Source organism: Saccopteryx leptura, unplaced genomic scaffold (assembly GCF_036850995.1).
Source record: "Saccopteryx leptura isolate mSacLep1 unplaced genomic scaffold, mSacLep1_pri_phased_curated manual_scaffold_18, whole genome shotgun sequence".
Taxonomy (NCBI): Eukaryota; Metazoa; Chordata; class Mammalia; order Chiroptera; family Emballonuridae; genus Saccopteryx; species Saccopteryx leptura.
The window spans coordinates 1-69,122 of NW_027095700.1; the positions used below are offsets into that span (position 1 = coordinate 1).

Sequence of the window (69,122 nt, forward strand, 5' to 3'; positions counted from 1 at the left end):
AGAATGTTCCTCATTTGGGATTTGTTTGCTGCAATAGGTGCGTAAGTCCATCTCATTTATGTGGACACGGGGGCCACCTTCTCTGTTTTGCCATCACACGCAGGACCTCTAGTTCCCTCACAGGTCTCGGTTATGGGAATGGATGGGACCCCTTCCTTTCCCCTTTTTACGCCACTCCTGAGATGCAGTTTTGCCTCAGGCTTGCCTCCTTACAGGATCCCTGGCAGTCAGAACCACTGGACTCCATTCATTTCCAGCGACCACTGTTTCACCTTCTGTCTCTGACTCTGGCTACTCAAGGGGCCTTATATAAGTGGAATCGCGCAGGATCACCCTTTCAGGGATGGGCTTATTTCACTGAGGGTCTCCTTGAGGCTCATCCATGCTATAGCAGGTGTCAGAATTTCCCCCCTGCTTAAGGCCCAATAATAATATGTCGTGGTATGGGTGGACCTCATTGTCTACTCATCCATCCGTTGATGGGCACTGTGGTTGCTTCCACCCGCTGGCTGTTATGAACACGGGTTTGTGACATCTCTTCAAGTCCCTGCTCTGGTCCTTTTGGGCGTGGACCCAGAAGTGGACTTGCTGGATCGCAGGGCAAGTCCATTTTTAGGTTTTGGACCTGGTCCTTTCCTTCTGCACATAAACCCAGGTGAGTCTCTCGCATTAAAATAACAACAACAATAATAATAATAATAATAAAAACAAACTCTTGAAAAGCCCCCTCTTTCTTTAATTTTCTAACCAAACTCCCTCCCCATCTTTCTTGTGGCAACATCTCCCGTGCCAGGCGGAGCTTATTCCCCGGTGCTCCATCTTCTCTGCCACCCCAGTCCATGGGTAGAAATGCAGGGCTTTCCATGCGGGAAGGCAGGTCAGAGCACCCAGAGGCTGGCCGGGGCTCCACATCCTCCCCACCCACTAACCCACCCGCCACCATCGCCTACCCCACTGAGGGGTGGTGCCCCCCCCCCCCAAGCTGTCAGGAGCACCAGCTTCTGCGCAAGAAGGGCATGTCACGCGTGTCCTTTACTTTATCGCATTAGATATCAATCTCCCTGACTGACGTTAAAATAACTCAAACCGACTATGCTGGGATTCTATGCAGCCATGGAGAGGAAGGAAGAAGTTCATGTCCTGAGCCAGAAAAATATTACGTGGATGAAGCCAGGGCCGGGGCGTGCACACACGTGCTGCTTTCTATTGTATGTGAAAAGGGAGGAAATGGGCTCCGTGTTCCGTTCTGGAGACTGCGCTCTGTGCACCACTCAGGGCTGCAGCCTAAGGCCTCCTGGCTACCCACCAGGCCCCTTCTCCAGAGCTGGCAGGATATTTGGGTTGTCCCTAGACACTCCGGGCCACACTCGCCCCTGCTGTCTTGTGACAGGCAGCATGGGCGGGCTGCCGGGGAGCTGGCCACTGGGCAGCACCTTGCAAGTTCCAACCCAGGGGCTGAGGTCTTGGCCTTGGTCCAAAGGCTGCAGCCCTGTGGCTGGTGAGGCTCAGGGCCAGACTCAACCTCTGGCCCCTACAAGTCCTGTCCCTTGAGCTAGACAGACCCTTCCGCTGACACCCAAAGGCCTGTTCTCCTCTTCTCCTGCTCGGCCTGGTCCTCCTGTGCCTCATGGCCTGACCCTCAGCTTGTGGGTCCCCACACTGAGCTGGGGAGAACTGCGGACCTCCTCTGTCTCCAAGCAGGCTGGAACTGCCTGGGGGCAGCCTTCCTTGACCGTGTCTGTGTCCCCACTGGCCACTGGGTCTGGCCCCAGTGGAACTTGTGGGTGCGGGAGAGAATGCAGCTTCAGGGTGACCACACCCAGGGCGTCAGGGCATCAAGGCAGAAAACAGAGGTGCGGAGCTGGACTAACACAAGGCACGTGCGGAGGGGCGGGCAGTGGCTGCTTGGTGGGTGAAAGCATGTCTGAAGTTCTAGGGTGTTAGAGCTGGTGGACGTCACATGTGGGATCATGCCAGCCCCCCCCCCCTTTTTTTTAATTTTTTTATTTTTATTTTTATTTTTTTTTTGTATTTTTCTGAAGCTGAAAACGGGGAGAGACAGTCAGACAGACTCCCGCTTGCGCCCGACCGGGATCCACCCGGCACGCCCACCACGGCGACTCTCCGCCCATCAGGGGGTGATGCTCTGCCCCTCAGGGGCGTCGCTCTGTGGCGACCAGAGCCCCTCTAGCGCCTGGGGCAGAGGCCAAGGAGCCATCCCCAGCGCCCGGGCCATCCTAGCTCCAATGGAGCCTCGCTGCTGGAGGGGAAGAGAGAGACAGAGAGGAGGGAGAGGGGGAGGGGTGGAGAAGCAGATGGGCGCTTCTCCTGTGTGCCCTGGCCGGGAATCGAACCCGGGACCCCTGCACGCCACGTCGACGCTCTACCACTGAGCCAACCGGCCAGGGCCAGCCCCCCTTTTGTGGAGAGAGACTCAGTGTCCAGGAGAGATGTACCCAGCTCTGAGCTGCCCTTCACCCAGATGCCCAGGCTAGTGTTGATTTTTTTCTCCAGTTTTTCAATTAAAAAGAAAGAGACAATTTTAGAGAAAAATTAAGAGGAAGATACAGATATTGCCTATATACCCCCTCCATGAAGAACTCATTCTGATTGACATCCCTGCGGGAGTGGAAGCTTTGTTACAACTGATGAGCCCACACTGACACGTTGTGACTACCCCAAGCCCACAGTGTACATCAGGGGCACTCTTGGTGGTGTAAATAGTACGGGTTTGGAAAAATGTGCAATGCCACTTGTGCATTATCCCAGTAGCATGCAGAGTGTTTTCGCTGCCCTAAAAATCCTCTGCTCACCTGTCCATCCCCCCCAACCGCTGGCCACTGCTGCTTCTGGAGTGTTGCCGTATCCGGGAAGGTCGTGTAATTGGAATCATATAGTATGTTTCCTCTTCAGACTGGCTTCTCCACTTAGTAACAGGCATTTAAGTTTCCTCCAAGCCACACGGCTTGATAGCTCTCTCTCTTTCTCTTTTTCTACAGCACTGAATCATATTCCATTGTCTGGATAGACCTCAGCTTATGTTTCTCCCTCACCTGCTGAAGGACATCTTGGTTGTTTCCAGTGTTGACGATTACGAATAAAACTGCTCTGAACATCCGTGTGCAGGTTGCTGTGTGGGCATCAGTTTTCATCTCCTTTGGGTAAACGCCAGCACTGAAGTTGTCTCCCAAATGTCCATCCTCCTCCTCCTTTTGGTGACCCACCCCTGGGGATGTCGGCTTTGGGAAGGGGGAGGTCTGAGACCATGGCTGGCACCTCCCTATCTGACCTACAGGTTTAACGGGCTCCTAACACTCCCGGGGCCAGTGGTGTGCAGAGCCCTATGGTGAGGGCTTCCAGGATCTTTGGGAAGTGCCTTCCATCATGGACAGAGAAGCCTAACTCTGCCACCTGAGTTCTGGGCAGCCAGGAGCCAGGTGGCAGCTCCTTAAGAAGCTAGGTTTGGGGTGAAGTTGATAGGACTGAAAACAGAGAAGAGAAATGGAAAGAAACGGGTCCTTGATGCCAGTACTGAGTAGCTGAACCAAACTCACCCCAAGTCCAATCTCCCAGGACCTCCAGTTCCTTCAATCAAGGGGCCCACTGTAAGGTGCAAAGAGCCAGCTTCCAGCTTCCATCACGCTCTCTATCATAAATGTTTTCTATTTCACTAATTGCTGCAATTACCTTTATTTCCTTCCTTCTTTCTTTAGATTCATACTTCTCTCTCTAACTTCGTGTGATGGATGCGTAGCTAAGGAACTTTCAGCCACCTCTTCTAATATTTGCATTTAAAGATGGCATCTCCCTGCAGAACGGAATTTCTTGTGGTGAAGTGACCTTCTTTATCTCAGTAATAATTTTTGCCCCCAAGCATACACTTGGCTTTCTTTCCAGGAGGACCTGTCATCCTTTTGCATGTAATACAATTGCTGATAAAATTGTTAAAATCTTTGTTATGTGCTGCCATTGTTTGCTCTAAGGAGACACCCTTCCTGCCCACTACCTTAAACCCCCAAAATGCAGAGGGTCGGTAGATGCCTTGCAGCCCTCCCACAGGCTGTGGCCGGCTTATTTCTTCCTGTAGTCTAGCAGTCTCTTTATGCCCTCTTCTCACTTGTTCCGTTTTTGGGTGACAGCCTGGACCGTATGAGGAGATGCCCGTCCACCAGCACTGACCGCGACCCTGCCTGCCCCTCCCTGGTATGCCCGTTATCATGAAGAAGGTTCCTCTGCTCCCAGCAGACACCAGTCTGTTCTTCCTCACCTTTCTTCCCCAGAATTTTCTACCTTGGGCGACTTCTGCTCCCTGGCATCACACACGCTTCTCTGCAGCGCCCTGCAGGCCGGCCAACGTCTGGGGCTCCTCCCACCCATGTCCCACTTCCCGTCCCAGAGGTTGCAACAAGTCATAAACTTGGTGCCTTGAAGCGACAAAAAAGCTCTCTGGGAGAGCCCTTCCTGCCCTTCATGGTGCAGGAGACTGTCCTCGGCTGCGGCCACACATCTCCAGTCTCGTCTGCACATGCCGCGCCCTGTGTCTGAGCCACAGGGCTGCCTGTCTTTTCTCTTATAAGGACACTGGGGTAGCTTCATCTCCACATCCTTACCTTAATGATTAAGGCTTAATCCATTCACCTTAATCCTTACCTTAACCCTTTTCTCAAATAAGGTCACAACCACAGGTCTGGGGAGTAGGGTACGAACATCTCTTTTGGGGCCACCATTCAGCCCAGAACACATCCTGTCCCCCTACTATCCTGGGGGCCCCTGGAGGTCAGGGGTGTTCTCCATCTCAGAGGGCAGCAGCCCCTCGGGAAATGCACTGTGGGAATAAGGGGGTGTTGCTGTTGACCCTTGGCTGGCCCTCTCAGTATGCCAGGCAGTCGGTCTTTTGGGAAACAACCCTCCTTATAACACGGTCAGCAGCTGCGTCCACAATCTTGAAGGCATAGAGGGATTCCGACAGTGTCACCACAAAAATACTAGGTAGGGAGCTCAACTGTCCATCTCTCCATGACCCCAACCTAGCCCTTTTCCCCACCAGGGCCTGATTCAGAGGGCTGTGCACAAGATCAGACATGGGCCATGGCTATAGGGTCGCCCAGGGGCACTTGCCAGGATCACCTAACAGGACAAGATCCATCTGCCCCCTCGCCAGGATCTGGGCATATGGGCAAGGTCAGGCTGGGAAGAGGGAGGTCAAAGGCCAGGAGCTGTTCAGACAGAAGGGGCCAGGGCCACACAGTCACTTGTTCTGCTCTTATCCCCTTAAAGAGAGCCCTTTCTCTTCTTAATCATGAAGGATTGTTATTCTTGTTTGCAAAATCCTGATAGGATGAAACTGACCCATAAACATTGGGAAGAAGGCAGAGTAGCTTGGAAACGGGATTGGAATCTCTGTTTCCCTGGCAACCAAGCCTCGCGTAGGAGAGCTCAGGTCTCTGCTCCATGGGGAGCAGGCCCAGAGCTGCGTTTCCCAGGGCCTGGCTTCACCGTCTTAAACATGATTCTTTGGATATCTGTCCTCTGCTTCCACTGCCCCAATCATTCTCAGCCAGGCCCCATACACCTGTCTTGATTTTTGCTGAATAACAAATTACCCCCAAATTTAAATGCTTAAAACAGCAGCACTTATTGCCTCACGTGTCTTGAACAAAGTAAAGAGAACTTGGGAATGGTTTCAAGGTCAGAGATCAGTGATGTCTGCAGAAATGGGAATAAGAAGTGTTGTGGCCACAGACAGACATCACACACACACACACACACACACACACACACACACACACACACACTTATTTTAAAGAATTGGCTCACATAGATAAGATACAAAGGTTGTCAAACGGAAAATCTGCAGGGTAGGTCAGCACGTAGGAGAGTCAAGAGGAGCCAATAATTCAGTTCAAGTTTAAAGGTCATTTGCTGGCAGCATTCCCTCTTGCTCAGGGGACGTCAGTCTTTTGGTCTTTTGTTCTATTCAGGCCTTCAACTGATTGGCTGAAGCCCACCAGCACCATGGAGGTCAATCTGCTTCACTCAAAGTCCACTGACGTAAATGTTGATCTCCGTTCTTGTCTTTCAAGCACTTTAAAGATACTATTTCACCATCTTTTGGCTTTCACTGTTGCTGTGAGATTCTGCTCTCAGCCCCGCTGCTATTCCTTTAGTTGATCTCCCTTCCTTTCTGGCTGATTTAAACTTTTTTAAAAAAATCTCTCCCTGGTGATTTGCAGTTTCATTATTTTGCACCTAAGTGTGAATTTTCTTTTTGTTTATTTTATCGAGCATACGTTGTGCTGCTCTGTAAATACTTATCTTTCATCAGATCTGGAATATTCTCAGGCAAAATCTCTTCAAATATTAACTCTCTGTCCTTTGGGGCTTTATCCAGACTTATATTAGCTTTTGGCACACTCTCTTTTGTGTTTTAACTTCTTTTTTCTTTTTCTTTTTTTAAGTGAGAAGAGGGGAGATAGAGAGACAGACTCTTGCATGTGCCCCAACTGGGGTCCACTGGGCAACCCCGTCTGGGGCTCATGCTTGAATCAACGGAGCTATTCTCAGTGTCTTGAGAGGGAGAGAAGGAAAGATGGAGGGGAAGAGAAGCAGATGGTCACTTCTCATGTGTGCCCTGAATGGGGATTGAACCTGGAAATCTGCAGGCCAGGCTGACCCTCTATCCACTGAGCTAACTGGCCAGGGCTTTTAACTTTTTTTCCCTCTTTTTATCTCTTTATCCCTTGTGCTGCATTTTTTTAAGAGGGGAAGAGAGATAGAGAAACATCATTTGTTGTTTCTCTTAGCTGTGCACACCATTGATTGCTTCTCATATGTGCCATGACAGGGCTGGTGATCTCAGGGTTGAACCAGCACCCTTGGGAGTGAGCTGGCACCTTTGGGATTGAACTGGCACTCCAGGATTGAGCCAGTGACCCCGGAATTGAACTGGTGAACTTGGCATTCTGGGATGACACTATACCCACTGCACCACCAGCCACGGTCCTCGTGCTACATTATTGATAATGTCTTTAATATTCTCGTTCACAAATTCCTTCTTCAGCTGTATCTAATTTGATGCCTAACACATTTGCTAAGTTTTTTTTACAGCTGCTTTATTAAAGTATAATCCATGTACTGTAAAATTCACACTTTTAAAGCATACAACTCAGTGGTGTTTAGTATGTGCACAGACCTGTGCAACCATCATCACTATTTTTAGAATATTCTTATCGCTTGAAAGGTATCCCCTTGACCCCTGGTCGGCAAACTGCAGCTCGCGAACCACATGTGGCTCTTTGGCCCCTGGAGTGTGGCCTTTCCACAAAATACCACATGTGGGCGCTACCTCAATAAGGAATGTACCTACCTATATAGTTTAAGTTTAAAAAATTTGGCTGTCAAAAAAAATTTCAATTGTTGTACTGCTGATATTTGGCTCTGCTGACTGATGAGTTTGCCGACCATTGACCACTAGCAGAAACTACCCATTCTTTTTCCCTCTCAGTCCCAGGCAGCTACTAGTTTACTTTCTGTCTCTTTTAGATGTTTCTATCCTGGACATTTCATATAAAAGAAGCCATACAATATCTTCTTCTTCTTTTTCTTTCTTTTTAAAAGATTTTACTTACTGATTTTACAGAGAGGGGAGGCAGGGAAGTGAGAAGTATCAACTCATAATTGCTTCACTTTAGTTGTTCATTGCTTGCTTGTGGTATGTGCCTTGACTGGGCGAGCCTAGGGTTGTTTTTTTGTTTTGTTTTGTTTTGTTCTTACAGGGACAGAGAGAGGAATAGATAGGGAGAGACAGACAGGAAGGAACGGAGAGAGATGAGAAGCATCAATCATCAGTTTTTCATTGTGACACCTTAGTTGTTCATTGATTGCTTTCTCATTGTGCCTTGACCACGGGCCTTCAGCAGACCGAGTAACCCCTTGCTCGAGCCAGCGACCTTGGGTCCAAGCTGGTGAGCTTTGCTCAAACCAAATGAGTCCATGCTCAAGCTGGCGACCTCGGGGTCTCGAACCTGGGTCCTCTGCATCCCAGTCTGATGCTCTATCCACTGGGCCATAGCCTGGTCAGGCAAGCCTAGGGTTTCAGCCAGTGACCTCAGCATTCCAGGTTGATGCTCTAATCATTGCACCTGCACAGGCCAGGCAATATATGCTTCTTCTTCTGTTTTTATTTATTTTTAAGAGTTTTTTATTTAGAAGTTAAATTTAACCTGACCCAGGCGGTGGTGCAGTTGATAGAGCATTGGACTGGGAGGCAGAGGACTCAGGTTTGAAACCCCAAGGTCGCCGGCTGGAGCGCAAGCTCATCTGGTTTGAGTGCAGGCTCACCACCTTGAGCGTGGGGTTGCTGGCTTGAGTGTGTGATCATAGACGTGACCCCATGGTTGCTGGCTTGAGCCCAAGGTCACTGGCTTGAGCAAGGGTCACTTGTTCTGCTGAAGCCCCTTGGTAAGGCACATTTGAGAAAGCAATCAATGAACAACTAAGGTGCTGCAACGAAGAATTGATGCTTCTCATATCTCTTCCTTCCTGTCCCTATCTGACCCTCTCTCTGTTTCTCTGTCACAAACAACAACAACAACAACAACAAATTAAATTTAATGGGATGACATTGATCAATAATGAGAGTACATAGGCTTTAGGTAAAATTTTCTATATCATTTGCACTGTTGATTGTACACTTCTTAATTTTATTTTCACTTAGCATAATTTTTTCAAGGTTTCTGCTGACCTTTTAATTTTGATGAAAAGTTTTTCATTCTTAGAGGTTCTCTTTTTTTCAGGTAAGCATGGTCAATTTAAAACTATATTTATTTATTTATTTTAGAGAGAGAGAGGAAGGGGGAGAGGGGGAGAGAGAGAGAGAGAGAAAGAGAGAGAGAGAGAGAGAGAGAGAGAGAGAGAGAGAGAGAAACATCAATCTTTTCCCACATGTGCCCACACCGGGCACCAAACCCACAATCTTTGTATCTTGGAACAAGTCTCTACCCAACCGAGCTCTCCAGCTAGGGCCATGGTCAGTTTTTATAGTGTTTCTTCCTTTATATATCTTAAACCTGTAAAACAAATAGGTTTTAATAGTCTATATCTGATACCTCCAATTTAGAAAGTTAGTGGGGGGTTAAATATCACTTGTCACTGCTTCTGGAGGCTCATTTCCTTAGGATGTTTGCTAGTTTTTTAGTCTGAGCTAATATTTGAGTTCTGTGGACTCTGTGGGAGCCCCAGCCACGGAGTCAAGGTTGCTTGTCCACCTGGTTCTTTGCCCTCACTCCTTCCGAACAGCAGGAGAACGGTGAGGGATACGGGTTTTGGAGCCAAGTGCTTATAGGCTCTACCATCAGCTGTGTCCCTGGTCACATGTCATTGTGTGACCTTGTGCAGAGAACTCAACCTCTTCCCTGCTGTGGTTTCCTCATCTACAGCACGGGACTGATGACAATATCAGGAATGTTGTGAGGCTGTGTAGTGAGATCACGTCTATCAAGGGTTTGGAACACACAGTACGGGCCTCAATGAATGCTATCATTCACACATCTCACAACGACCTATCAGTGATCATCATTTGTCTAATGTAAGATTTGGGGTGGAGGGGGCAGAAACCCTCTTCTCATCTTGTGGTCCCAGCCCTAGGGCAGCGCTAGGCCAACAGTGGGTACCCCATAAATATTTGCAGGACAAATGAGGGCAGGACAAAAGGAACGACCACACATTTGCACCAGGGCTGCGGTTTATTCAGCGCCCAACAAAGACACATACCAGGCACAGGGGATGGGAAAAGCTTGGCGGTGGGAGTGGGGGAGGCGAGAGACAAAGCTGCGACAGCAGCCCCCGCGACCGGCAGAGGGCCTTCATGTCCTCTTGCCTAAGGTTTGGGACTTGCCCTTCAGGTGTGGGTGTGGTAGGAGACGGCAGTCCCCTGGGGCTGCTGCTGCTAGTCGGGGCGTCAGGGTGCTCAGGGCAGAGCAGCCCCGAACAGTCGGAACCTTGGATGGGACTGGGGAGGGGAAGTGACCCAGGGCTCTGAGTCTGTGAACAAGGACCTGCACCATCACCTTTGTTTGCTCCTTCCCTCCCCCTCTGCGTCTGTGTGAGCTTCACTTCCTCAGTAAATGTTCTTGTGAAAAATTGCACGCGGATTTCAGCCAGCAGGGTGGGAAGGGATCCTGCCCATGCCCGGGTAGGGGGAGGTGGAGACGGTGGGGGGGGGGCCGGGACGGCACAGGAGAGCGACCAGGCTAGGACCACAGAGCCACGGAGGTCCCCTGTGCGCGTCCTCCGCCACCTCCTCCCCACCCCTCTGCGGCTTCTGCGGCTTCTGCGGCTGCATGCCCAGAAAGACGAGACTGCGCCCGTGTTCCAGTCCGCAGGGAGATGGAAGGACACAGCTCCCCATGCCGCCTCCCAGAGCATCGGAGGGCGGACACCCTTGAGATGTAAGTGAAGCCCCTAAGACCTGGCTTGCGCTCCACGCTCGGTCCCGTGGTGAGCGCTGATGCGAGGGAGGGAGAGGCGAAGCAGAGGGCTCTGCGCAGGGTTCCCGGCACCGCAGCCCAGGGTGCGGGGTGGAGACGTGGTGTGAGCCCTGTTAGATTCAGGGAGTGCTGCTGTGGCTGCCAGAAGTAACTATTAAAAGAGCAGGAACAGGGAGTGCTGATAGGGCCCCTGTGAGGCGGCGAACAAAGAAGTTTATGTTTGAAATTCGCCACTAAGCTAAAACCGGCCCCTGTTGCTATGCTGCGTGGGACCTCCCCAGCCAATAGCTAAACTGCCACATCTGCTTCTGTATGATGCTTGCTCACTTAGGATATATAAGGACCTGGCTGTAAGCGCCAGGCGCGGCTTCCGTTTGTAACTGCTTGTGAGCACGGTGTCTCCGGACATCTTGGGAGTTCGCCGCTGCGCGGGTTAAACTGGCCAATAAAGTAACATCTAAACTCCTGAAAGTCTCCGGCGTTTGTTCTCGTAGCCGGTGGATGCAACATTTTGGGGGCTCACCCGGGATTCTCCCTCGGCGGAGTTTTGGGTCGGAGACCGGAAGGACAGCTCGAGCTGAGTAAGTATTCACGGAGGATCCTCATTTGGTTTGGCTTTTGGGCTCCGGAGCACACAATCCTGAGGTAGGAGGTGGGACGCTGCCGGTTACCTACCCAGGGCTTTCAGAAGCGGGACGCCGCTCTCTGAAATTTGGATATTTGGATTTGTTAACTTTGGAGTGACCGGTCACATTAGGAATCCGTTTTGCGCTGCGCTGCGTTTTGTCTGAGCTCAAATGACTGAGTTGAGTGTGAGAGAGACAAGTGTGTTCCTTGTGTTAACAGTGTGTGTTGCCTGTATCCTACCCTTTCTCATTATTCCTGAGTCATCTAGGATGGGACAACAGGAGTCTGTGCAGGGATTCCCGCTAGAGTGCCTGTTGAAGAATTTTTCTGATTTCCAGAAGAGGGCTCAGGGGTACGGAGGTCCGCAGCTGAGTCCAGGTTTCCTCCGGACCTTGAGCCAGCTAGAATGGCCTGCATTTAATGTGGGATGGCCCACAGAGGGCACTTTTGACCTTCCAACTTTATTTTCTGTCAGAGCCACGGTCTATAGGGCTCCCCACCTAGACCAATACCTGTATATGGATGTGTGGGTAGATGCAGCCACTTTACCTCCTCCTCCGGGAGGCACGGCCATTTTGCCTCTCTGGGAGGCACCGCTGGCACCAGATGCTGGCCCACGGGCACCTCCTCACCTCATCTATGTGCCTTTTCCACTAGTGATTTATACTATTGGAAACATGAGAATCCCCCATTTTCCGAGAAACCTCAGGGACTAATATCTCTCCTTGAGACCATTTTTAGGACCCATCAGCCCACATGGGATGATTTTCAGCAGATTTTACAAACCCTCTTCACTTCTGAAGAAAGGGACAGAATAATGAGAGAGGCTGCTAAGGCGATATTAGGAGAAGAAAGGGAAACTCGGGAGGGAAGAAGGGAAATAGAAGTTGTTCTCCCGTCTCAACCTCCTACCTGGGACCCTAATACCACTGGGGGAAGGGACGCTCTCCTCCAGTATCGCCGGGCTCTGTTGAGGGGGCTCAAGGCAGCAGCTAGAAAGCCAACCAACTTCAGTAAGGTTAGTGAAGTCATCCAGGGAAGAGAGGAATCCCCAGCATTCTTTCTAGAGAGACTCATAGAGGCTTATAGAGTATATACCCCTCTAGATCCTGAGGCAGAAGAGAACCGGAGACTAGTCAATATAGCCTTTGTGACTCAGGCCACTTCAGACATTAGGAAAAAGCTTCAGAAGATTGAGGGGTTCGAGGGAGAGAATAGAAGCAAGCTATTAGAGATATCCCAGAAGGTGTATGTCAATAGGGATGATCCGGAGGTTGGCAAGGCGAAGGAAGTTGCCAAAATTCTGATTGCTGCCCAGAAACCTCCTCCCAAAGGGAAAGGGGGACAGCAGAAGGGCCAGGGATGGCGAATAGCAAAAGACCAATGTGCCTATTGTAAGGAGAAAAGGCAAGAGAGGAAAAGAGAAAGGAAAGAGAGTGTCCAAGGTTGAAGGCCGACAGCCAAAGGCCAAGACAGGGCCCAGAGGTCTTGCTCCAAACCTTAGACTGACGGGGCCAGGGCTCCATTTCCGCCAGCTCCCAGGAGCCCATGGTCACCTTAACAGTCGAAGGAAAACTAATAGACTTCCTAGTTGACACGGGAGCCACCTACTCAGTCCTAAAGAAACCACAGGGCCAGATGCAGAAGACAACTACTAAGATAATAGTGGCAACGGGCAAAGCAGAAGCCTACCCATGGGCCACCGCAAGAATTACTGACTTAGGTTGAGGCACCATCACCCACTCTTTCCTAGTCATTCCAGACTGCCCTTACCCACTGCTTGGAAGGAACTTATTGCAGAAACTTCAGGCCACCATAACCTTCCGACGGGAGGAAAGCCCTATGGGGAACAAAGAGGCAGAGGTCAGCATGGAAGTAACTGTCCCACTGTCTGAAGAACACTTACTTGCCACCATCCTAGAAGGTAAGGAGGCCGAGGAAGGGGTTCCAAGATGCCCTGCGTGCCTGAAATTTGGTACCTGAAATTTGGGCGGAAACCAAGCCCCTAGGTTTGGCCGCACACCAACTGCCTGTCCTGGTGCAACTGCTTAGCACTGCTAGACCAGTTAGGATCAGGCAGTACCCGGTCCCAACCTGAGCTAGACAGGGAATCACCTGGCACTTGCAACGCCTGCTGGAGGCAGGCATCCTTCGAAGGTGCCAATCAGCCTGGAACACCCCGCTGCTTCCCGTCCAAATCCGGGGAGCCAAGACTATCGTCCGGTCCAGGACTTGCGGGAGGTGAATGCATAGGTAGAGACTATTCATCCCACGGTGCCCAATCCGTATACCTTACTGAGCTCATTGCCCCCAACCCATACCTATTATTCTGTCCTGGATTTGAAGGATGCTTTCTTTTGTATTCCCTTGGCACCTTTTCCTTTGAATAGAATGACCCAGATAATGGACTGGTTGGGCAGTTCACTTGGACCAGACTACCACAAGGGTTTAAGAATTCCCCCACCATTTTTAATGAAGCCCTCAGCAAAGATCTACAGGCTTTCCGCTCCTCCCATCCATCGATCGTACTGCTCCAGTATGTGGATGACATCCTCATAGCTGCCAAGGACGAAGGAGAGTGTGAAGAGGCCACCTCCGACCTGCTTCAAGATCTGGGGCGAATAGGGTATCGAGTCTCCGCCAAGAAGGCCCAGATTGTGACGCAAACTGTAAGTTATTTGGGGAATAACTTACAGGGAGGGGAAAGGACATTGTTCAGCCAGCAAATTCAGACGGTCTTGCAGATCCCCGAGCCTACTAACAAGAGACAGGTATGAGAATTCCTGGGTGCAGTAGGATACTGCCGACTGTGGATATTAGGCTTTGCAGAACTAGCTAAACCCCTGCATGAACTAACCAGGGGTAAGGAAGAGGAGTTCACTTGGTCAGATAAGAAGAAGCAAGTGTTCTAAGCGCTGAAAGAGGCCCTGGTGGCTGCCCCAGCTTTGGCCCTGCCAGATCTGGCCAAACACTTTCAGCTATTTATAGCAGAAAACGGAGGGGTAGCTCTAGGGGTACTGAGCCAGGAACTTGGGCCTTGGAAGAGGCCTGTGGCCTATCTGTCCAAGAAGCTTGAACCTGTAGCCTCGGGATGGCCAACATGTGTGAGGGCACTTGCTGCCACCTCCATACTAGTCAAGGAGGCTAATAAATTAACTTTAAGGCAGGACATCAAAGTCATTAAGGAACACTACGTAGAGCAAGTGCTGCGAGCACCTCCTGACAGGTGGCTATCTCATGCGCGGCTAATGCAGTGTCAGGCTCAGCTGCTGAACCCTCCATCTGTTCAGTTCCTCAAAACGGCTGCCCTGAACCCAGCGACTCCACTTTCGTCCACAGTTGCAAACAACTCCTTGACACAGTGACTGGCTCCCGCCCGGACTTAAGGGATCAAGCATATGGGAAGGCAGACCTGACCCTCTTTACAGACGGGAGCAATTTTATTAAGGATAGACAGCGACATGCAGGGGCAGCAGTGGCCACGGAAAATAAGGTCCTGTGGCAGAAAGCACTGCCCGCAGGAACACCTGCACAAAGGGCAGAGCTAATAGGACTAACCCGAGCCTTACAGATAGCAGAGGGAAAAGTTGCCAACATCTATGCTGACAGCCGGTATGCATTCAGCACTACCCATGTCCACGGAGCCATATACAAGGAGAGACGCTTACTGACAGCAGGGGGGAAAGACATTAAAAATCGCAATGAAATTCTTGCCCTCCTAAACGCCATTTGGCTACCTACCAAAGTTGCCATCATTCACTGCAAAGGACACCAGAGAGGGGACTCGCCTATTGTAAAGAGTAACAACCTAGCAGACTCACCTGCAAGAGAGGCAGCCACTAGGCCACAAGAAAGCCTTCTGCCATTGCTGCCTAAGCCAACGCTACCTCCGGATTCTAGATATTCCCCAGAAGAAGAGCAGGAAGGGATGCAGTTGAAAGGGAAGAAAAAATTAGCAGGGATAGATAGAGCTTCCTGACTCCCGGCTCTATTTACCCCAGGGAATAGTAAGAGAAATAGTAGGAGATATTCATACTAGTACGCAGCTAGGACAAAACAAGCTAGAACAACTTATCAGGAAGTATTATGTAGGGCCCAACATCAGGGATATTGTCCACTCCATTGTCTCGAGGTGCAGCATCTGTGCCAGAGTAAATGCGCAGAATAAGAAGCTACCCCCCCTTTGTGAGGTGTCGGGGGAAAGCTCCGGGAGAACTGTGGGAAATAGATTTCACAGAGATGACCCCTGGGAAGTCAGGTTATAAGTATCTATTATTGTTAGACACCTTCTCAGGATGGGTGGAAGCATTCCCCACGCGAGGAGAGGCTGCTTCCACAGTCTGCAAAGTCTTATTAAGGGAAATCATACCTAGATATGGCATTCCCCTAGCCCTAGGATCAGACAATGGACCTGCATTCATATCCAGGATATCTCAAGAATTAGCCACTAACTTAGGTATTAATTGGAAATTGCATTGCATTTATAGGCCCCAAAGTTCAGGACAGGTAGAAAGAATGAACAGGACTCTGAAGGAAACTATAATTAAGCTGAGAGGGGAGACGGGCGAAAACTGGGTTGAGCTCCTCCCTTTCGCCCTTTTTAGAACCAGATGTACCCCCTATCTCAATAAATAGACCCCTTATGAAATCTTATTTGGGCAACCTGTGGCCCTTGTACCTCGATTGACCAGAGGGGAACTAGAGATTTCTAATCATAATTTCCTTAAGTCCTTGCAGGCCCTGCAACACATCAGAAGCGAGGTGCAGGCCCTCCAGAGATCAGCCCAATCGAATGCAAAACACAGGTCCCGAATACCGGAGCCACCGGAGCCTGGACAGTGGGTGTGGATTCTCAACCACAGACGGGGCAACCTTGAGCCGCGGTGGAACGGACCGTTCCAGGTAATCCTGAGTACACCCACAGCTATTAAGGTAGCTGAAAAGCCCTGCTGGATCCACCTCTCCCACGTAAAGCCGGCCCAACCACCCGACGAAGGATCTCGGAGATGGCAAGTCAAGCGGACCCCTGGAGAGCCTCTAAAGCTCACCTTCTCCTCCACTTAGGACTGATGACTTTTTATTGTTTACCCAGCAAGGGACTAGAGTTGCAGGAATAGGTTTTAATCAGGACAGCAGATGGCACAGTTATAGCACAGAATAACACCTGGGATAATAACAACCCCATAACTCTCCAAGCTGACTTATCAAAGTTCTTTGAAGACAAATTCTGTGATTCACCAGAAGCTTGGAGACATTCTGATTCAGCCAGGAGCTCTCTCACTGATGATTTGCCTAGCTCATACACCTTAGGTAATAGGTGTAACCCCAATGTAAAAAACTAGGGCTTTATGGTATACTCCACACTATGCTTGCCCCGAACCCCCTCCCGGACGGCGTCGCATATGTGGGTCTCACTCAGATTATTTTTGTAAAAAGTAGGGTTGTGAGACCCTAGTCAGTAAATTTCAATAGAGTCCACCTAAACCAGGTAATATACCTCGAGAAGCAAATAGACTCCCTAGCCGAGGTAGCCCTTCAGAATAGGAGAGGGCTAGACCTCCTCCTCCTTGAGCAAGGAGGACTGTGTGCTGCTTAAAGAAAAGAATATTGTTTTTACGCTAACCACTCTGGAGTAATTAAAGAGAATATCAAGATACTTGCAAACAGATTAAAGAATTAGAAGAAGACAGCTCTAGCTGGTATGCCTCTATGTTCAAGACTTCTCCTTGGTTAACTACCCTCATATCCGCAATTGCTGGACCCCTGCTATTATTATTATTGGCTCTTACCATTGGACCAATAATCCTTAATAAGCTCCTTGCGTTCGTAAAGGAGAAGATAGATGTACTAAAGTTTTGGGTTTTTTTTTTTTTCATTTTATTTATTCATTTTAGAGAGGAGAGAGAGAGACAGAGAGGGAGAGAGAGAGGAGAGAGAGACAGAGAGAGAAGGTGGGGAGGAGCTGGAAGCATCAACTCCCATATGTGCCTTGACCAGGCAAGCCCAGGATTTTGAACTGGCGACCTCAATATTTCCAGGTCGACGCTTTATCCACTGCACCACCAGACGTCAGAGATGTACTAAAGTTACTAGTTCTGTCCCAACCTTACACCAGTCTCCCCACTGATGAAGAATCCAGGGTTTGATTTATGCCCAAAAGAGATGGGGGAATGTTAGATTCAGAAATGTGTGCCTGTGGGTGCCGGAGTGTATTAAAAGGGCAGAAACAAGGTCCTGGCCGGTTGGCTCAGCGGTAGAGCGTCGGCCTGGCGTGCGGGGGACCCGGGTTCGATTCCCGGCCAGGGCACATAGGAGAAGCGCCCATTTGCTTCTCCACCCCCCGCCTTCCTCTCTGTCTCTCTCTTCCCCTCCCGCAGCCAAGGCTCCATTGGAGTAAAGATGGCCCGGGCGCTGGGCATGGCTCCTTGGCCTCTGCCCCAGGCTCTAGAGTGGCTCTGGTCGCCTGCAGAGCGACGCCCCGGAGGGGCAGAGCATCGCGCCTGGTGGGCGTGCAGGGTGGATCCCGGTCGGGCGCATGCGGGAGTCTGTCTGACTGTCTCTCTTTGTTTGCAGCTTCAGAAAGAAAAAGAAAAGAAAAGAAAAGAAAAGAGAAAAAAAAAAAAAGAAATTCACCACTAAGCTAAAACCGGCCCCTGTTGCTATGCCGGCCCCTGTTGCTATGCCGGCCCCTGTTGCTATGCTGCGTGCGAACTCCCTAGCCAATAGCTAAACTGTCACATCTGGTTCTGTGTAATGCTTACTCAGGATATATAAGGACCTGGCGTTGCGGTCCGCAGGGAGACGGAAGGACACAACTCCCTGTGCTGCCTCCCGGAGCATCGGAGCGCGGACACCCTTGAGATGTAAGTGAGTCTCCTAAGCCCTGGCCTGCACTCCACGCTCGGATCCGCCCTGAGCGCTGACCCGAGGGAGGGAGAGGCGAATGCAGAGGGCTCCGCGCGGGGTTCCCAGCACCCCAGCCCAGGGGTGCGGGGTGGAGACGTGGTGTGAGCCCCTCCCTTCATCAGCAGGTACAGTTCCCTCGCTCCTTGCCCTTTCCTTTCCTTTCCCGACGCACCTACCGCTCCCCAGGGAGAAGACGCGCCACGACACCCTTCCCTCCTCATCCCACAGGTGTCGGGCGCGCGGGGTGGGTGCATCTTGGCCTGCCGCCATGCCGGGAGGACAGACCTGTTCTAGCTGGAAGGGAGGCTGTGATGGTGGGCACTCTGGGGGATGGTCTGGGGGTGGGCTTCTTCGAGCTTAGGGAGGACCCCTGCCGTGGATTCCCGGGAGGAGGTTGTATTTGGAGGCCAGAAAAGAAGAGGGTTCTTCGGCCCGGTCAGGACCTGTGTCTGCTGACCGAGGCTTCTCCCAGCCAGGCCTGAGCCCCAGACGACCCTTGTCCACAGCTCCCGCGCCTTCTCAAGGTCTGCCTGGAACATGCTGCCTGAGATCATGAAGGGCCTCGGTCTGGTGCTGCTGGCGGCTCTGCTGTGCTCTGAGCCTGGTGAGTCTTGCGGCAGCTCTCCCAGGGTGGGCCACGTCCCCACCCCTACTGGACTCCTGCGACCCCAGACACCCTCTCCCTGGCTGGTGCTGCTCCACCTCCAGCCACGTGGGTCCCTCCCTACTCCTGAGGGCACTGAGGGGCTTCCTCGCCTGTTCCTGCACGATGCCCCTGATTCAATGCAGGGGTTCTGTGCTCCATTAAGAGCCCCAGCAGGCCGCCTGTCAAGTCCAGTTTGGTCCTTGGAAGCTTGGAACAAACAAACGAACTGTGCTTTGGGAGGGGTAGGGGGAGTGTGTGAGGAGGTCAGTGTGTGCAGGGGGGGCACCTTAGGTGTGAGGTAGCTGTGTGTGTGGGTATACTCGTGCATGGGGCCAGGGAGAGGGCCTCGGGGCATCCAGAGTCCCAGGTGTGGGATCCTCCCTGGAAACTACTGGGAAGTGACACAGGGTCTTCTCGGTGCCAGTCTGGCCTGGTCACTGCTGGCCACGGGGTGCCCAGCCTCCCCCAGCCCAATGGTTCTCCCAGCAGAGCCTGCAGCAAGCAGGTGGGGAGGATGCAGGGGCTGGCCTGGCCTGGCCTGCTGTTTCTCTAGTCATCCTGTGTCTCCGGTCTGTCTAGCTGATGGTTTGTGGTGCCAGTTCTGCACAGCGATCACCAACTTCAGCCACTGCACCGCAAGGGAGTGCCTGCCCACCGAAAAGGTGTGTGCTAGCGTCCGCATCACTGATCTCAAGCACAGCAGTATGCCAGTATCTGCGGCGCACTTATCCAGCAGCGGTAAGCCAGCACCTGAGCGCGGTAGGGAGTTTTGGGGGGTGGTCTCAACCTCTCTGGCTTGCTATGTGACAGCGAACAGCTGCCTGTCTGGCCCTGGGCCCTCCATGTCATTGGGGACAACGGGGGTGGGCTGGGAGCTTTAGCTCTGCTGTTCTGGGGTTCTGAACCAGGGCCTGGGCTGGATTCCGGGGCGGAGCGGGGCGCAAGGCAGAGAGGGCCTACCTGGGGCTCCAATTTCAGGCTCCCCTCCTCTTCTCCAGACAGGAAGGACTATTCCGTGAGTAAGATGTGTGCCTCATCCTGCAACTTCCTTAAGCGGCAGTTTTTCTCAGATTACCTGATGCTCTTCATTAATTTTGGGATCTTAAAAGTAGATGTGGAGTGCTGTGACAAAGATTTTTGCAACTGGGAGTCCTGAACCCTGGCTCGGGGGCTCCTGCTCAGCCTGGGGCCCATCCTCCTCCGGGCTGGGCCCTGAGGTCTTCTCCTTCCTGAAGGGCTTCTGACCTTGTCCCCGGGGCCTGTGGCTGCCCCTTCCTCAGCCTGACTTGGCTGGGGCTAGGGCAGACTTGGTCTGGCTCCATGGTCTGTGGTCCTCACCCCTCCCCGTCTCTCCACCACTTTCCAATTTCAGCCAGCAGGACAACTCCAGGACACAGGCATTGGCATCGGCGTCGCCGGGTGGGTGGGGCGAAGGCAAGGGCTGGGACCTCCAGGTCTTTAAGGGAAGCTGAGCGGAGCCGAGCCAGTCCCAACCCGGCAGCCTAGCTGTGAGGGCATCTTCTAGAGAAATACAGTCACTTCTGAGTCTAGAGACCTGGGTCTGAGCCTGGGTGTGGGTGTGTGTTGTGGGGGAGGGCTCCCGGCAGAGCTGGGGGTGAGGGGCTGAGGAAGAGCAGGCAGGCCTGGGGGCTCCGGACGCTGTGGGTGCTGGGCTGCCTGGGGGACCTCGGGCCTGGTGAGGCTTGGGAGCAATGGGGTGGGGTGGATTAGAGTTGAGATGAACAAGGTTACTGGGTGGGCCTGAGGGTGAGACCCTATAATCGTTTGTGTTCACTGCAGACACCAGCCACACACGGGCACACACAGACTCACACCAGCACACGCAAATGCAGTGGCGTGCGCACACACAGCCTGCTGTGCCCGCAGAGCGGGGCACCTTCGTCCACACCCACGCGGGTATTCACATGCTCACTACCGTAGGCGTGCACACACCCGGACTGGAGCTCTGCCTCTTAACCGGACATCCCCCTGCTCCATCCCTGAGGTGGGCACCACCATGGGCAGGGTCCTGAGGGCCAGCTTTCTGAGCAGGGGCTGTGGAGGATGGCACAGATGGGCTGAGGCACTTTGGGGTGGGAGGAGGCAGGGGAAAACCCCTGAAAGTAAGTCCTGGCCCTTCTTGCTCCAGCCGTGGATCTGGGGTCCCATCCCTGTGCCTGAGTCCAGCCCAACCTCCCTCACCCACTGTCTTTGTGGCTTGTCCTGTGGCCCAGGCTTACACACGGTGGCCACTCCAGGTTTACTCTGGGGCCTTTGTCCAGTTCTTCCTTGTCCCTGTGTGGCTGACCCGGGCTGTGATCACTTCCGGGTCCCGGGCTCCTTGGAAAAGACAATGGTTCCATTAAGAACTGGCCTTGACTCCTTCCCAGACTCTTCTGATGAGTCATGGAGAGGGATCTGGGGGTGCCGGGTAAGTGAGCAGGAGAGGAGAGCAGGGTCACTGGAGACTGGTGTCAGCCCTGCTGGTGGAAACGGCCGAGACACGTGGCTGAAGGTGGTCTGCCCTTTGTTTGAAGTCTGTCCTGCTGCTCTGTGATGTACCCCGTCCCGCCCCTATGTGAACTTCAGTAAAGTGTGCTACCCACGGCTTGTGTCTGGTACTTTGGGACCCTAGGGTGGCGCTACTACTACAGTGGTGACGTAAGGCAAGTGGTGACCTGGGACACATGAGGAGAAGCTGGAGGGTTTGAGGATGCTGGAAGCTGGCACCTGTGATGGGGGGCAGGGAGCCAGGAGGTCCTGGGAAGATACCAACTGGCCACCCCCTGGGATGGGGTTCAGACCAACTTTCATGCCAGTCTTTGCATGCTGAATTTACTATTTGAGGAAGGTATTTAAAACAGAAAGAAAAAAGAGGGAAGCTCTCCTAGCTCTTTTAAGAATGAAATAGGATTAGAAGTGAACAGGGCTTGGGGCAGGGGTGGGGGTGCAGCACAGCGTCCAGAGCCCAGACGCCGTATCTCAGCTCCCACTTTCAAGCTGTTGGGTTTGAGAGCTCCAGCTCTCAAAGCATTGGAGTGTTGTTCTCATCCTCCCAATTGTGGTTTAGGGTTGCACTCCACAGCCTGGGGGAGATGTTTGGTCCAGGGGGCATGTGGCTGTGCCGATAGATCGTGTGCCACCTGACTCTCAGGAGTCCATCAAGGACTTCTTTCCGGGTCAGCACATCTAGATGGACCTTTGGATTTGGGTGTCTGCTGAGTATTTCCACGAATGGATGAACTGGAAATTATTTAACTGCCTGTACCTGGGGGCACAGGGGTCTGCTCTCAGCAACACTGCCGTGACCATCCTTGTCCTCACATCCTTACGGACTCACATGATCATTTCTACTGGGTCGATTTCAAGTGGGCGGCTGAGCCAGAAAGGATATCTACCTAAAAACAAAACAGACAACTCTAAGGAGGCTGTGTCGAGTCCCAGCCCCGCCTATCTCTCCCACCCTCACTAGCGGCGGATGTTATTCAATTCTAGGGATGTTTGCCAGTCTGGGAGACAAAAACTAGAATCTTGTTGAATTGCCATTTTAAAAATGATTAGTGAGATTGACCCGTCACATATTTGCCCGCCATTGTGTTTCCTCTGTAACAGCCGGATCACATCCTCAACTCATCCTTCTGTTCTGGCGTTTGTCTTTTCTATTGATTGGTAGACCATTCTGTGTATTAGGAACAGTCTTTCCCATGGTGTATGTTCTGCAAATATTTCCATGTGACTTTATTTTGGTGTCTTCACTGTGTATGTATGTATATGTTTATATGCATATTCTCAGGTTCCACGTGGTCAAATCTAATTGTTCTTTTGTGGTTTCTGGGTTTCAAATCTTAGAAGAAACACCTCTGCCTTTATTTTATGGAAAACAGTCCTGTATATTTTCTTGTAACATTGTTACAAATGTGGTGACTACGTTCAGATATCCTATCCCCCTGGAGTTTTATTACGTGGCAGAAGGCAAGGACTTCTTCCGAAGAAATGGCCAATTTTTCTCAATGCCATTTATTGAGTAAGTAGTCCTTCCCCCATTGATTTAAAGTGCCATCTTGACAATAGAATGGGTCGCCTTGCATGTCTCTGACCCGCAACTAGTCGAAATCCCACCAGACACTTTGCCCCGGGCCCTGCCATGGCGGATTGTTTCTGGCTGATTCACAGCACATCCAACAACTGGTAGGCAGCTGCCCCTCCTGGCTTTTCTTTTCAGAAGATTGTTGTCCCACCTGACAGTTTATTCCTACAGATGAATCTTTGAATCCATCGGTCCAGTTCCAGAGTCATGCTCTGGGGATTTTGATTGGAACTTCACTCATTTGGGTATGAGATTGAGACAGGGTGATGCCCTCTCTGTTTTACGTCTCCCTCTTAGGGACCCGATGCAGCTCATCGTTTATGGAACCTCCTAACAATCTCTCTCTGGACAGTATCGTTTCCTTTGTGCACACCTTGGGTCTTCGTTGATATGCTTATTGCCGACCGTTTATTCTTTGTGGTGTCATAAGTGGGACTCCTCCTTTCCTCTAAATCGAATTTGTCATCTTTGGTGTGGTGAGCTGATGTGTTTTATTTTCTTTGTGGTGATGTTTCCAGCCCTCCCCTGCCCTCCCCCCAGGTCCCATTTAAGTGGATTGACTAGGGAGGGATTGAGGGGTGGACAAGGCCGACAACTGATGGAGCCTTCGATTGCTGGAGACAACCTACCGTGCCACCACAGGCGTCTCTGATACAAATGCCGAGGCAGAAAGAGCGAGTCTTTAGAGAAGTCCTTCTAAGCACCTCAAGACGCAGTGGAAGGCAGGGAGGGACTTATCTCAAACCTGGAAGTGATTCCCTGGGCTGAGAAGGGAAGGGTTTGGCAGGAGGGGAGGCGAGGTGGTCCTGAGGAGCAAGACTTCAGCATGCTAATGGGCCAGGGTGGTTCTCACAGGTGAGCCACAGACAGCCTCAGTCTTCCACACTGTGGTGTGGCCCCTCATTTTGACACCACTCTGGAGAAACAGAGACAAGTTCTACATCGACCAAGACGTTGGGTCTCTGCCATCCTGTTAGAAGAGGCTAGAGCAGGGGTCGGGAACCTATGGATCACGAGCCAGATGTGGCTCTTTTGAGGGCTGCATCTGGCTCACAGACCAATCTTTAATAAAAAATAATAATAACGTTAAAAATATAAAATATTCTCATGTATTACAATCCATTCATTTCCTACCGCTCATGTTCATGGTTGCGGGTGGCTGGAGCCAATCACAGCTGTCCTCCGGGACAACACCAAATTTTTATTGGATAATGTATAACGTACACAGGTTGTTGTATGGCTCTCATGGAATGACATTTTAAAATATGTGGCGTTCATGGCTCTCTCAGCCAAAAAGGTTCCCGACCCCTGGGCTAGAGAGAAAAATTGTTATAGAGAGAATGAAGTCACCTTGTTCACCTGGGAGTGGGAGCTGTGCTCACATGCTCAAGTGCATCAGCTGAGTCCCCTGCATCAGCTGGCAGGGGTTTTCCTAAGGGACTCTGTTGGGGGCACTGAAGGAGCCGGGCGGGCAGGCTGGGCTCTGCCCTTTGCCCCTTGCCCCTCCAAAGCTCTTGTTGTTGGCATCTTGTGAGGTGCCATGGTTTGAGGTCTTGACCCAAGGAGGTATTGAGGGGAGGGCTGGTGTATGTGAGGGGACATGGCTGGGAAGGAGAGTTAAGACTAGCTAATCAAGTCGTTCTTGGTGAATGTTCCCAGAGCACCATGCAGGAATCACCATGGTTACCATGCCTTCAGATCCTTGGAGTTGTCTCAGAAAACCCTTGGCTCAGGCCCAGCATTCTATTTCTAATAGCAGTTGCAACAAATGAGCCACACTGTTACAAAAGAGTGTGCAAGAATGCCAGCAACACGGAACTGAGTGTCCAAGTTCTGGTCCCCATACACAGAGGGCTCTTTCTATTTGTGATAGAAAGAGCTCAGCTTCATAGAAGATAATGCTCTCTATCATCTCTCATCCATCTGTCATCTACCTATTCTATCTATCTATCTATCTATCTATCTATCTATCTATCTATCTATCATCAATCATCTACCCATCTATCTATCATCTATCTATCTATCTATCTATCATCTATCTATCTATCTATCTATCTATCTATCTATCTATCTATCTATCTATCTATCTATCATCCCCTGGAAGAAGGGAGCATGTTTTGATGTGGAGGAGGGGAATGGGTCTTAGGGAGGAGTAGGGACCACAAGTATGAGGACAAGTCACCCTGTGGTGGGCTCAGGACAGTGATGTCTGAGATCCAGTCATCGTGATGCTTGTATAAGTTTCCTGGGGCTGCTGTTGAAAATGACCACAGCCCTGGCTGGGTTGCACAGTGGATAAAGCATCAACCTGGGCACCAGAGGTCGTGGGTTCCACCCTTGGTCAGGGCACATATGTGAAAGAACCAAGGAGTGTACAACTAAATGGAACAACTAAGTGCAGCAACAAGTTGATGCTTCTCTCGCTCCCTTCGCCACCTCTGTTTCTCTCTCTCTCTCAAATGAATGAAAAAAATTTTTTAAAAAAGAAGAAAATGACCACAAATGAAGTGGCGTGAAACAACATGTGTTGTTCGGCTCCTTACAAATTCTCAGACTTTGTGTTTTTGATGACCTTAACATTTTTTAGTAGTCCTGGTTAGGTAGTTAATACAATGTCCCTCATTTGGGATTTGTTTGCTGCAACAGGTGGGTAAGTCCATCTCATTTATGTGGACACGGGGGCCACCTTCTCTGTTTTGCCATCACACGCAAGAACTCTAGTTCCCTCACAGGTCTCGGTTATGGGAATGGATGGGACCCCTTCCTTTCCCCTTTTTACGCCACTCCTGAGATGCAGTTTTGCCTCAGACTTGCCTCCTTACAGGATCCCTGGCAGTCAGAACCACTGGACTCCATTCATTTCCAGCGACCACTGTTTCACCTTCTGTCTCTGACTCTGGCTACTCAAGGGGCCTTACACAAGTGGAGTCGCGCAGGATCACCCTTTCAGGGATGGGCTTATTTCACTGAGGGTCTCCTTGAGGCTCATCCATGCTGTAGCAGGTGTCAGAATTTCCCCCCTGCTTAAGGCCCAATAATATGTCGTGGTATGGGTGGACCTCATTGTCTACTCATCCATCCGTTGATGGGCACTGTGGTTGCTTCCACCCGCTGGCTGTTATGAACACGGGTTTGTGACATCTCTTCAAGTCCCTGCTCTGGTCCTTTTGGGCGTGGACCCAGAAGTGGACTTGCTGGATCGCAGGGCAAGTCCATTTTTAGGTTTTGGACCTGGTCCTTTCCTTCTGCACATAAACCCAGGTGAGTCTCTCGCATTAAAATAACAACAACAACAACAATAATAATAATAATAATAAAAACAAACTCTTGAAAAGCCCCCTCTTTCTTTAATTTTCTAACCAAACTCCCTCCCCATCTTTCTTGTGGCAACATCTCCCGTGCCAGGCGGAGCTTATTCCCCGGTGCTCCATCTTCTCTGCCACCCCAGTCCATGAGTAGAAATGCAGGGCTTTCCATGCGGGAAGGCAGGTCAGAGCACCCAGAGGCTGGCCGGGGCTCCACATCCTCCCCACCCACTAACCCACCCGCCACCATCGCCTACCCCACTGAGGGGTGGTGCCCCCCCCCAAGCTGTCAGGAGCACCAGCTTCTGCGCAAGAAGGGCATGTCACGCGTGTCCTTTACTTTATCGCATTAGATATCAATCTCCCTGACTGACGTTAAAATAACTCAAACCGACTATGCTGGGATTCTATGCAGCCATGGAGAGGAAGGAAGAAGTTCATGTCCTGAGCCAGAAAAATATTACGTGGATGAAGCCAGGGCCGGGGCGTGCACACACGTGCTGCTTTCTATTGTATGTGAAAAGGGAGGAAATGGGCTCCGTGTTCCGTTCTGGAGACTGCGCTCTGTGCACCACTCAGGGCTGCAGCCTAAGGCCTCCTGGCTACCCACCAGGCCCCTTCTCCAGAGCTGGCAGGATATTTGGGTTGTCCCTAGACACTCCGGGCCACACTCGCCCCTGCTGTCTTGTGACAGGCAGCATGGGCGGGCTGCCGGGGAGCTGGCCACTGGGCAGCACCTTGCAAGTTCCAACCCAGGGGCTGAGGTCTTGGCCTTGGTCCAAAGGCTGCAGCCCTGTGGCTGGTGAGGCTCAGGGCCAGACTCAACCTCTGGCCCCTACAAGTCCTGTCCCTTGAGCTAGACAGACCCTTCCGCTGACACCCAAAGGCCTGTTCTCCTCTTCTCCTGCTCGGCCTGGTCCTCCTGTGCCTCATGGCCTGACCCTCAGCTTGTGGGTCCCCACACTGAGCTGGGGAGAACTGCGGACCTCCTCTGTCTCCAAGCAGGCTGGAACTGCCTGGGGGCAGCCTTCCTTGACCGTGTCTGTGTCCCCACTGGCCACTGGGTCTGGCCCCAGTGGAACTTGTGGGTGCGGGAGAGAATGCAGCTTCAGGGTGACCACACCCAGGGCGTCAGGGCATCAAGGCAGAAAACAGAGGTGCGGAGCTGGACTAACACAAGGCACGTGCGGAGGGGCGGGCAGTGGCTGCTTGGTGGGTGAAAGCATGTCTGAAGTTCTAGGGTGTTAGAGCTGGTGGACGTCACATGTGGGATCATGCCAGCCCCCCCCCCCTTTTTTTTAATTTTTTTATTTTTATTTTTATTTTTTTTTTGTATTTTTCTGAAGCTGAAAACGGGGAGAGACAGTCAGACAGACTCCCGCTTGCGCCCGACCGGGATCCACCCGGCACGCCCACCACGGCGACTCTCCGCCCATCAGGGGGCGATGCTCTGCCCCTCAGGGGCGTCGCTCTGTGGCGACCAGAGCCCCTCTAGCGCCTGGGGCAGAGGCCAAGGAGCCATCCCCAGCGCCCGGGCCATCCTAGCTCCAATGGAGCCTCGCTGCTGGAGGGGAAGAGAGAGACAGAGAGGAGGGAGAGGGGGAGGGGTGGAGAAGCAGATGGGCGCTTCTCCTGTGTGCCCTGGCCGGGAATCGAACCCGGGACCCCTGCACGCCACGTCGACGCTCTACCACTGAGCCAACCGGCCAGGGCCAGCCCCCCTTTTGTGGAGAGAGACTCAGTGTCCAGGAGAGATGTACCCAGCTCTGAGCTGCCCTTCACCCAGATGCCCAGGCTAGTGTTGATTTTTTTCTCCAGTTTTTCAATTAAAAAGAAAGAGACAATTTTAGAGAAAAATTAAGAGGAAGATACAGATATTGCCTATATACCCCCTCCATGAAGAACTCATTCCTGATTGACATCCCTGCGGGAGTGGAAGCTTTGTTACAACTGATGAGCCCACACTGACACGTTGTGACTACCCCAAGCCCACAGTGTACATCAGGGGCACTCATGGTGGTGTAAATAGTACGGGTTTGGAAAAATGTGCAATGCCACTTGTGCATTATCCCAGTAGCATGCAGAGTGTTTTCGCTGCCCTAAAAATCCTCTGCTCACCTGTCCATCCCCCCCAACCGCTGGCCACTGCTGCTTCTGGAGTGTTGCCGTATCCGGGAAGGTCGTGTAATTGGAATCATATAGTATGTTTCCTCTTCAGACTGGCTTCTCCACTTAGTAACAGGCATTTAAGTTTCCTCCAAGCCACACGGCTTGATAGCTCTCTCTCTTTCTCTTTTTCTACAGCACTGAATCATATTCCATTGTCTGGATAGACCTCAGCTTATGTTTCTCCCTCACCTGCTGAAGGACATCTTGGTTGTTTCCAGTGTTGACGATTACGAATAAAACTGCTCTGAACATCCGTGTGCAGGTTGCTGTGTGGGCATCAGTTTTCATCTCCTTTGGGTAAACGCCAGCACTGAAGTTGTCTCCCAAATGTCCATCCTCCTCCTCCTTTTGGTGACCCACCCCTGGGGATGTCGGCTTTGGGAAGGGGGAGGTCTGAGACCATGGCTGGCACCTCCCTATCTGACCTACAGGTTTAACGGGCTCCTAACACTCCCGGGGCCAGTGGTGTGCAGAGCCCTATGGTGAGGGCTTCCAGGATCTTTGGGAAGTGCCTTCCATCATGGACAGAGAAGCCTAACTCTGCCACCTGAGTTCTGGGCAGCCAGGAGCCAGGTGGCAGCTCCTTAAGAAGCTAGGTTTGGGGTGAAGTTGATAGGACTGAAAACAGAGAAGAGAAATGGAAAGAAACGGGTCCTTGATGCCAGTACTGAGTAGCTGAACCAAACTCACCCCAAGTCCAATCTCCCAGGACCTCCAGTTCCTTCAATCAAGGGGCCCACTGTAAGGTGCAAAGAGCCAGCTTCCAGCTTCCATCACGCTCTCTATCATAAATGTTTTCTATTTCACTAATTGCTGCAATTACCTTTATTTCCTTCCTTCTTTCTTTAGATTCATACTTCTCTCTCTAACTTCGTGTGATGGATGCGTAGCTAAGGAACTTTCAGCCACCTCTTCTAATATTTGCATTTAAAGATGGCATCTCCCTGCAGAACGGAATTTCTTGTGGTGAAGTGACCTTCTTTATCTCAGTAATAATTTTTGCCCCCAAGCATACACTTGGCTTTCTTTCCAGGAGGACCTGTCATCCTTTTGCATGTAATACAATTGCTGATAAAATTGTTAAAATCTTTGTTATGTGCTGCCATTGTTTGCTCTAAGGAGACACCCTTCCTGCCCACTACCTTAAACCCCCAAAATGCAGAGGGTCGGTAGATGCCTTGCAGCCCTCCCACAGGCTGTGGCCGGCTTATTTCTTCCTGTAGTCTAGCAGTCTCTTTATGCCCTCTTCTCACATGTTCCGTTTTTGGGTGACAGCCTGGACCGTATGAGGAGATGCCCGTCCACCAGCACTGACCGCGACCCTGCCTGCCCCTCCCTGGTATGCCCGTTATCATGAAGAAGGTTCCTCTGCTCCCAGCAGACACCAGTCTGTTCTTCCTCACCTTTCTTCCCCAGAATTTTCTACCTTGGGCGACTTCTGCTCCCTGGCATCACACACGCTTCTCTGCAGCGCCCTGCAGGCCGGCCAACGTCTGGGGCTCCTCCCACCCATGTCCCACTTCCCGTCCCAGAGGTTGCAACAAGTCATAAACTTGGTGCCTTGAAGCGACAAAAAAGCTCTCTGGGAGAGCCCTTCCTGCCCTTCATGGTGCAGGAGACTGTCCTCGGCTGCGGCCACACATCTCCAGTCTCGTCTGCACATGCCGCGCCCTGTGTCTGAGCCACAGGGCTGCCTGTCTTTTCTCTTATAAGGACACTGGGGTAGCTTCATCTCCACATCCTTACCTTAATGATTAAGGCTTAATCCATTCACCTTAATCCTTACCTTAACCCTTTTCTCAAATAAGGTCACAACCACAGGTCTGGGTAGTAGGGTACGAACACCTCTTTGGGGGCCACCATTCAGCCCAGAACTCATCCTGTCCCCCTACTATCCTGGGGGCCCCTGGAGGTCAGGGGTGCTCTCCATCTCAGAGGGCAGCGGCCCCTCGGGAAATGCACTGTGGGAACAACGGGGTGTTGCTGTTGACCCTTGGCTGGCCCTCTCAGTATGCCAGGCAGTCGGTCTTTTGGGAAACAACCCTCCTTATAACGGTCAGCAGCTGCATCCACAATCTTGAAGGCATAGAGGGATTCCGACAGTGTCACCACAAAAATACTAGGTAGGGAGCTCAACTGTCCATCTCTCCATGACCCCAACCTAGCCCTTTTCCCCACCAGGGCCTGATTCAGAGGGCTGTGCACAAGATCAGACATGGGCCATGGCTAGAGGGTCGCCCAGGGGCACTTGCCAGGATCACCTAACAGGACAAGATCCATCTGCCCCCTCGCCAGGATCTGGGCATATGGGCAAGGTCAGGCTGGGCAGAGGGAGGTCAAAGGCCAGGAGCTGTTCAGACAGAAGGGGCTAGGGCCACACAGTCACTTGTTCTGCTCTTATCCCCTTAAAGAGAGCCCTTTCTCTTCTTAATCATGCAGGATTGTTATTCTTGTTTGCAAAATCCTGATAGGATGAAACTGACCCATAAACATTGGGAAGAAGGCAGAGTAGCTTGGAAACAGGATTGGAATCTCTGTTTCCCCGGCAACCAAGCCTCGCGTAGGAGAGCTCAGGTCTCTGCTCCATGGGGAGCAGGCCCAGAGCTGCGTTTCCCAGGGCCTGGCTTCACCGTCTTAAACATGACTCTTTGGATATCTGTCCTCTGCTTCCACTGCCCCAATCATTCTCAACCAGGCCCCACACACCTGTCTTGATTTTTGCTGAATAACAAATTACCCCCAAATTTAAATGCTTAAAACAGCAGCACTTATTGCCTCACGTGTCTTGAACAAAGTAAAGAGAACTTGGGAATGGTTTCAAGGTCAGAGATCAGTGATGTCTGCAGAAATGGGAATAAGAAGTGTTGTGGCCACAGACAGACATCACACACACACACACACACACACACACACACACACACACACACACACTTATTTTAAAGAATTGGCTCACATAGATAAGATACAAAGGTTGTCAAACGGAAAATCTGCAGGGTAGGTCAGCACGTAGGAGAGTCAAGAGGAGCCAATAATTCAGTTCAAGTTTAAAGGTCATTTGCTGGCAGCATTCCCTCTTGCTCAGGGGACGTCAGTCTTTTGGTCTTTTGTTCTATTCAGGCCTTCAACTGATTGGCTGAAGCCCACCAGCACCATGGAGGTCAATCTGCTTCACTCAAAGTCCACTGACGTAAATGTTGATCTCCGTTCTTGTCTTTCAAGCACTTTAAAGATACTATTTCACCATCTTTTGGCTTTCACTGTTGCTGTGAGATTCTGCTCTCAGCCCCGCTGCTATTCCTTTAGTTGATCTCCCTTCCTTTCTGGCTGATTTAAACTTTTTTAAAAAAATCTCTCCCTGGTGATTTGCAGTTTCATTATTTTGCACCTAAGTGTGAATTTTCTTTTTGTTTATTTTATCGAGCATACGTTGTGCTGCTCTGTAAATACTTATCTTTCATCAGTTCTGGAATATTCTCAGGCAAAATCTCTTCAAATATTAACTCTCTGTCCTTTGGGGCTTTATCCAGACTTATATTAGCTTTTGGCACACTCTCTTTTGTGTTTTAACTTCTTTTTTCTTTTTCTTTTTTTAAGTGAGAAGAGGGGAGATAGAGAGACAGACTCTTGCATGTGCCCCAACTGGGGTCCACTGGGCAACCCCGTCTGGGGCTCATGCTTGAATCAACGGAGCTATTCTCAGTGTCTTGAGAGGGAGAGAAGGAAAGATGGAGGGGAAGAGAAGCAGATGGTCACTTCTCATGTGTGCCCTGAATGGGGATTGAACCTGGAAATCTGCAGGCCAGGCTGACCCTCTATCCACTGAGCTAACTGGCCAGGGCTTTTAACTTTTTTTCCCTCTTTTTATCTCTTTATCCCTTGTGCTGCATTTTTTTAAGAGGGGAAGAGAGATAGAGAAACATCATTTGTTGTTTCTCTTAGCTGTGCACACCATTGATTGCTTCTCATATGTGCCATGACAGGGCTGGTGATCTCAGGGTTGAACCAGCACCCTTGGGAGTGAGCTGGCACCTTTGGGATTGAACTGGCACTCCAGGATTGAGCCAGTGACCCCGGAATTGAACTGGTGAACTTGGCATTCTGGGATGACACTATACCCACTGCACCACCAGCCACGGTCCTCGTGCTACATTATTGATAATGTCTTTAATATTCTCGTTCACAAATTCCTTCTTCAGCTGTATCTAATTTGATGCCTAACACATTTGCTAAGTTTTTTTTACAGCTGCTTTATTAAAGTATAATCCATGTACTGTAAAATTCACACTTTTAAAGCATACAACTCAGTGGTGTTTAGTATGTGCACAGACCTGTGCAACCATCATCACTATTTTTAGAATATTCTTATCGCTTGAAAGGTATCCCCTTGACCCCTGGTCGGCAAACTGCAGCTCGCGAACCACATGTGGCTCTTTGGCCCCTGGAGTGTGGCCTTTCCACAAAATACCACATGTGGGCGCTACCTCAATAAGGAATGTACCTACCTATATAGTTTAAGTTTAAAAAATTTGGCTGTCAAAAAAAATTTCAATTGTTGTACTGCTGATATTTGGCTCTGCTGACTGATGAGTTTGCCGACCATTGACCACTAGCAGAAACTACCCATTCTTTTTCCCTCTCAGTCCCAGGCAGCTACTAGTTTACTTTCTGTCTCTTTTAGATGTTTCTATCCTGGACATTTCATATAAAAGAAGCCATACAATATCTTCTTCTTCTTTTTCTTTCTTTTTAAAAGATTTTACTTACTGATTTTACAGAGAGGGGAGGCAGGGAAGTGAGAAGTATCAACTCATAATTGCTTCACTTTAGTTGTTCATTGCTTGCTTGTGGTATGTGCCTTGACTGGGCGAGCCTAGGGTTGTTTTTTTGTTTTGTTTTGTTTTGTTCTTACAGGGACAGAGAGAGGAATAGATAGGGACAGACAGACAGGAAGGAACGGAGAGAGATGAGAAGCATCAATCATCAGTTTTTCATTGTGACACCTTAGTTGTTCATTGATTGCTTTCTCATTGTGCCTTGACCACGGGCCTTCAGCAGACCGAGTAACCCCTTGCTCGAGCCAGCGACCTTGGGTCCAAGCTGGTGAGCTTTGCTCAAACCAAATGAGTCCATGCTCAAGCTGGCGACCTCGGGGTCTCGAACCTGGGTCCTCTGCATCCCAGTCTGATGCTCTATCCACTGGGCCATAGCCTGGTCAGGCAAGCCTAGGGTTTCAGCCAGTGACCTCAGCATTCCAGGTTGATGCTCTAATCATTGCACCTGCACAGGCCAGGCAATATATGCTTCTTCTTCTGTTTTTATTTATTTTTAAGAGTTTTTTATTTAGAAGTTAAATTTAACCTGACCCAGGCGGTGGTGCAGTTGATAGAGCATTGGACTGGGAGGCAGAGGACTCAGGTTTGAAACCCCAAGGTCGCCGGCTGGAGCGCAAGCTCATCTGGTTTGAGTGCAGGCTCACCACCTTGAGCGTGGGGTTGCTGGCTTGAGTGTGTGATCATAGACGTGACCCCATGGTTGCTGGCTTGAGCCCAAGGTCACTGGCTTGAGCAAGGGTCACTTGTTCTGCTGAAGCCCCTTGGTAAGGCACATTTGAGAAAGCAATCAATGAACAACTAAGGTGCTGCAACGAAGAATTGATGCTTCTCATATCTCTTCCTTCCTGTCCCTATCTGACCCTCTCTCTGTTTCTCTGTCACAAACAACAACAACAACAAATTAAATTTAATGGGATGACATTGATCAATAATGAGAGTACATAGGCTTTAGGTAAAATTTTCTATATCATTTGCACTGTTGATTGTACACTTCTTAATTTTATTTTCACTTAGCATAATTTTTCAAGGTTTCTGCTGACCTTTTAATTTTGATGAAAAGTTTTTCATTCTTAGAGGTTCTCTTTTTTTCAGGTAAGCATGGTCAATTTAAAACTATATTTATTTATTTATTTTAGAGAGAGAGAGGAAGGGGGAGAGGGGGAGAGAGAGAGAGAGAGAAAGAGAGAGAGAGAGAGAGAGAGAGAGAGAGAGAGAAACATCAATCTTTTCCCACATGTGCCCACACCGGGCACCAAACCCACAATCTTTGTATCTTGGAACAAGTCTCTACCCAACCGAGCTCTCCAGCTAGGGCCATGGTCAGTTTTTATAGTGTTTCTTCCTTTATATATCTTAAACCTGTAAAACAAATAGGTTTTAATAGTCTATATCTGATACCTCCAATTTAGAAAGTTAGTGGGGGGTTAAATATCACTTGTCACTGCTTCTGGAGGCTCATTTCCTTAGGATGTTTGCTAGTTTTTTAGTCTGAGCTAATATTTGAGTTCTGTGGACTCTGTGGGAGCCCCAGCCACGGAGTCAAGGTTGCTTGTCCACCTGGTTCTTTGCCCTCACTCCTTCCGAACAGCAGGAGAACGGTGAGGGATACGGGTTTTGGAGCCAAGTGCTTATAGGCTCTACCATCAGCTGTGTCCCTGGTCACATGTCATTGTGTGACCTTGTGCAGAGAACTCAACCTCTTCCCTGCTGTGGTTTCCTCATCTACAGCACGGGACTGATGACAATATCAGGAATGTTGTGAGGCTGTGTAGTGAGATCACGTCTATCAAGGGTTTGGAACACACAGTACGGGCCTCAATGAATGCTATCATTCACACATCTCACAACGACCTATCAGTGATCATCATTTGTCTAATGTAAGATTTGGGGTGGAGGGGGCAGAAACCCTCTTCTCATCTTGTGGTCCCAGCCCTAGGGCAGCGCTAGGCCAACAGTGGGTACCCCATAAATATTTGCAGGACAAATGAGGGCAGGACAAAAGGAACGACCACACATTTGCACCAGGGCTGCGGTTTATTCAGCGCCCAACAAAGACACATACCAGGCACAGGGGACGGGAAAAGCTTGGCGGTGGGAGTGGGGGAGGCGAGAGACAAAGCTGCGACAGCAGCCCCCGCGACCGGCAGAGGGCCTTCATGTCCTCTTGCCTAAGGTTTGGGACTTGCCCTTCAGGTGTGGGTGTGGTAGGAGACGGCAGTCCCCTGGGGCTGCTGCTGCTAGTCGGGGCGTCAGGGTGCTCAGGGCAGAGCAGCCCCGAACAGTCGGAACCTTGGATGGGACTGGGGAGGGGAAGTGACCCAGGGCTCTGAGTCTGTGAACAAGGACCTGCACCATCACCTTTGTTTGCTCCTTCCCTCCCCCTCTGCGTCTGTGTGAGCTTCACTTCCTCAGTAAATGTTCTTGTGAAAAATTGCACGCGGATTTCAGCCAGCAGGGTGGGAAGGGATCCTGCCCATGCCCGGGTAGGGGGAGGTGGAGACGGTGGGGGGGGGGGCCGGGACGGCACAGGAGAGCGACCAGGCTAGGACCACAGAGCCACGGAGGTCCCCTGTGCGCGTCCTCCGCCACCTCCTCCCCACCCCTCTGCGGCTTCTGCGGCTTCTGCGGCTGCATGCCCAGAAAGACGAGACTGCGCCCGTGTTCCAGTCCGCAGGGAGATGGAAGGACACAGCTCCCCATGCCGCCTCCCAGAGCATCGGAGGGCGGACACCCTTGAGATGTAAGTGAAGCCCCTAAGACCTGGCTTGCGCTCCACGCTCGGTCCCGTGGTGAGCGCTGATGCGAGGGAGGGAGAGGCGAAGCAGAGGGCTCTGCGCAGGGTTCCCGGCACCGCAGCCCAGGGTGCGGGGTGGAGACGTGGTGTGAGCCCTGTTAGATTCAGGGAGTGCTGCTGTGGCTGCCAGAAGTAACTATTAAAAGAGCAGGAACAGGGAGTGCTGATAGGGCCCCTGTGAGGCGGCGAACAAAGAAGTTTATGTTTGAAATTCGCCACTAAGCTAAAACCGGCCCCTGTTGCTATGCTGCGTGGGACCTCCCCAGCCAATAGCTAAACTGCCACATCTGCTTCTGTATGATGCTTGCTCACTTAGGATATATAAGGACCTGGCTGTAAGCGCCAGGCGCGGCTTCCGTTTGTAACTGCTTGTGAGCACGGTGTCTCCGGACATCTTGGGAGTTCGCCGCTGCGCGGGTTAAACTGGCCAATAAAGTAACATCTAAACTCCTGAAAGTCTCCGGCGTTTGTTCTCGTAGCCGGTGGATGCAACATTTTGGGGGCTCACCCGGGATTCTCCCTCGGCGGAGTTTTGGGTCGGAGACCGGAAGGACAGCTCGAGCTGAGTAAGTATTCACGGAGGATCCTCATTTGGTTTGGCTTTTGGGCTCCGGAGCACACAATCCTGAGGTAGGAGGTGGGACGCTGCCGGTTACCTACCCAGGGCTTTCAGAAGCGGGACGCCGCTCTCTGAAATTTGGATATTTGGATTTGTTAACTTTGGAGTGACCGGTCACATTAGGAATCCGTTTTGCGCTGCGCTGCGTTTTGTCTGAGCTCAAATGACTGAGTTGAGTGTGAGAGAGACAAGTGTGTTCCTTGTGTTAACAGTGTGTGTTGCCTGTATCCTACCCTTTCTCATTATTCCTGAGTCATCTAGGATGGGACAACAGGAGTCTGTGCAGGGATTCCCGCTAGAGTGCCTGTTGAAGAATTTTTCTGATTTCCAGAAGAGGGCTCAGGGGTACGGAGGTCCGCAGCTGAGTCCAGGTTTCCTCCGGACCTTGAGCCAGCTAGAATGGCCTGCATTTAATGTGGGATGGCCCACAGAGGGCACTTTTGACCTTCCAAACTTTATTTTCTGTCAGAGCCACGGTCTATAGGGCTCCCCACCTAGACCAATACCTGTATATGGATGTGTGGGTAGATGCAGCCACTTTACCTCCTCCTCCGGGAGGCACGGCCATTTTGCCTCTCTGGGAGGCACCGCTGGCACCAGATGCTGGCCCACGGGCACCTCCTCACCTCATCTATGTGCCTTTTCCACTAGTGATTTATACTATTGGAAACATGAGAATCCCCCATTTTCCGAGAAACCTCAGGGACTAATATGTCTCCTTGAGACCATTTTTAGGACCCATCAGCCCACATGGGATGATTTTCAGCAGATTTTACAAACCCTCTTTACTTCTGAAGAAAGGGACAGAATAATGAGAGAGGCTGCTAAGGCGATATTAGGAGAAGAAAGGGAAACTCGGGAGGGAAGAAGGGAAATAGAAGTTGTTCTCCCGTCTCAACCTCCTACCTGGGACCCTAATACCACTGGGGGAAGGGACGCTCTCCTCCAGTATCGCCGGGCTCTGTTGAGGGGGCTCAAGGCAGCAGCTAGAAAGCCAACCAACTTCAGTAAGGTTAGTGAAGTCATCCAGGGAAGAGAGGAATCCCCAGCATTCTTTCTAGAGAGACTCATAGAGGCTTATAGAGTATATACCCCTCTAGATCCTGAGGCAGAAGAGAACTGGAGACTAGTCAATATAGCCTTTGTGACTCAGGCCGCTTCAGACATTAGGAAAAAGCTTCAGAAGATTGAGGGGTTCGAGGGAGAGAATAGAAGCAAGCTATTAGAGATAGCCCAGAAGGTGTATGTCAATAGGGGTGATCCGGAGGTTGGCAGGGCGAAGGAAGTTGCCAAAATTCTGATTGCTGCCCAGAAACCTCCTCCCAAAGGGAAAGGGGGATAGCAAAAGGGCCAGGGACGGCGAATAGCAAAAGACCAATCGCCTATTGTAAGGAGAAAGGGCAAGAGAGGAAAAGAGAAAGGAAAGAGAGTGTCCAAGGTTGAAGGCTGACAGCCATGGGCCAAGACAGGGCCCAGAGGTCTTGCTCCAAACCTTAGACTGACGGGGCCAGGGCTCCATTCCCGCCAGCTCCCAGGAGCCCATGGTCACCTTAACAGTCGAAGGAAAACCAATAGACTTCCTAGTCGACATGGGAGCCACCTACTCAGTCCTAAAGAAACCACAGGGCCAGATGCGGAAGACAACTACTAAGATCATAGGGGCAACGGGCAAAGCAGAAGCCTACCCATGGGCCACCGCAGGAATTACTGACTTAGGTCGAGGCACCATCACCCACTCTTTCCTAGTCATTCCAGACTGCCCTTACCCACTGCTTGGAAGGAACTTATTGCAGAAACTTCAGGCCACCATAACCTTCCGACGGGAGGAAAGCCCTATGGGGAACAAAGAGGCAGAGGTCAGCATGGAAGTAACTGTCCCACTGTCTGAAGAACACTTACTTGCCACCGTCCTAGAAGGTAAGGAGGCCGAGGAAGGGGGTTCCAAGATGCCCTGCGTGCCTGAAATTTGGTACCTGAAATTTGGGCGGAAACCAAGCCCCTAGGTTTGGCCGCACACCAACTGCCTGTCCTGGTGCAACTGCTTAGCACTGCTAGACCAGTTAGGATCAGGCAGTACCCGGTCCCAACCTGAGCTAGACAGGGAATCACCTGGCACTTGCAACGCCTGCTGGAGGCAGGCATACTTCGAAGGTGCCAATCAGCCTGGAACACCCCACTGCTTCCCGTCCAAATCTGGCGAGCCAAGACTATCGTCCGGTCCAGGACTTGCGGGAGGTGAATGCATAGGTAGAGACTATTCATCCCACAGTGCCCAATCCATATACCTTACTGAGCTCACTGCCCCCAACCCATACCTATTATTCTGTCCTGGATTTGAAGGATGCTTTCTTTTGTATTCCCTTGGCACCTTTTCCTTTGAATAGAATGACCCAGATAATGACTGGTTGGGCAGTTCACTTGGACCAGACTACCACAAGGGTTTAAGAATTCCCCCACCATTTTTAATGAAGCCCTCAGCAAAGATCTACAGGCTTTCCGCTCCTCCCATCCATCGATCGTACTGCTCCAGTATGTGGATGACATCCTCATAGCTGCCAAGGACGAAGGAGAGTGTGAAGAGGCCACCTCCGACCTGCTTCAAGATCTGGGGCGAATAGGGTATCGAGTCTCCGCCAAGAAGGCCCAGATTGTGACGCAAACTGTAAGTTATTTGGGGAATAACTTACAGGGAGGGGAAAGGACATTGTTCAGCCAGCAAATTCAGACGGTCTTGCAGATCCCCGAGCCTACTAACAAGAGACAGGTATGAGAATTCCTGGGTGCAGTAGGATACTGCCGACTGTGGATATTAGGCTTTGCAGAACTAGCTAAACCCCTGCATGAACTAACCAGGGGTAAGGAAGAGGAGTTCACTTGGTCAGATAAGAAGAAGCAAGTGTTCTAAGCGCTGAAAGAGGCCCTGGTGGCTGCCCCAGCTTTGGCCCTGCCAGATCTGGCCAAACACTTTCAGCTATTTATAGCAGAAAACGGAGGGGTAGCTCTAGGGGTACTGAGCCAGGAACTTGGGCCTTGGAAGAGGCCTGTGGCCTATCTGTCCAAGAAGCTTGAACCTGTAGCCTCGGGATGGCCAACATGTGTGAGGGCACTTGCTGCCACCTCCATACTAGTCAAGGAGGCTAATAAATTAACTTTAAGGCAGGACATCAAAGTCATTAAGGAACACTACGTAGAGCAAGTGCTGCGAGCACCTCCTGACAGGTGGCTATCTCATGCGCGGCTAATGCAGTGTCAGGCTCAGCTGCTGAACCCTCCATCTGTTCAGTTCCTCAAAACGGCTGCCCTGAACCCAGCGACTCCACTTTCGTCCACAGTTGCAAACAACTCCTTGACACAGTGACTGGCTCCCCGCCCGGACTTAAGGGATCAAGCATATGGGAAGGCAGACCTGACCCTCTTTACAGACGGGAGCAATTTTATTAAGGATAGACAGCGACATGCAGGGGCAGCAGTGGCCACGGAAAATAAGGTCCTGTGGCAGAAAGCACTGCCCGCAGGAACACCTGCACAAAGGGCAGAGCTAATAGGACTAACCCGAGCCTTACAGATAGCAGAGGGAAAAGTTGCCAACATCTATGCTGACAGCCGGTATGCATTCAGCACTACCCATGTCCACGGAGCCATATACAAGGAGAGACGCTTACTGACAGCAGGGGGGAAAGACATTAAAAATCGCAATGAAATTCTTGCCCTCCTAAACGCCACTTGGCTACCTACCAAAGTTGCCATCATTCACTGCAAAGGACACCAGAGAGGGGACTCGCCTATTGTAAAGAGTAACAACCTAGCAGACTCACCTGCAAGAGAGGCAGCCACTAGGCCACAAGAAAGCCTTCTGCCATTGCTGCCTAAGCCAACGCTACCTCCGGATTCTAGATATTCCCCAGAAGAAGAGCAGGAAGGGATGCAGTTGAAAGGGAAGAAAAAATTAGCAGGGATAGATAGAGCTTCCTGACTCCCGGCTCTATTTACCCCAGGGAATAGTAAGAGAAATAGTAGGAGATATTCATACTAGTACGCAGCTAGGACAAAACAAGCTAGAACAACTTATCAGGAAGTATTATGTAGGGCCCAACATCAGGGATATTGTCCACTCCATTGTCTCGAGGTGCAGCATCTGTGCCAGAGTAAATGCGCAGAATAAGAAGCTACCCCCCCTTTGTGAGGTGTCGGGGGAAAGCTCCTGGAGAGTTATGGGAAGTAGATATCACAGAGATGACCCCTGGGAAGTTAGGTTATAAGTATCTATTATTATTAGACACCTTCTCAGGATGGGTAGAAGCATTCCCCACGCAAGGAGAGGCTGCTTCCACAGTCTGCAAAGTCTTATTAAGGGAAATCATACCTAGATACGGCATTCCCCTAGCCCTACGATCAGACAATGGACCTGCATTTATCTCTAAGATATCTCAAGAACTAGCTACTAAGCTAGGTATCAATTGGAAATTGCATTGCATTTATAGGCCCCAAAGTTCAGGACAGGTAGAAAGGATGAACAGGACTCTAAAAGAGACTATAATTAAGCTGAGAGGGGAGACGGGCGAAAACTGGGTTGAGCTCCTCCCTTTCGCCCTTTTAGAACCAGATGTACCCCCTATCTCAATAAATAGACCCCTTATGAAATCTTATTTGGGCAACCTGTGGCCCTTGTACCTCGATTGACCAGAGGGGAACTAGAGATTTCTAATCATAATTTCCTTAAGTCCTTGCAGGCCCTGCAACACATCAGAAGCGAGGTGCAGGCCCTCCAGAGATCAGCCCAATCGAATGCAAAACACAGGTCCCGAATACCGGAGCCACCGGAGCCTGGACAGTGGGTGTGGATTCTCAACCACAGACGGGGCAACCTTGAGCCGCGGTGGAACGGACCGTTCCAGGTAATCCTGAGTACACCCACAGCTATTAAGGTAGCTGAAAAGCCCTACTGGATCCACCTCTCCCACGTAAAGCCGGCCCAACCACCCGACGAAGGATCTCGGAGATGGCAAGTCAAGCGGACCCCTAGAGAGCCTCTAAAGCTCACCTTCTCCTCCACTTAGGACTGATGACTTTTTATTGTTTACCTAGCAAGGGACTAGAGTTGCAGGAATAGGTTTTAATCAGGTCAGCAGATGGCACAGTTATAGCACAGAATAACACCTGGGATAATAACCCCATAACTCTCCAAGCTGACTTATCAAAGTTCTTTGAAGACAAATTCTGTGATTCACCAGAAGCTTGGAGACATTCTGATTCAGCCAGGAGCTCTCTCACTGATGATTTGCCTAGCTCATACACCTTAGGTAATAGGTGTAACCCCAATGTAAAAAACTAGGGCTTTATGGTATACTCCACACTATGCTTGCCCCGAACCCCCTCCCGGACGGCGTCGCATATGTGGGTCTCACTCAGATTATTTTTGTAAAAAGTAGGGTTGTGAGACCCTAGTCAGTAAATTTCAATAGAGTCCACCTAAACCAGGTAATATACCTCGAGAAGCAAATAGACTCCCTAGCCGAGGTAGCCCTTCAGAATAGGAGAGGGCTAGACCTCCTCCTCCTTGAGCAAGGAGGACTGTGTGCTGCTTAAAGAAAAGAATATTGTTTTTACGCTAACCACTCTGGAGTAATTAAAGAGAATATCAAGATACTTGCAAACAGATTAAAGAATTAGAAGAAGACAGCTCTAGCTGGTATGCCTCTATGTTCAAGACTTCTCCTTGGTTAACTACCCTCATATCCGCAATTGCTGGACCCCTGCTATTATTATTATTGGCTCTTACCATTGGACCAATAATCCTTAATAAGCTCCTTGCGTTCGTAAAGGAGAAGATAGATGTACTAAAGTTTTGGGTTTTTTTTTTTTTTCATTTTATTTATTCATTTTAGAGAGGAGAGAGAGAGACAGAGAGGGAGAGAGAGAGGAGAGAGAGACAGAGAGAGAAGGTGGGGAGGAGCTGGAAGCATCAACTCCCATATGTGCCTTGACCAGGCAAGCCCAGGATTTTGAACTGGCGACCTCAATATTTCCAGGTCGACGCTTTATCCACTGCACCACCAGACGTCAGAGATGTACTAAAGTTACTAGTTCTGTCCCAACCTTACACCAGTCTCCCCACTGATGAAGAATCCAGGGTTTGATTTATGCCCAAAAGAGATGGGGGAATGTTAGATTCAGAAATGTGTGCCTGTGGGTGCCGGAGTGTATTAAAAGGGCAGAAACAAGGTCCTGGCCGGTTGGCTCAGCGGTAGAGCGTCGGCCTGGCGTGCGGGGGACCCGGGTTCGATTCCCGGCCAGGGCACATAGGAGAAGCGCCCATTTGCTTCTCCACCCCCCGCCTTCCTCTCTGTCTCTCTCTTCCCCTCCCGCAGCCAAGGCTCCATTGGAGTAAAGATGGCCCGGGCGCTGGGCATGGCTCCTTGGCCTCTGCCCCAGGCTCTAGAGTGGCTCTGGTCGCCTGCAGAGCGACGCCCCGGAGGGGCAGAGCATCGCGCCTGGTGGGCGTGCAGGGTGGATCCCGGTCGGGCGCATGCGGGAGTCTGTCTGACTGTCTCTCTTTGTTTGCAGCTTCAGAAAGAAAAAGAAAAGAAAAGAAAAGAAAAGAGAAAAAAAAAAAAAGAAATTCACCACTAAGCTAAAACCGGCCCCTGTTGCTATGCCGGCCCCTGTTGCTATGCCGGCCCCTGTTGCTATGCTGCGTGCGAACTCCCTAGCCAATAGCTAAACTGTCACATCTGGTTCTGTGTAATGCTTACTCAGGATATATAAGGACCTGGCGTTGCGGTCCGCAGGGAGACGGAAGGACACAACTCCCTGTGCTGCCTCCCGGAGCATCGGAGCGCGGACACCCTTGAGATGTAAGTGAGTCTCCTAAGCCCTGGCCTGCACTCCACGCTCGGATCCGCCCTGAGCGCTGACCCGAGGGAGGGAGAGGCGAATGCAGAGGGCTCCGCGCGGGGTTCCCAGCACCCCAGCCCAGGGGTGCGGGGTGGAGACGTGGTGTGAGCCCCTCCCTTCATCAGCAGGTACAGTTCCCTCGCTCCTTGCCCTTTCCTTTCCTTTCCCGACGCACCTACCGCTCCCCAGGGAGAAGACGCGCCACGACACCCTTCCCTCCTCATCCCACAGGTGTCGGGCGCGCGGGGTGGGTGCATCTTGGCCTGCCGCCATGCCGGGAGGACAGACCTGTTCTAGCTGGAAGGGAGGCTGTGATGGTGGGCACTCTGGGGGATGGTCTGGGGGTGGGCTTCTTCGAGCTTAGGGAGGACCCCTGCCGTGGATTCCCGGGAGGAGGTTGTATTTGGAGGCCAGAAAAGAAGAGGGTTCTTCGGCCCGGTCAGGACCTGTGTCTGCTGACCGAGGCTTCTCCCAGCCAGGCCTGAGCCCCAGACGACCCTTGTCCACAGCTCCCGCGCCTTCTCAAGGTCTGCCTGGAACATGCTGCCTGAGATCATGAAGGGCCTCGGTCTGGTGCTGCTGGCGGCTCTGCTGTGCTCTGAGCCTGGTGAGTCTTGCGGCAGCTCTCCCAGGGTGGGCCACGTCCCCACCCCTACTGGACTCCTGCGACCCCAGACACCCTCTCCCTGGCTGGTGCTGCTCCACCTCCAGCCACGTGGGTCCCTCCCTACTCCTGAGGGCACTGAGGGGCTTCCTCGCCTGTTCCTGCACGATGCCCCTGATTCAATGCAGGGGTTCTGTGCTCCATTAAGAGCCCCAGCAGGCCGCCTGTCATGTCCAGTTTGGTCCTTGGAAGCTTGGAACAAACGAACGAACTGTGCTTTGGGAGGGGTAGGGGGAGTGTGTGAGGAGGTCAGCGTGTGCAGGGGGGGCACCTTAGGTGTGAGGTAGCTGTGTGTGTGGGTATACTCGTGCATGGGGCCAGGGAGAGGGCCTCGGGGCATCCAGAGTCCCAGGTGTGGGATCCTCCCTGGAAACTACTGGGAAGTGACACAGGGTCTTCTCGGTGCCAGTCTGGCCTGGTCACTGCTGGCCACGGGGTGCCCAGCCTCCCCCAGCCCAATGGTTCTCCCAGCAGAGCCTGCAGCAAGCAGGTGGGGAGGATGCAGGGGCTGGCCTGGCCTGGCCTGCTGTTTCTCTAGTCATCCTGTGTCTCCGGTCTGTCTAGCTGATGGTTTGTGGTGCCAGTTCTGCACAGCGATCACCAACTTCAGCCACTGCACCGCAAGGGAGTGCCTGCCCACCGAAAAGGTGTGTGCTAGCGTCCGCATCACTGATCTCAAGCACAGCAGTATGCCAGTATCTGCGGCGCACTTATCCAGCAGCGGTAAGCCAGCACCTGAGCGCGGTAGGGAGTTTTGGGGGGTGGTCTCAACCTCTCTGGCTTGCTATGTGACAGCGAACAGCTGCCTGTCTGGCCCTGGGCCCTCCATGTCATTGGGGACAACGGGGGTGGGCTGGGAGCTTTAGCTCTGCTGTTCTGGGGTTCTGAACCAGGGCCTGGGCTGGATTCCGGGGCGGAGCGGGGCGCAAGGCAGAGAGGGCCTACCTGGGGCTCCAATTTCAGGCTCCCCTCCTCTTCTCCAGACAGGAAGGACTATTCCGTGAGTAAGATGTGTGCCTCATCCTGCAACTTCCTTAAGCGGCAGTTTTTCTCAGATTACCTGATGCTCTTCATTAATTTTGGGATCTTAAAAGTAGATGTGGAGTGCTGTGACAAAGATTTTTGCAACTGGGAGTCCTGAACCCTGGCTCGGGGGCTCCTGCTCAGCCTGGGGCCCATCCTCCTCCGGGCTGGGCCCTGAGGTCTTCTCCTTCCTGAAGGGCTTCTGACCTTGTCCCCGGGGCCTGTGGCTGCCCCTTCCTCAGCCTGACTTGGCTGGGGCTAGGGCAGACTTGGTCTGGCTCCATGGTCTGTGGTCCTCACCCCTCCCCGTCTCTCCACCACTTTCCAATTTCAGCCAGCAGGACAACTCCAGGACACAGGCATTGGCATCGGCGTCGCCGGGTGGGTGGGGCGAAGGCAAGGGCTGGGACCTCCAGGTCTTTAAGGGAAGCTGAGCGGAGCCGAGCCAGTCCCAACCCGGCAGCCTAGCTGTGAGGGCATCTTCTAGAGAAATACAGTCACTTCTGAGTCTAGAGACCTGGGTCTGAGCCTGGGTGTGGGTGTGTGTTGTGGGGGAGGGCTCCCGGCAGAGCTGGGGGTGAGGGGCTGAGGAAGAGCAGGCAGGCCTGGGGGCTCCGGACGCTGTGGGTGCTGGGCTGCCTGGGGGACCTCGGGCCTGGTGAGGCTTGGGAGCAATGGGGTGGGGTGGATTAGAGTTGAGATGAACAAGGTTACTGGGTGGGCCTGAGGGTGAGACCCTATAATCGTTTGTGTTCACTGCAGACACCAGCCACACACGGGCACACACAGACTCACACCAGCACACGCAAATGCAGTGGCGTGCGCACACACAGCCTGCTGTGCCCGCAGAGCGGGGCACCTTCGTCCACACCCACGCGGGTATTCACATGCTCACTACCGTAGGCGTGCACACACCCGGACTGGAGCTCTGCCTCTTAACCGGACATCCCCCTGCTCCATCCCTGAGGTGGGCACCACCATGGGCAGGGTCCTGAGGGCCAGCTTTCTGAGCAGGGGCTGTGGAGGATGGCACAGATGGGCTGAGGCACTTTGGGGTGGGAGGAGGCAGGGGAAAACCCCTGAAAGTAAGTCCTGGCCCTTCTTGCTCCAGCCGTGGATCTGGGGTCCCATCCCTGTGCCTGAGTCCAGCCCAACCTCCCTCACCCACTGTCTTTGTGGCTTGTCCTGTGGCCCAGGCTTACACACGGTGGCCACTCCAGGTTTACTCTGGGGCCTTTGTCCAGTTCTTCCTTGTCCCTGTGTGGCTGACCCGGGCTGTGATCACTTCCGGGTCCCGGGCTCCTTGGAAAAGACAATGGTTCCATTAAGAACTGGCCTTGACTCCTTCCCAGACTCTTCTGATGAGTCATGGAGAGGGATCTGGGGGTGCCGGGTAAGTGAGCAGGAGAGGAGAGCAGGGTCACTGGAGACTGGTGTCAGCCCTGCTGGTGGAAACGGCCGAGACACGTGGCTGAAGGTGGTCTGCCCTTTGTTTGAAGTCTGTCCTGCTGCTCTGTGATGTACCCCGTCCCGCCCCTATGTGAACTTCAGTAAAGTGTGCTACCCACGGCTTGTGTCTGGTACTTTGGGACCCTAGGGTGGCGCTACTACTACAGTGGTGACGTAAGGCAAGTGGTGACCTGGGACACATGAGGAGAAGCTGGAGGGTTTGAGGATGCTGGAAGCTGGCACCTGTGATGGGGGGCAGGGAGCCAGGAGGTCCTGGGAAGATACCAACTGGCCACCCCCTGGGATGGGGTTCAGACCAACTTTGATGCCAGTCTTTGCATGCTGAATTTACTATTTGAGGAAGGTATTTAAAACAAAACCAAAAAAAAAAAAAAAAAAAAGAGGGAAGCTCTCCTAGCTCTTTTAAGAATGAAATAGGATTAGAAGTGAACAGGGCTTGGGGTAGGGGTGGGGGTGCAGCACAGCGTACAGAGCCCAGACGCCGTATCTCAGCTCCCACTTTCAAGCTGTTGGGTTTGTGGCTCCAGCTCTCAAAGCATTGGAGTGTTGTTCTCATCCTTCCAATTGTGGTTTAGGGTTGCACTCCACAGCCTGGGGGAGATGTTTGGTCCAGGGGGCATGTGGCTGTGCCGACAGATCGTGTGCCACCTGACTCTCAGGAGTCCATCAAGGACTTCTTTCCGGGTCAGCACATCTAGATGGACCTTTGGATTTGGGTGTCTGCTGAGTATTTCCACGAATGGATGAACTGGAAATTATTTAACTGCCTGTACCTGGGGGCACAGGGGTCTGCTCTCAGCAACACTGCCGTGACCATCCTCGTCCTCACATCCTTACGGACTCACATGATCATTTCTACTGGGTCGATTTCAAGTGGGCGGCTGAGCCAGAAAGGATATCTACCTAAAAACAAAACAGACAACTCTAAGGAGGCTGTGTCGAGTCCCAGCCCCGCCTATCTCTCCCACCCTCACTAGCGGCGGATGTTATTCAATTCTAGGGATGTTTGCCAGTCTGGGAGACAAAAACTAGAATCTTGTTGAATTGCCATTTTAAAAATGATTAGTGAGATTGACCCGTCACATATTTGCCCGCCATTGTGTTTCCTCTGTAACAGCCGGATCACATCCTCAACTCATCCTTCTGTTCTGGCGTTTGTCTTTTCTATTGATTGGTAGACCATTCTGTGTATTAGGAACAGTCTTTCCCATGGTGTATGTTCTGCAAATATTTCCATGTGACTTTATTTTGGTGTCTTCACTGTGTATGTATGTATATGTTTATATGCATATTCTCAGGTTCCACGTGGTCAAATCTAATTGTTCTTTTGTGGTTTCTGGGTTTCAAATCTTAGAAGAAACACCTCTGCCTTTATTTTATGGAAAACAGTCCTGTATATTTTCTTGTAACATTGTTACAAATGTGGTGACTACGTTCAGATATCCTATCCCCCTGGAATTTTATTACGTGGCAGAAGGCAAGGACTTCTTCCGAAGAAATGGCCAATTTTTCTCAATGCCATTTATTGAGTAAGTAGTCCTTCCCCCATTGATTTAAAGTGCCATCTTGACAATAGAATGGGTCGCCTTGCATGTCTCTGACCCGCAACTAGTCGAAATCCCACCAGACACTTTGCCCCGGGCCCTGCCATGCCGGATTGTTTCTGGCTGATTCACAGCACGTCCAACAACTGGTAGGCAGCTGCCCCTCCTGGCTTTTCTTTTCAGAAGATTGTTGTCCCACCTGACAGTTTATTCCTACAGACGAATCTTTGAATCCATCGGTCCAGTACCAGAGTCATGCTCTGGGGATTTTGATTGGAACTTCACTCATTTGGGTATGAGATTGAGACAGGGTGATGCCCTCTCTGTTTTACGTCTCCCTCTTAGGGACCCGATGCAGCTCATCGTTTATGGAGCCTCCTAACAATCTCTCTCTGGACAGTATCGTTTCCTTTGTGCACACCTTGGGTCTTCGTTGATATGCTTATTGCCGACCGTTTATTCTTTGTGGTGTCATAAGTGGGACTCCTCCTTTCCTCTAAATCGAATTTGTCATCTTTGTGTGGTGAGCTGATGTGTTTTATTTTCTTTGTGGTGATGTTTCCAGCCCTCCCCTGCCCTCCCCCCAGGTCCCATTTAAGTGGATTGACTAGGGAGGGATTGAGGGGTGGACAAGGCCGACAACTGATGGAGCCTTCGATTGCTGGAGACAACCTACCGTGCCACCACAGGCGTCTCTGATACAAATGCCGAGGCAGAAAGAGCGAGTCTTTAGAGAAGTCCTTCTAAGCACCTCAAGACGCAGTGGAAGGCAGGGAGGGACTTATCTCAAACCTGGAAGTGATTCCCTGGGCTGAGAAGGGAAGGGTTTGGCAGGAGGGGAGGCGAGGTGGTCCTGAGGAGCAAGACTTCAGCATGCTAATGGGCCAGGGTGGTTCTCACAGGTGAGCCACAGACAGCCTCAGTCTTCCACACTGTGGTGTGGCCCCTCATTTTGACACCACTCTGGAGAAACAGAGACAAGTTCTACATCGACCAAGACGTTGGGTCTCTGCCATCCTGTTAGAAGAGGCTAGAGCAGGGGTCGGGAACCTATGGATCACGAGCCAGATGTGGCTCTTTTGAGGGCTGCATCTGGCTCGCAGACCAATCTTTAATAAAAAATAATAATAACGTTAAAAATATAAAATATTCTCATGTATTACAATCCATTCATTTCCTACCGCTCATGTTCATGGTTGCGGGTGGCTGGAGCCAATCACAGCTGTCCTCCGGGACAACACCAAATTTTTATTGGATAATGTATAACGTACACAGGTTGTTGTATGGCTCTCATGGAATGACATTTTAAAATATGTGGCGTTCATGGCTCTCTCAGCCAAAAAGGTTCCCGACCCCTGGGCTAGAGAGAAAAATTGTTATAGAGAGAATGAAGTCACCTTGTTCACCTGGGAGTGGGAGCTGTGCTCACATGCTCAAGTGCATCAGCTGAGTCCCCTGCATCAGCTGGCAGGGGTTTTCCTAAGGGACTCTGTTGGGGGCACTGAAGGAGCCGGGCGGGCAGGCTGGGCTCTGCCCTTTGCCCCTTGCCCCTCCAAAGCTCTTGTTGTTGGCATCTTGTGAGGTGCCATGGTTTGAGGTCTTGACCCAAGGAGGTATTGAGGGGAGGGCTGGTGTATGTGAGGGGACATGGCTGGGAAGGAGAGTTAAGACTAGCTAATCAAGTCGTTCTTGGTGAATGTTCCCAGAGCACCATGCAGGAATCACCATGGTTACCATGCCTTCAGATCCTTGGAGTTGTCTCAGAAAACCCTTGGCTCAGGCCCAGCATTCTATTTCTAATAGCAGTTGCAACAAATGAGCCACACTGTTACAAAAGAGTGTGCAAGAATGCCAGCAACACGGAACTGAGTGTCCAAGTTCTGGTCCCCATACACAGAGGGCTCTTTCTATTTGTGATAGAAAGAGCTCAGCTTCATAGAAGATAATGCTCTCTATCATCTCTCATCCATCTGTCATCTACCTATTCTATCTATCTATCTATCTATCTATCTATCTATCTATCTATCTATCTATCCTCAATCATCTACCCATCTATCTATCATCTATCTATCTATCTATCTATCTATCTATCTATCTATCTATCTATCTATCATCTATCTATCTATCTATCTATCTATCTATCTATCATCCCCTGGAAGAAGGGAGCATGTTTTGATGTGGAGGAGGGGAATGGGTCTTAGGGAGGAGTAGGGACCACAAGTATGAGGACAAGTCACCCTGTGGTGGGCTCAGGACAGTGATGTCTGAGATCCAGTCATCGTGATGCTTGTATAAGTTTCCTGGGGCTGCTGTTGAAAATGACCACAGCCCTGGCTGGGTTGCACAGTGGATAAAGCATCAACCTGGGCACCAGAGGTCGTGGGTTCCACCCTTGGTCAGGGCACATATGTGAAAGAACCAAGGAGTGTACAACTAAATGGAACAACTAAGTGCAGCAACAAGTTGATGCTTCTCTCGCTCCCTTCGCCACCTCTGTTTCTCTCTCTCTCTCAAATGAATGAAAAAAATTTTTTAAAAAAGAAGAAAATGACCACAAATGAAGTGGCGTGAAACAACATGTGTTGTTCGGCTCCTTACAAATTCTCAGACTTTGTGTTTTTGATGACCTTAACATTTTTTAGTAGTCCTGGTTAGGTAGTTAATACAATGTCCCTCATTTGGGATTTGTTTGCTGCAACAGGTGGGTAAGTCCATCTCATTTATGTGGACACGGGGGCCACCTTCTCTGTTTTGCCATCACACGCAGGAACTCTAGTTCCCTCACAGGTCTCGGTTATGGGAATGGATGGGACCCCTTCCTTTCCCCTTTTTACGCCACTCCTGAGATGCAGTTTTGCCTCAGACTTGCCTCCTTACAGGATCCCTGGCAGTCAGAACCACTGGACTCCATTCATTTCCAGCGACCACTGTTTCACCTTCTGTCTCTGACTCTGGCTACTCAAGGGGCCTTACACAAGTGGAGTCGCGCAGGATCACCCTTTCAGGGATGGGCTTATTTCACTGAGGGTCTCCTTGAGGCTCATCCATGCTGTAGCAGGTGTCAGAATTTCCCCCCTGCTTAAGGCCCAATAATATGTCGTGGTATGGGTGGACCTCATTGTCTACTCATCCATCCGTTGATGGGCACTGTGGTTGCTTCCACCCGCTGGCTGTTATGAACACGGGTTTGTGACATCTCTTCAAGTCCCTGCTCTGGTCCTTTTGGGCGTGGACCCAGAAGTGGACTTGCTGGATCGCAGGGCAAGTCCATTTTTAGGTTTTGGACCTGGTCCTTTCCTTCTGCACATAAACCCAGGTGAGTCTCTCGCATTAAAATAACAACAACAACAACAATAATAATAATAATAATAAAAACAAACTCTTGAAAAGCCCCCTCTTTCTTTAATTTTCTAACCAAACTCCCTCCCCATCTTTCTTGTGGCAACATCTCCCGTGCCAGGCGGAGCTTATTCCCCGGTGCTCCATCTTCTCTGCCACCCCAGTCCATGAGTAGAAATGCAGGGCTTTCCATGCGGGAAGGCAGGTCAGAGCACCCAGAGGCTGGCCGGGGCTCCACATCCTCCCCACCCACTAACCCACCCGCCACCATCGCCTACCCCACTGAGGGGTGGTGCCCCCCCCCAAGCTGTCAGGAGCACCAGCTTCTGCGCAAGAAGGGCATGTCACGCGTGTCCTTTACTTTATCGCATTAGATATCAATCTCCCTGACTGACGTTAAAATAACTCAAACCGACTATGCTGGGATTCTATGCAGCCATGGAGAGGAAGGAAGAAGTTCATGTCCTGAGCCAGAAAAATATTACGTGGATGAAGCCAGGGCCGGGGCGTGCACACACGTGCTGCTTTCTATTGTATGTGAAAAGGGAGGAAATGGGCTCCGTGTTCCGTTCTGGAGACTGCGCTCTGTGCACCACTCAGGGCTGCAGCCTAAGGCCTCCTGGCTACCCACCAGGCCCCTTCTCCAGAGCTGGCAGGATATTTGGGTTGTCCCTAGACACTCCGGGCCACACTCGCCCCTGCTGTCTTGTGACAGGCAGCATGGGCGGGCTGCCGGGGAGCTGGCCACTGGGCAGCACCTTGCAAGTTCCAACCCAGGGCTGAGGTCTTGGCCTTGGTCCAAAGGCTGCAGCCCTGTGGCTGGTGAGGCTCAGGGCCAGACTCAACCTCTGGCCCCTACAAGTCCTGTCCCTTGAGCTAGACAGACCCTTCCGCTGACACCCAAAGGCCTGTTCTCCTCTTCTCCTGCTCGGCCTGGTCCTCCTGTGCCTCATGGCCTGACCCTCAGCTTGTGGGTCCCCACACTGAGCTGGGGAGAACTGCGGACCTCCTCTGTCTCCAAGCAGGCTGGAACTGCCTGGGGGCAGCCTTCCTTGACCGTGTCTGTGTCCCCACTGGCCACTGGGTCTGGCCCCAGTGGAACTTGTGGGTGCGGGAGAGAATGCAGCTTCAGGGTGACCACACCCAGGGCGTCAGGGCATCAAGGCAGAAAACAGAGGTGCGGAGCTGGACTAACACAAGGCACGTGCGGAGGGGCGGGCAGTGGCTGCTTGGTGGGTGAAAGCATGTCTGAAGTTCTAGGGTGTTAGAGCTGGTGGACGTCACATGTGGGATCATGCCAGCCCCCCCCCCTTTTTTTTAATTTTTTTATTTTTATTTTTATTTTTTTTTTGTATTTTTCTGAAGCTGAAAACGGGGAGAGACAGTCAGACAGACTCCCGCTTGCGCCCGACCGGGATCCACCCGGCACGCCCACCACGGCGACTCTCCGCCCATCAGGGGGCGATGCTCTGCCCCTCAGGGGCGTCGCTCTGTGGCGACCAGAGCCCCTCTAGCGCCTGGGGCAGAGGCCAAGGAGCCATCCCCAGCGCCCGGGCCATCCTAGCTCCAATGGAGCCTCTCTGCTGGAGGGGAAGAGAGAGACAGAGAGGAGGGAGAGGGGGAGGGGTGGAGAAGCAGATGGGCGCTTCTCCTGTGTGCCCTGGCCGGGAATCGAACCCGGGACCCCTGCACGCCACGTCGACGCTCTACCACTGAGCCAACCGGCCAGGGCCAGCCCCCCTTTTGTGGAGAGAGACTCAGTGTCCAGGAGAGATGTACCCAGCTCTGAGCTGCCCTTCACCCAGATGCCCAGGCTAGTGTTGATTTTTTTCTCCAGTTTTTCAATTAAAAAGAAAGAGACAATTTTAGAGAAAAATTAAGAGGAAGATACAGATATTGCCTATATACCCCCTCCATGAAGAACTCATTCCTGATTGACATCCCTGCGGGAGTGGAAGCTTTGTTACAACTGATGAGCCCACACTGACACGTTGTGACTACCCCAAGCCCACAGTGTACATCAGGGGCACTCATGGTGGTGTAAATAGTACGGGTTTGGAAAAATGTGCAATGCCACTTGTGCATTATCCCAGTAGCATGCAGAGTGTTTTCGCTGCCCTAAAAATCCTCTGCTCACCTGTCCATCCCCCCCAACCGCTGGCCACTGCTGCTTCTGGAGTGTTGCCGTATCCGGGAAGGTCGTGTAATTGGAATCATATAGTATGTTTCCTCTTCAGACTGGCTTCTCCACTTAGTAACAGGCATTTAAGTTTCCTCCAAGCCACACGGCTTGATAGCTCTCTCTCTTTCTCTTTTTCTACAGCACTGAATCATATTCCATTGTCTGGATAGACCTCAGCTTATGTTTCTCCCTCACCTGCTGAAGGACATCTTGGTTGTTTCCAGTGTTGACGATTACGAATAAAACTGCTCTGAACATCCGTGTGCAGGTTGCTGTGTGGGCATCAGCTTTTCATCTCCTTTGGGTAAACGCCAGCACTGAAGTTGTCTCCCAAATGTCCATCCTCCTCCTCCTTTTGGTGACCCACCCCTGGGATGTCGGCTTTGGGAAGGGGGAGGTCTGAGACCATGGCTGGCACCTCCCTATCTGACCTACAGGTTTAACGGGCTCCTAACACTCCCGGGGCCAGTGGTGTGCAGAGCCCTATGGTGAGGGCTTCCAGGATCTTTGGGAGTGCCTTCCATCATGGACAGAGAAGCCTAACTCTGCCACCTGAGTTCTGGGCAGCCAGGAGCCAGGTGGCAGCTCCTTAAGAAGCTAGGTTTGGGGTGAAGTTGATAGGACTGAAAACAGAGAAGAGAAATGGAAAGAAACGGGTCCTTGATGCCAGTACTGAGTAGCTGAACCAAACTCACCCCAAGTCCAATCTCCCAGGACCTCCAGTTCCTTCAATCAAGGGGCCCACTGTAAGGTGCAAAGAGCCAGCTTCCAGCTTCCATCACGCTCTCTATCATAAATGTTTTCTATTTCACTAATTGCTGCAATTACCTTTATTTCCTTCCTTCTTTCTTTAGATTCATACTTCTCTCTCTAACTTCGTGTGATGGATGCGTAGCTAAGGAACTTTCAGCCACCTCTTCTAATATTTGCATTTAAAGATGGCATCTCCCTGCAGAACGGAATTTCTTGTGGTGAAGTGACCTTCTTTATCTCAGTAATAATTTTTGCCCCCAAGCATACACTTGGCTTTCTTTCCAGGAGGACCTGTCATCCTTTTGCATGTAATACAATTGCTGATAAAATTGTTAAAATCTTTGTTATGTGCTGCCATTGTTTGCTCTAAGGAGACACCCTTCCTGCCCACTACCTTAAACCCCCAAAATGCAGAGGGTCGGTAGATGCCTTGCAGCCCTCCCACAGGCTGTGGCCGGCTTATTTCTTCCTGTAGTCTAGCAGTCTCTTTATGCCCTCTTCTCACATGTTCCGTTTTTGGGTGACAGCCTGGACCGTATGAGGAGATGCCCGTCCACCAGCACTGACCGCGACCCTGCCTGCCCCTCCCTGGTATGCCCGTTATCATGAAGAAGGTTCCTCTGCTCCCAGCAGACACCAGTCTGTTCTTCCTCACCTTTCTTCCCCAGAATTTTCTACCTTGGGCGACTTCTGCTCCCTGGCATCACACACGCTTCTCTGCAGCGCCCTGCAGGCCGGCCAACGTCTGGGGCTCCTCCCACCCATGTCCCACTTCCCGTCCCAGAGGTTGCAACAAGTCATAAACTTGGTGCCTTGAAGCGACAAAAAAGCTCTCTGGGAGAGCCCTTCCTGCCCTTCATGGTGCAGGAGACTGTCCTCGGCTGCGGCCACACATCTCCAGTCTCGTCTGCACATGCCGCGCCCTGTGTCTGAGCCACAGGGCTGCCTGTCTTTTCTCTTATAAGGACACTGGGTAGCTTCATCTCCACATCCTTACCTTAATGATTAAGGCTTAATCCATTCACCTTAATCCTTACCTTAACCCTTTTCTCAAATAAGGTCACAACCACAGGTCTGGGGAGTAGGGTACGAACATCTCTTTTGGGGCCACCATTCAGCCCAGAACACATCCTGTCCCCCTACTATCCTGGGGGCCCCTGGAGGTCAGGGGTGTTCTCCATCTCAGAGGGCAGCAGCCCCTCGGGAAATGCACTGTGGGAATAAGGGGGTGTTGCTGTTGACCCTTGGCTGGCCCTCTCAGTATGCCAGGCAGTCGGTCTTTTGGGAAACAACCCTCCTTATAACACGGTCAGCAGCTGCGTCCACAATCTTGAAGGCATAGAGGGATTCCGACAGTGTCACCACAAAAATACTAGGTAGGGAGCTCAACTGTCCATCTCTCCATGACCCCAACCTAGCCCTTTTCCCCACCAGGGCCTGATTCAGAGGGCTGTGCACAAGATCAGACATGGGCCATGGCTATAGGGTCGCCCAGGGGCACTTGCCAGGATCACCTAACAGGACAAGATCCATCTGCCCCCTCGCCAGGATCTGGGCATATGGGCAAGGTCAGGCTGGGAAGAGGGAGGTCAAAGGCCAGGAGCTGTTCAGACAGAAGGGGCCAGGGCCACACAGTCACTTGTTCTGCTCTTATCCCCTTAAAGAGAGCCCTTTCTCTTCTTAATCATGAAGGATTGTTATTCTTGTTTGCAAAATCCTGATAGGATGAAACTGACCCATAAACATTGGGAAGAAGGCAGAGTAGCTTGGAAACGGGATTGGAATCTCTGTTTCCCTGGCAACCAAGCCTCGCGTAGGAGAGCTCAGGTCTCTGCTCCATGGGGAGCAGGCCCAGAGCTGCGTTTCCCAGGGCCTGGCTTCACCGTCTTAAACATGATTCTTTGGATATCTGTCCTCTGCTTCCACTGCCCCAATCATTCTCAGCCAGGCCCCATACACCTGTCTTGATTTTTGCTGAATAACAAATTACCCCCAAATTTAAATGCTTAAAACAGCAGCACTTATTGCCTCACGTGTCTTGAACAAAGTAAAGAGAACTTGGGAATGGTTTCAAGGTCAGAGATCAGTGATGTCTGCAGAAATGGGAATAAGAAGTGTTGTGGCCACAGACAGACATCACACACACACACACACACACACACACACACACACACACACACACACTTATTTTAAAGAATTGGCTCACATAGATAAGATACAAAGGTTGTCAAACGGAAAATCTGCAGGGTAGGTCAGCACGTAGGAGAGTCAAGAGGAGCCAATAATTCAGTTCAAGTTTAAAGGTCATTTGCTGGCAGCATTCCCTCTTGCTCAGGGGACGTCAGTCTTTTGGTCTTTTGTTCTATTCAGGCCTTCAACTGATTGGCTGAAGCCCACCAGCACCATGGAGGTCAATCTGCTTCACTCAAAGTCCACTGACGTAAATGTTGATCTCCGTTCTTGTCTTTCAAGCACTTTAAAGATACTATTTCACCATCTTTTGGCTTTCACTGTTGCTGTGAGATTCTGCTCTCAGCCCCGCTGCTATTCCTTTAGTTGATCTCCCTTCCTTTCTGGCTGATTTAAACTTTTTTAAAAAAAATCTCTCCCTGGTGATTTGCAGTTTCATTATTTTGCACCTAAGTGTGAATTTTCTTTTTGTTTATTTTATCGAGCATACGTTGTGCTGCTCTGTAAATACTTATCTTTCATCAGTTCTGGAATATTCTCAGGCAAAATCTCTTCAAATATTAACTCTCTGTCCTTTGGGGCTTTATCCAGACTTATATTAGCTTTTGGCACACTCTCTTTTGTGTTTTAACTTCTTTTTTCTTTTTCTTTTTTTAAGTGAGAAGAGGGGAGATAGAGAGACAGACTCTTGCATGTGCCCCAACTGGGGTCCACTGGGCAACCCCGTCTGGGGCTCATGCTTGAATCAACGGAGCTATTCTCAGTGTCTTGAGAGGGAGAGAAGGAAAGATGGAGGGGAAGAGAAGCAGATGGTCACTTCTCATGTGTGCCCTGAATGGGGATTGAACCTGGAAATCTGCAGGCCAGGCTGACCCTCTATCCACTGAGCTAACTGGCCAGGGCTTTTAACTTTTTTTTCCCTCTTTTTATCTCTTTATCCCTTGTGCTGCATTTTTTTAAGAGGGGAAGAGAGATAGAGAAACATCATTTGTTGTTTCTCTTAGCTGTGCACACCATTGATTGCTTCTCATATGTGCCATGACAGGGCTGGTGATCTCAGGGTTGAACCAGCACCCTTGGGAGTGAGCTGGCACCTTTGGGATTGAACTGGCACTCCAGGATTGAGCCAGTGACCCCGGAATTGAACTGGTGAACTTGGCATTCTGGGATGACACTATACCCACTGCACCACCAGCCACGGTCCTCGTGCTACATTATTGATAATGTCTTTAATATTCTCGTTCACAAATTCCTTCTTCAGCTGTATCTAATTTGATGCCTAACACATTTGCTAAGTTTTTTTTACAGCTGCTTTATTAAAGTATAATCCATGTACTGTAAAATTCACACTTTTAAAGCATACAACTCAGTGGTGTTTAGTATGTGCACAGACCTGTGCAACCATCATCACTATTTTTAGAATATTCTTATCGCTTGAAAGGTATCCCCTTGACCCCTGGTCGGCAAACTGCAGCTCGCGAACCACATGTGGCTCTTTGGCCCCTGGAGTGTGGCCTTTCCACAAAATACCACATGTGGGCGCTACCTCAATAAGGAATGTACCTACCTATATAGTTTAAGTTTAAAAAATTTGGCTGTCAAAAAAAATTTCAATTGTTGTACTGCTGATATTTGGCTCTGCTGACTGATGAGTTTGCCGACCATTGACCACTAGCAGAAACTACCCATTCTTTTTCCCTCTCAGTCCCAGGCAGCTACTAGTTTACTTTCTGTCTCTTTTAGATGTTTCTATCCTGGACATTTCATATAAAAGAAGCCATACAATATCTTCTTCTTCTTTTTCTTTCTTTTTAAAAGATTTTACTTACTGATTTTACAGAGAGGGGAGGCAGGGAAGTGAGAAGTATCAACTCATAATTGCTTCACTTTAGTTGTTCATTGCTTGCTTGTGGTATGTGCCTTGACTGGGCGAGCCTAGGGTTGTTTTTTTGTTTTGTTTTGTTTTGTTCTTACAGGGACAGAGAGAGGAATAGATAGGGACAGACAGACAGGAAGGAACGGAGAGAGATGAGAAGCATCAATCATCAGTTTTTCATTGTGACACCTTAGTTGTTCATTGATTGCTTTCTCATTGTGCCTTGACCACGGGCCTTCAGCAGACCGAGTAACCCCTTGCTCGAGCCAGCGACCTTGGGTCCAAGCTGGTGAGCTTTGCTCAAACCAAATGAGTCCATGCTCAAGCTGGCGACCTCGGGGTCTCGAACCTGGGTCCTCTGCATCCCAGTCTGATGCTCTATCCACTGGGCCATAGCCTGGTCAGGCAAGCCTAGGGTTTCAGCCAGTGACCTCAGCATTCCAGGTTGATGCTCTAATCATCGCACCTGCACAGGCCAGGCAATATATGCTTCTTCTTCTGTTTTTATTTATTTTTAAGAGTTTTTTATTTAGAAGTTAAATTTAACCTGACCCAGGCGGTGGTGCAGTTGATAGAGCATTGGACTGGGAGGCAGAGGACTCAGGTTTGAAACCCCAAGGTCGCCGGCTGGAGCGCAAGCTCATCTGGTTTGAGTGCAGGCTCACCACCTTGAGCGTGGGGTTGCTGGCTTGAGTGTGTGATCATAGACGTGACCCCATGGTTGCTGGCTTGAGCCCAAGGTCACTGGCTTGAGCAAGGGTCACTTGTTCTGCTGAAGCCCCTTGGTAAGGCACATTTGAGAAAGCAATCAATGAACAACTAAGGTGCTGCAACGAAGAATTGATGCTTCTCATATCTCTTCCTTCCTGTCCCTATCTGACCCTCTCTCTGTTTCTCTGTCACAAACAACAACAACAACAACAAATTAAATTTAATGGGATGACATTGATCAATAATGAGAGTACATAGGCTTTAGGTAAAATTTTCTATATCATTTGCACTGTTGATTGTACACTTCTTAATTTTATTTTCACTTAGCATAATTTTTTCAAGGTTTCTGCTGACCTTTTAATTTTGATGAAAAGTTTTTCATTCTTAGAGGTTCTCTTTTTTTCAGGTAAGCATGGTCAATTTAAAACTATATTTATTTATTTATTTTAGAGAGAGAGAGGAAGGGGGAGAGGGGGAGAGAGAGAGAGAGAGAAAGAGAGAGAGAGAGAGAGAGAGAGAGAGAGAGAAACATCAATCTTTTCCCACATGTGCCCACACCGGGCACCAAACCCACAATCTTTGTATCTTGGAACAAGTCTCTACCCAACCGAGCTCTCCAGCTAGGGCCATGGTCAGTTTTTATAGTGTTTCTTCCTTTATATATCTTAAACCTGTAAAACAAATAGGTTTTAATAGTCTATATCTGATACCTCCAATTTAGAAAGTTAGTGGGGGGTTAAATATCACTTGTCACTGCTTCTGGAGGCTCATTTCCTTAGGATGTTTGCTAGTTTTTTAGTCTGAGCTAATATTTGAGTTCTGTGGACTCTGTGGGAGCCCCAGCCACGGAGTCAAGGTTGCTTGTCCACCTGGTTCTTTGCCCTCACTCCTTCCAAACAGCAGGAGAACGGTGAGGGATACGGGTTTTGGAGCCAAGTGCTTATAGGCTCTACCATCAGCTGTGTCCCTGGTCACATGTCATTGTGTGACCTTGTGCAGAGAACTCAACCTCTTCCCTGCTGTGGTTTCCTCATCTACAGCACGGGACTGATGACAATATCAGGAATGTTGTGAGGCTGTGTAGTGAGATCACGTCTATCAAGGGTTTGGAACACACAGTACGGGCCTCAATGAATGCTATCATTCACACATCTCACAACGACCTATCAGTGATCATCATTTGTCTAATGTAAGATTTGGGGTGGAGGGGGCAGAAACCCTCTTCTCATCTTGTGGTCCCAGCCCTAGGGCAGCGCTAGGCCAACAGTGGGTACCCCATAAATATTTGCAGGACAAATGAGGGGCAGGACAAAAGGAACGACCACACATTTGCACCAGGGCTGCGGTTTATTCAGCGCCCAACAAAGACACATACCAGGCACAGGGGACGGCAAAAGCTTGGCGGTGGGAGTGGGGGAGGCGAGAGACAAAGCTGCGACAGCAGCCCCCGCGACCGGCAGAGGGCCTTCATGTCCTCTTGCCTAAGGTTTGGGACTTGCCCTTCAGGTGTGGGTGTGGTAGGAGACGGCAGTCCCCTGGGGCTGCTGCTGCTAGTCGGGGCGTCAGGGTGCTCAGGGCAGAGCAGCCCCGAACAGTCGGAACCTTGGATGGGACTGGGGAGGGGAAGTGACCCAGGGCTCTGAGTCTGTGAACAAGGACCTGCACCATCACCTTTGTTTGCTCCTTCCCTCCCCCTCTGCGTCTGTGTGAGCTTCACTTCCTCAGTAAATGTTCTTGTGAAAAATTGCACGCGGATTTCAGCCAGCAGGGTGGGAAGGGATCCTGCCCATGCCCGGGTAGGGGGAGGTGGAGACGGTGGGGGGGGGCCGGGACGGCACAGGAGAGCGACCAGGCTAGGACCACAGAGCCACGGAGGTCCCCTGTGCGCGTCCTCCGCCACCTCCTCCCCACCCCTCTGCGGCTTCTGCGGCTTCTGCGGCTGCATGCCCAGAAAGACGAGACTGCGCCCGTGTTCCAGTCCGCAGGGAGATGGAAGGACACAGCTCCCCATGCCGCCTCCCAGAGCATCGGAGGGCGGACACCCTTGAGATGTAAGTGAAGCCCCTAAGACCTGGCTTGCGCTCCACGCTCGGTCCCGTGGTGAGCGCTGATGCGAGGGAGGGAGAGGCGAAGCAGTGGGCTCTGCGCAGGGTTCCCGGCACCGCAGCCCAGGGTGCGGGGTGAAGACGTGGTGTGAGCCCTGTTAGATTCAGGGAGTGCTGCTGTGGCTGCCAGAAGTAACTATTAAAAGAGCAGGAACAGGGAGTGCTGATAGGGCCCCTGTGAGACGGCGAACAAAGAAGTTTATGTTTGAAATTCGCCACTAAGCTAAAACCGGCCCCTGTTGCTATGCTGCGTGGGACCTCCCCAGCCAATAGCTAAACTGCCACATCTGCTTCTGTATGATGCTTGCTCACTTAGGATATATAAGGACCTGGCTGTAAGCGCCAGGCGCGGCTTCCGTTTGTAACTGCTTGTGAGCACGGTGTCTCCGGACATCTTGGGAGTTCGCCGCTGCGCGGGTTAAACTGGCCAATAAAGTAACATCTAAACTCCTGAAAGTCTCCGGCGTTTGTTCTCGTAGCCGGTGGATGCAACATTTTGGGGGCTCACCCGGGATTCTCCCTCGGCGGAGTTTTGGGTCGGAGACCGGAAGGACAGCTCGAGCTGAGTAAGTATTTACGGAGGATCCTCATTTGGTTTGGCTTTTGGGCTCCGGAGCACACAATCCTGAGGTAGGAGGTGGGACGCTGCCGGTTACCTACCCTGGGCTTTCAGAAGCGGGACGCCGCTCTCTGAAATTTGGATATTTGGATTTGTTAACTTTGGAGTGACCGGTCACATTAGGAATCCGTTTTGCGCTGCGCTGAGTTTTGTCTGAGCTCAAATGACTGAGTTGAGTGTGAGAGAGACAAGTGTGTTCCTTGTGTTAACAGTGTGTGTTGCCTGTATCCTACCCTTTCTCATTATTCCTGAGTCATCTAGGATGGGACAACAGGAGTCTGTGCAGGGATTCCCGCTAGAGTGCCTGTTGAAGAATTTTTCTGATTTCCAGAAGAGGGCTCAGGGGTACGGAGGTCCGCAGCTGAGTCCAGGTTTCCTCCGGACCTTGAGCCAGCTAGAATGGCCTGCATTTAATGTGGGATGGCCCACAGAGGGCACTTTTGACCTTCCAACTTTATTTTCTGTCAGAGCCACGGTCTATAGGGCTCCCCACCTAGACCAATACCTGTATATGGATGTGTGGGTAGATGCAGCCACTTTACCTCCTCCTCCGGGAGGCACGGCCATTTTGCCTCTCTGGGAGGCACCGCTGGCACCAGATGCTGGCCCACGGGCACCTCCTCACCTCATCTATGTGCCTTTTCCACTAGTGATTTATACTATTGGAAACATGAGAATCCCCCATTTTCCGAGAAACCTCAGGGACTAATATGTCTCCTTGAGACCATTTTTAGGACCCATCAGCCCACATGGGATGATTTTCAGCAGATTTTACAAACCCTCTTTACTTCTGAAGAAAGGGACAGAATAATGAGAGAGGCTGCTAAGGCGATATTAGGAGAAGAAAGGGAAACTCGGGAGGGAAGAAGGGAAATAGAAGTTGTTCTCCCGTCTCAACCTCCTACCTGGGACCCTAATACCACTGGGGGAAGGGACGCTCTCCTCCAGTATCGCCGGGCTCTGTTGAGGGGGCTCAAGGCAGCAGCTAGAAAGCCAACCAACTTCAGTAAGGTTAGTGAAGTCATCCAGGGAAGAGAGGAATCCCCAGCATTCTTTCTAGAGAGACTCATAGAGGCTTATAGAGTATATACCCCTCTAGATCCTGAGGCAGAAGAGAACTGGAGACTAGTCAATATAGCCTTTGTGACTCAGGCCGCTTCAGACATTAGGAAAAAGCTTCAGAAGATTGAGGGGTTCGAGGGAGAGAATAGAAGCAAGCTATTAGAGATAGCCCAGAAGGTGTATGTCAATAGGGGTGATCCGGAGGTTGGCAGGGCGAAGGAAGTTGCCAAAATTCTGATTGCTGCCCAGAAACCTCCTCCCAAAGGGAAAGGGGGATAGCAAAAGGGCCAGGGACGGCGAATAGCAAAAGACCAATCGCCTATTGTAAGGAGAAAGGGCAAGAGAGGAAAAGAGAAAGGAAAGAGAGTGTCCAAGGTTGAAGGCTGACAGCCATGGGCCAAGACAGGGCCCAGAGGTCTTGCTCCAAACCTTAGACTGACGGGGCCAGGGCTCCATTCCCGCCAGCTCCCAGGAGCCCATGGTCACCTTAACAGTCGAAGGAAAACCAATAGACTTCCTAGTCGACATGGGAGCCACCTACTCAGTCCTAAAGAAACCACAGGGCCAGATGCGGAAGACAACTACTAAGATCATAGGGGCAACGGGCAAAGCAGAAGCCTACCCATGGGCCACCGCAGGAATTACTGACTTAGGTCGAGGCACCATCACCCACTCTTTCCTAGTCATTCCAGACTGCCCTTACCCACTGCTTGGAAGGAACTTATTGCAGAAACTTCAGGCCACCATAACCTTCCGACGGGAGGAAAGCCCTATGGGGAACAAAGAGGCAGAGGTCAGCATGGAAGTAACTGTCCCACTGTCTGAAGAACACTTACTTGCCACCATCCTAGAAGGTAAGGAGGCCGAGGAAGGGGTTCCAAGATGCCCTGCGTGCCTGAAATTTGGTACCTGAAATTTGGGCGGAAACCAAGCCCCTAGGTTTGGCCGCACACCAACTGCCTGTCCTGGTGCAACTGCTTAGCACTGCTAGACCAGTTAGGATCAGGCAGTACCCGGTCCCAACCTGAGCTAGACAGGGAATCACCTGGCACTTGCAACGCCTGCTGGAGGCAGGCATCCTTCGAAGGTGCCAATCAGCCTGGAACACCCCGCTGCTTCCCGTCCAAATCCGGGGAGCCAAGACTATCGTCCGGTCCAGGACTTGCGGGAGGTGAATGCATAGGTAGAGACTATTCATCCCACGGTGCCCAATCCGTATACCTTACTGAGCTCACTGCCCCCAACCCATACCTATTATTCTGTCCTGGATTTGAAGGATGCTTTCTTTTGTATTCCCTTGGCACCTTTTCCTTTGAATAGAATGACCCAGATAATGGACTGGTTGGGCAGTTCACTTGGACCAGACTACCACAAGGGTTTAAGAATTCCCCCACCATTTTTAATGAAGCCCTCAGCAAAGATCTACAGGCTTTCCGCTCCTCCCATCCATCGATCGTACTGCTCCAGTATGTGGATGACATCCTCATAGCTGCCAAGGACGAAGGAGAGTGTGAAGAGGCCACCTCCGACCTGCTTCAAGATCTGGGGCGAATAGGGTATCGAGTCTCCGCCAAGAAGGCCCAGATTGTGACGCAAACTGTAAGTTATTTGGGGAATAACTTACAGGGAGGGGAAAGGACATTGTTCAGCCAGCAAATTCAGACGGTCTTGCAGATCCCCGAGCCTACTAACAAGAGACAGGTATGAGAATTCCTGGGTGCAGTAGGATACTGCCGACTGTGGATATTAGGCTTTGCAGAACTAGCTAAACCCCTGCATGAACTAACCAGGGGTAAGGAAGAGGAGTTCACTTGGTCAGATAAGAAGAAGCAAGTGTTCTAAGCGCTGAAAGAGGCCCTGGTGGCTGCCCCAGCTTTGGCCCTGCCAGATCTGGCCAAACACTTTCAGCTATTTATAGCAGAAAACGGAGGGGTAGCTCTAGGGGTACTGAGCCAGGAACTTGGGCCTTGGAAGAGGCCTGTGGCCTATCTGTCCAAGAAGCTTGAACCTGTAGCCTCGGGATGGCCAACATGTGTGAGGGCACTTGCTGCCACCTCCATACTAGTCAAGGAGGCTAATAAATTAACTTTAAGGCAGGACATCAAAGTCATTAAGGAACACTACGTAGAGCAAGTGCTGCGAGCACCTCCTGACAGGTGGCTATCTCATGCGCGGCTAATGCAGTGTCAGGCTCAGCTGCTGAACCCTCCATCTGTTCAGTTCCTCAAAACGGCTGCCCTGAACCCAGCGACTCCACTTTCGTCCACAGTTGCAAACAACTCCTTGACACAGTGACTGGCTCCCGCCCGGACTTAAGGGATCAAGCATATGGGAAGGCAGACCTGACCCTCTTTACAGACGGGAGCAATTTTATTAAGGATAGACAGCGACATGCAGGGGCAGCAGTGGCCACGGAAAATAAGGTCCTGTGGCAGAAAGCACTGCCCGCAGGAACACCTGCACAAAGGGCAGAGCTAATAGGACTAACCCGAGCCTTACAGATAGCAGAGGGAAAAGTTGCCAACATCTATGCTGACAGCCGGTATGCATTCAGCACTACCCATGTCCACGGAGCCATATACAAGGAGAGACGCTTACTGACAGCAGGGGGGAAAGACATTAAAAATCGCAATGAAATTCTTGCCCTCCTAAACGCCATTTGGCTACCTACCAAAGTTGCCATCATTCACTGCAAAGGACACCAGAGAGGGGACTCGCCTATTGTAAAGAGTAACAACCTAGCAGACTCACCTGCAAGAGAGGCAGCCACTAGGCCACAAGAAAGCCTTCTGCCATTGCTGCCTAAGCCAACGCTACCTCCGGATTCTAGATATTCCCCAGAAGAAGAGCAGGAAGGGATGCAGTTGAAAGGGAAGAAAAAATTAGCAGGGATAGATAGAGCTTCCTGACTCCCGGCTCTATTTACCCCAGGGAATAGTAAGAGAAATAGTAGGAGATATTCATACTAGTACGCAGCTAGGACAAAACAAGCTAGAACAACTTATCAGGAAGTATTATGTAGGGCCCAACATCAGGGATATTGTCCACTCCATTGTCTCGAGGTGCAGCATCTGTGCCAGAGTAAATGCGCAGAATAAGAAGCTACCCCCCCTTTGTGAGGTGTCGGGGGAAAGCTCCGGGAGAACTGTGGGAAATAGATTTCACAGAGATGACCCCTGGGAAGTCAGGTTATAAGTATCTATTATTATTAGACACCTTCTCAGGATGGGTGGAAGCATTCCCCACGCGAGGAGAGGCTGCTTCCACAGTCTGCAAAGTCTTATTAAGGGAAATCATACCTAGATATGGCATTCCCCTAGCCCTAGGATCAGACAATGGACCTGCATTCATATCCAGGATATCTCAAGAATTAGCCACTAACTTAGGTATTAATTGGAAATTGCATTGCATTTATAGGCCCCAAAGTTCAGGACAGGTAGAAAGAATGAACAGGACTCTGAAGGAAACTATAATTAAGCTGAGAGGGGAGACGGGCGAAAACTGGGTTGAGCTCCTCCCTTTCGCCCTTTTTAGAACCAGATGTACCCCCTATCTCAATAAATAGACCCCTTATGAAATCTTATTTGGGCAACCTGTGGCCCTTGTACCTCGATTGACCAGAGGGGAACTAGAGATTTCTAATCATAATTTCCTTAAGTCCTTGCAGGCCCTGCAACACATCAGAAGCGAGGTGCAGGCCCTCCAGAGATCAGCCCAATCGAATGCAAAACACAGGTCCCGAATACCGGAGCCACCGGAGCCTGGACAGTGGGTGTGGATTCTCAACCACAGACGGGGCAACCTTGAGCCGCGGTGGAACGGACCGTTCCAGGTAATCCTGAGTACACCCACAGCTATTAAGGTAGCTGAAAAGCCCTACTGGATCCACCTCTCCCACGTAAAGCCGGCCCAACCACCCGACGAAGGATCTCGGAGATGGCAAGTCAAGCGGACCCCTAGAGAGCCTCTAAAGCTCACCTTCTCCTCCACTTAGGACTGATGACTTTTTATTGTTTACCTAGCAAGGGACTAGAGTTGCAGGAATAGGTTTTAATCAGGTCAGCAGATGGCACAGTTATAGCACAGAATAACACCTGGGATAATAACCCCATAACTCTCCAAGCTGACTTATCAAAGTTCTTTGAAGACAAATTCTGTGATTCACCAGAAGCTTGGAGACATTCTGATTCAGCCAGGAGCTCTCTCACTGATGATTTGCCTAGCTCATACACCTTAGGTAATAGGTGTAACCCCAATGTAAAAAACTAGGGCTTTATGGTATACTCCACACTATGCTTGCCCCGAACCCCCTCCCGGACGGCGTCGCATATGTGGGTCTCACTCAGATTATTTTTGTAAAAAGTAGGGTTGTGAGACCCTAGTCAGTAAATTTCAATAGAGTCCACCTAAACCAGGTAATATACCTCGAGAAGCAAATAGACTCCCTAGCCGAGGTAGCCCTTCAGAATAGGAGAGGGCTAGACCTCCTCCTCCTTGAGCAAGGAGGACTGTGTGCTGCTTAAAGAAAAGAATATTGTTTTTACGCTAACCACTCTGGAGTAATTAAAGAGAATATCAAGATACTTGCAAACAGATTAAAGAATTAGAAGAAGACAGCTCTAGCTGGTATGCCTCTATGTTCAAGACTTCTCCTTGGTTAACTACCCTCATATCCGCAATTGCTGGACCCCTGCTATTATTATTATTGGCTCTTACCATTGGACCAATAATCCTTAATAAGCTCCTTGCGTTCGTAAAGGAGAAGATAGATGTACTAAAGTTTTGGGTTTTTTTTTTTTTCATTTTATTTATTCATTTTAGAGAGGAGAGAGAGAGACAGAGAGGGAGAGAGAGAGGAGAGAGAGACAGAGAGAGAAGGTGGGGAGGAGCTGGAAGCATCAACTCCCATATGTGCCTTGACCAGGCAAGCCCAGGATTTTGAACTGGCGACCTCAATATTTCCAGGTCGACGCTTTATCCACTGCACCACCAGACGTCAGAGATGTACTAAAGTTACTAGTTCTGTCCCAACCTTACACCAGTCTCCCCACTGATGAAGAATCCAGGGTTTGATTTATGCCCAAAAGAGATGGGGGAATGTTAGATTCAGAAATGTGTGCCTGTGGGTGCCGGAGTGTATTAAAAGGGCAGAAACAAGGTCCTGGCCGGTTGGCTCAGCGGTAGAGCGTCGGCCTGGCGTGCGGGGGACCCGGGTTCGATTCCCGGCCAGGGCACATAGGAGAAGCGCCCATTTGCTTCTCCACCCCCCGCCTTCCTCTCTGTCTCTCTCTTCCCCTCCCGCAGCCAAGGCTCCATTGGAGTAAAGATGGCCCGGGCGCTGGGCATGGCTCCTTGGCCTCTGCCCCAGGCTCTAGAGTGGCTCTGGTCGCCTGCAGAGCGACGCCCCGGAGGGGCAGAGCATCGCGCCTGGTGGGCGTGCAGGGTGGATCCCGGTCGGGCGCATGCGGGAGTCTGTCTGACTGTCTCTCTTTGTTTGCAGCTTCAGAAAGAAAAAGAAAAGAAAAGAAAAGAAAAGAGAAAAAAAAAAAAAGAAATTCACCACTAAGCTAAAACCGGCCCCTGTTGCTATGCCGGCCCCTGTTGCTATGCCGGCCCCTGTTGCTATGCTGCGTGCGAACTCCCTAGCCAATAGCTAAACTGTCACATCTGGTTCTGTGTAATGCTTACTCAGGATATATAAGGACCTGGCGTTGCGGTCCGCAGGGAGACGGAAGGACACAACTCCCTGTGCTGCCTCCTGGAGCATCGGAGCCCGGACACCCTTGAGATGTAAGTGAGTCTCCTAAGCCCTGGCCTGCACTCCACGCTCGGATCCGCCCTGAGCGCTGACCCGAGGGAGGGAGAGGCGAATGCAGAGGGCTCCGCGCGGGGTTCCCAGCACCCCAGCCCAGGGGTGCGGGGTGGAGACGTGGTGTGAGCCCCTCCCTTCATCAGCAGGTACAGTTCCCTCGCTCCTTGCCCTTTCCTTTCCTTTCCCGACGCACCTACCGCTCCCCAGGGAGAAGACGCGCCACGACACCCTTCCCTCCTCATCCCACAGGTGTCGGGCGCGCGGGGTGGGTGCATCTTGGCCTGCCGCCATGCCGGGAGGACAGACCTGTTCTAGCTGGAAGGGAGGCTGTGATGGTGGGCACTCTGGGGGATGGTCTGGGGGTGGGCTTCTTCGAGCTTAGGGAGGACCCCTGCCGTGGATTCCC

The 69,122-nt window shown here is 51.1% G+C and overlaps 3 protein-coding genes across 13 annotated transcripts in view; all 3 read left to right on the top strand.

The window, feature by feature from the left end:
- Positions 1-9,865: 9,865 nt before the first annotated feature.
- LOC136386876 (uncharacterized) lies at positions 9,866-29,296 on the top strand. Of its 7 annotated transcripts, none has more exons than XR_010748041.1 (9): positions 9,866-10,448; positions 10,982-11,068; positions 15,843-16,016; positions 17,880-17,977; positions 18,207-18,264; positions 18,527-18,624; positions 19,246-19,404; positions 28,363-28,973; positions 29,077-29,296. XR_010748041.1 is itself a non-coding variant. In XM_066358003.1 (8 exons), exons 1-8 carry the CDS (start codon positions 10,387-10,389, stop codon positions 28,389-28,391), a joined length of 765 nt encoding a protein of 254 aa, XP_066214100.1. In that variant the 5' UTR covers positions 9,866-10,386; the 3' UTR covers positions 28,392-29,037. The 7 variants fall into 7 exon arrangements, 4 of the variants coding, with proteins under 4 accessions (XP_066214100.1, XP_066214102.1, XP_066214098.1 ...); XR_010748039.1 differs by having other exon boundaries at positions 28,363-28,524; positions 29,077-29,288; XR_010748040.1 differs by lacking the exon at positions 29,077-29,296 and having other exon boundaries at positions 28,363-28,524; positions 28,659-29,037.
- Positions 29,297-35,631: 6,335 nt separating this feature from the next.
- LOC136386879 (uncharacterized) lies at positions 35,632-53,849 on the top strand. 4 transcript variants are annotated; one of them, XM_066358015.1, is made up of 8 exons: positions 35,632-35,799; positions 36,333-36,419; positions 41,194-41,367; positions 43,229-43,326; positions 43,556-43,613; positions 43,876-43,973; positions 44,595-44,753; positions 53,730-53,849. In XM_066358015.1, the coding sequence occupies exons 1-8, from the start codon at positions 35,738-35,740 to the stop codon at positions 53,756-53,758; spliced, it is 765 nt and encodes a 254-aa protein (XP_066214112.1). In that variant the 5' UTR covers positions 35,632-35,737; the 3' UTR covers positions 53,759-53,849. The 4 variants fall into 4 exon arrangements, with proteins under 4 accessions (XP_066214112.1, XP_066214113.1, XP_066214111.1 ...); XM_066358016.1 differs by lacking the exon at positions 53,730-53,849 and adding an exon at positions 45,018-45,118 and having other exon boundaries at positions 35,634-35,799; XM_066358014.1 differs by lacking the exon at positions 53,730-53,849 and adding an exon at positions 45,014-46,039 and having other exon boundaries at positions 35,660-35,799; positions 41,203-41,367.
- A 7,189-nt stretch (positions 53,850-61,038) lies between these two features.
- LOC136386877 (lymphocyte antigen 6H-like) overlaps positions 61,039-69,122 on the top strand; it is a 10,369-nt gene continuing 2,285 nt past the window's right edge. Inside the window, exons 1-2 of one of the 2 annotated variants that reach the window (XM_066358006.1) lie at positions 61,039-61,169; positions 68,924-68,965. In XM_066358006.1, coding sequence (XP_066214103.1) covers positions 61,108-61,169; positions 68,924-68,965 — 104 coding nt within the window. In that variant the 5' untranslated portion in view covers positions 61,039-61,107. Of the gene's footprint in view, positions 61,170-68,683; positions 68,695-68,923; positions 68,966-69,122 lie in introns of those variants that run through there. The other variant, XM_066358007.1, reaches the window with a different exon arrangement.

Excerpts from the sequence above, each read along its gene's own strand:
- LOC136386876 (XM_066358001.1), top strand. The coding sequence starts at position 10,387 with ATGGAAGGACACAGCTCCCCATGCCGCCTCCCAGAGCATCGGAGGGCG. Across the intron at positions 16,017-17,879 it reads GGTGGAACGGACCGTTCCAG|GATATATAAGGACCTGGCGT; the intron begins GTAATCCTGAGT and ends ATGCTTACTCAG. Across the intron at positions 18,625-19,245 it reads TCTGCTGTGCTCTGAGCCTG|CTGATGGTTTGTGGTGCCAG; the intron begins GTGAGTCTTGCG and ends CGGTCTGTCTAG.
- LOC136386879 (XM_066358017.1), top strand. The coding sequence starts at position 35,738 with ATGGAAGGACACAGCTCCCCATGCCGCCTCCCAGAGCATCGGAGGGCG. Across the intron at positions 41,368-43,228 it reads GGTGGAACGGACCGTTCCAG|GATATATAAGGACCTGGCGT; the intron begins GTAATCCTGAGT and ends ATGCTTACTCAG. Across the intron at positions 43,974-44,594 it reads TCTGCTGTGCTCTGAGCCTG|CTGATGGTTTGTGGTGCCAG; the intron begins GTGAGTCTTGCG and ends CGGTCTGTCTAG.